The sequence below is a fragment of the Drosophila rhopaloa genome, unplaced genomic scaffold, assembly GCF_018152115.1.
Source record: "Drosophila rhopaloa isolate 14029-0021.01 unplaced genomic scaffold, ASM1815211v1 contig_165, whole genome shotgun sequence".
Lineage (NCBI taxonomy): Eukaryota > Metazoa > Arthropoda > Insecta > Diptera > Drosophilidae > Drosophila > Drosophila rhopaloa.
In genome coordinates this window covers 319,934-392,022 of record NW_025335045.1, presented here as the reverse complement: position 1 = coordinate 392,022, position 72,089 = coordinate 319,934, and positions in this window count along the sequence as shown.

Below are 72,089 nucleotides of genomic sequence, written 5' to 3'. Positions count from 1 at the left end.
AATAGGTCTCGCTGAATGCTCGGTGCCACATGCAGCGCTCCGCTAAACGACTGGCCGTTTCGATCTATTATTTATATCTATTTATTTGTCAAATAATTATATATTTGTCAAATAACTCCCTTCCGCTTTTTTCTCTTCATTCAATGCTTTATAAAAATTGATACAGTTATCGGATTAGGCTAAAATATGCGCCGTTTTGTTCGATAATGTGTTCCCATTTAGACGGCAACTTCATAATACCCTCCTCGTAGAAACTTCCCTCCTTATTTGCGAAAAACTCTGACAGCCACTTTTTACAACACTCTTTTGAGCCACATTTTACAGTAAGGGCATTCGCCATGGACAGAAACAGGCGGTAGTCACTTGGCGCAATGTCCGGGATCTATGGTAGATGCGATAAAATCTCCCATACGAGCTCCCGTAGCTTCTTACAAGTCATCAAAGAAGTGTGTGGTCTGGCGTTGTCCTTCCTGTTGGCCAATTCTGGTCGCTTCTGGTCGATCGCCAGCTTCAAGCGGTCCAGTTTGTTCGCAGTAGATAGTACAATTAAGCGTCTGGCTATATGGGAGAAACTCATAGTGTATGATTCCCTTCCAAAACACAGAACAAAACAAGAGAAAATAGTGGTGCCCCACATCAGATACCTTACTTAGGTAAAGGGTGCAGGAGATGGAGATAGAAACTTGATCACGCATAACTTTTAACGAATGGTCCGATTTGAAAAATTTCTTCACATTTCGATAGGTATTGATAAACATAATAAAACTGCATTTTACTTTTCCAAAATATTTAAATTTTAAAATCGTATATAAGCGATTGTGGGCGTTAAAGGGGCGTGGCACCATTTTGAAACAAACTTGCGCTGCGTAGGAACTCCTAAAATCTACATGCAAAATGCCAATCTTCTAGCTTTTATAGTTTCCGAGATCTCAGCGTTCATACGGACAGACAGACAGACAGACAGACGGACAGACAGACGGACAGACGGACAGACGGACGACGGACATGGCTATATCGACTCGGCTAGTGACCCTGATCAAGAATATATATATGTTATAGGTTCGGAAACGCTTCCTTCTAGCTGTTACATACTTTTGCACGAATACAATATACCCTTTTACTCTACGAGTAACGGGTATAACTACCGACGTTTTGTAGGTTATGTCAAGACCATTCATAGCATCGATATAGCATTACCCGATACCGATTTGCACAAAGCCGCGAAATTAAAAAACCATTCGAGTTTTCGCATGTGCCCCAGGTGCATAAATTTAACGTACTTTTCTGTACGATTTCCACTTAGCATAAATTCGTTCGCTGCTGATAGATACTTTGACCTACACACCTATCACACCATCTGTCATAACACTTGGGAAACTTTAACCCGACCATCTGGTAGATGTAATTGCTTATTTAGGTAGTTTTTCTGTAAACTGATAATAAATCGTGTTGTACATTTTTATTTAGACTAGAGTAAAAATCCTTATAGCCCCAAATCATGTAAGTGACGTATACGCAAATACCCTAGCTACCAAACCCAACATACAACCTGTATATCCAGAGATACCCATTATTCCAATTGTCAATAACATAAGCCCAGAGCCTACTATTGCAGTTATTCAAATCAATCCGACATAAACATTTAACAATTGTCAATAACATAAGTCCAGAGCCTACTATTACAGTTATTCAAATCAATCCAACATAAACATTTAACCCCTCAGACATAAATCTTTCCCACGCCTTCGATCGGCGGCATCCGAATTATAAACACTTCACACGCCTTTATCGACGACGGCAGGCATAAACAATATTCAGACCTTTAAACAAAGGGTCCAGCCTGAGAACCCATTCGTCAGCATAAAAGCTTTGGCCAATCCAAATTAATTAAACAAAAGATGCAGCCTAGAAACCAACCCATCAGGCCACAGTTTTGACCAATCAAAATTATCTAATCAAAGTCCACTTTCGCTGCTCGCGCGCTGTCACCGGTAGAAGCCATAGTTATAAGAATAATGCATTTTGTAAAATCAGTTTAAGATTGGGGATCTAACTTGAAAGAACTTTACCAATAAAGACTCCGCTATATATTAAAAATCGCTTTTTTTTAATATATTCCGAACCGAAAAACATAATTGGCGCAGCCGGTAGGATACAAGTAATATCCTCGCGAGTGACTACCTAAAAAGGAATTAAAAAATTACTTCGGGAAAATAAAACATTATTTGTATCCGCAAAACGAACTTTTTTTTAAAAAACAACATTAGTTAAATCACGAATGAGGATTTCTAGTGTCTAAACCAGTGAAAATAATCTAAATTATTTCGCCTAAATACAACAACTAAAAAAAAAAACATTAAATATGGATCTGCCATCAACATCAGCAGCAGCCGTAGCCGCAGCATCAAAAGCTGCACAAACCCTTTCAGATGTATCAATGAACCATTTCCTTCTGCAACTGAAGCAGATAAATAAATTTAATGGAGACCCACTCTATTTGGCTCTCTTCATAAAATAAGTCGATGAATTAGTCTACCATTATCCTACAGCATCAGAAGGCCAAAATCAAATTATACAAGCAGCCATCAGGAACCTCCTAGTTGGACAAGCCCGATCACTCTTGATGAGAAATGTACCACAGGACTGGAAGGAATTGAGAAGCCTACTTATCGGCGAGTTCAACAGCGCAACGCCTCCACTTCGAATGATAGCCGAATTACGTGAGACTAAATATAAAAACAAGAGAGAACGCTATAGTCGGGTGCCCCGACTATCAGATACCCGTTACTCAGGTAAAGGGAGTGCGAGGGAGATGGAGATATAAACTTTGATCACGCATAACTTTTTAACGAATGGTCCGATTTGAAAAATTCGTCTACATTTCGATAGGTATTGATAAACTTGATTTTTACTGCATTTTTACTTTTCCGAAATATTTAAATTTTTAAAATCGTATATAAGCGATTGTGGGCGTTAAATGGGGCGTGGCACCTTTTTGAAACAAACTTGCGCTGCGTAGGAACTCCTAGAATCTGCATGCAAAATGCAGAACTCTTCTAGCTTTTATAGTTTCCGAGATCTCAGCGTTCATACGGACGGACAGACGGACAGACGGACATGGCTATATCGACTCGGCTAGTGACCCTGATCAAGAATATATATACTTTATAGGGTCGGAAACGCTTCCTTCTAGCTGTTACATACTTTTGCACGAATACAATATACCCTTTTACTCTACGAGTAACGGGTATAATAATTTACGTAAATTTATTGAAGAATTAGAAGAACAGACAAGTAGAATTTGTTGTAAACTTAGCTTAGATAATAATCCGTCAAACACAGTTCTAGTTTCGAGGACATTGAGTGATACATTAGCTGAAGTGATTCGTGAAAAATTACCAGTAAAAACTTTTATTACGTTGAGCAAATTTGATATTTCAACTCCTCTTAAATTAAAACAAGCTGCCCAATCTGTAGGAATGTTTGAAGAAAAATCCATAAATAATCGTTCGTATATGTCCCAAAACTCTCAGGAAGACTATGAATTTTAAGATTTTAAAACATCAAAATCATTCTCAAATACAAAACCCAACTATCATTCAGATAATAACCAAGGGGGTAGATTCCAAAATAATAATTATCAAAAACAAATATAACAACAATCAGCAGAGACAGAATAAGTTCGACTCTAATAGAAGTTGGGGTAACAACAATAATTATAATAATTCAGGAAATAATTATTATCCTAAAAATTCTCAAAATAATCAAGGACATGGTAACCAGAGTACTCAAAGTACCAATATTCCCCAAAAACGTCCCCGAGTTTCAGAATCAGATCAACAACGCAAGTCTGAACCAATGGACACATTTGAAAATTTTCAGACAACAGCCTCGGACGAAACACAACAGCCATAAAAATCAAAATTGATAATAAACTATGCCTCTGTCTTATCGATAGAGGATCAGGCATAAATTTAATTAACAAAAACTTCTTTGAATACCCAATTAAAAATAATTCTACTAAAATTGAGACTATAGGTCAATCTGTAATTTTGAATAAATATATCCAGTTTAGTATCCCAAAATTATTTTCATCTAAACAAACATTTTATATAAACCACTTTTCAAATCATTATGACATTCTTATTGGAAGAAAAATTCTAAAAGAATCATCAGCAAAAATTGATTTTATGAAAAACACTATTGAATTAAATAAATATGAATTCCCAATGGTAAATATAACGGAAAAACCTAAACAAACTTTTTCAAATATAGTAGACGATGAGGAATATATTTATGCCTTACAAACAGATTTATCTGACAATAACATAAGAGACGATCACTTAAATAATGAAGAAAAACTGAACTTCATTATTTAATGTCAAAATATTTTGATATTCAGTATCATGAAGGTGAAAATTTGACTTTCACGAACGAAATCAAACACATTATTAAAACAAAACATGAAGAACCAATTTATAGGAGACCATATAGCTATCCTTATATTTACGATACAGAAGTAGAAAAACAAATTGAAGAAATGATAAGACAAGGTATTATCAGAAAATCAAAATCTCCTTATTGCAGTCCAATTGTAATGGTACCCAAGAAAAGGGATGCATCGGGCATACCCTAATTTCGTATGGCTATCGATTACAGAGGATTGAACGAAGTAACTATTAATGACAAATTCCCTTTTCCGAACATGGACGAAATCTTAGACAAGTTAGGGAAATGTCAATATTGTACAACATTAGATCTTGCTAAAGGGTTCCATCAAATTGAAATGGACCCAGACTCTATTCAAAAAACTGCATTTTCCACTAAGAAGGGTCACTATGAATATACTAGAATGCACTTTGGTCTTAAAAACGCACCCGCTACATTTCAGCGTTGTATGAATAATGTATTACACGACATAATAGGTACCCATTGTCTAGTATATTTAGACGACATTGTTATATTTTCTACCTCTTTACAAGAGCACATTCAATCTCTTAAAAAAGTATTCGAACGTCTTCGCAGATCAAATCTCAAACTACAATTAGATAAATGTGAATTTATGAAACGAGAAACGGAATTCTTAGGTCACATAATTTCAACCGAAGGAATCAAAGCAAATCCAAATAAAATTCAAGCTATTCAAGATTTCAAAATTCCAAACTCTCCAAAACAAATAAAATCATTTTTAGGTTTTTGTGGATTTTATCGAAAATTTATAAAAGACTTCGCAAAAATTGCAAAACCAATGACTCTTTGCTTAAAGAAAGGATCAAAAATAAATATAAGCGATCCTAATTACAATGAAGCGTTTGAAAAATTAAAAACTTTAATAAGTAACGATCCAATTCTCATTTATCCAGATTTTAAAAAGAAGTTCGATTTAACTACAGATGCAAGCAATTATGCATTAGGTGCAAGAAGGCAAACCCATTTGTTTTACCAGTAGAACATTAAATGAACAATAGTTAAATTATGCAGCTATTGAAAAAGAATTATTAGCTATTGTATGGGCGATTAAGTATTTCCGCCCCTATCTCTTCGGAAGAAGTTTTAAAATATGCTCTGACCATAAACCGCTTGTTCGGTTACATAACATAAAAGAACCTAATATGAAATTACAACGTTGGAAAATAAAACTTAGAGAGTTTGACTATGAAATAAAGTACATTAAAGGAAAAGAGAATTACGTAGCAGATGCTTTGTCAAGAATTACAAAGAAAGAAATTAAAGATAACAAAATTGAAGAAGTATTTCAAAATGAAGACGATTTAGATACTACTGCAGCAACGGTGCATAGTGCACAAGAAGATAACGGTGATTGCATACAAATTACCGAACGACCAGTTAACGTTTTTAATCACCAACTTATATTTGAAAAGGGAAATCAAGACACTAACGAACTTACTCACTACTTTAATAAAACTATTAATAAAATAATTTACAGGGACATGACTAACATCTTGGCAAAAGACATAATTATAAAATTTATATGTGTACACAATTTTGTTATGTACATTAATAATGACGAAGACTTTGCTATTTTTCAACGAGCCTATATGAAATTAATTAAACCAAATACTGGAACGAAATTAATGAAAACTTCAGTTATACTTCCCAACTTGCCCACATATGCAGACTTTCACGAGAAAATTTTAGAAATACATGAAAAGACAATACATCAAGGTATAAAAAAAACTTATGACGATTTTAAAACTAAATACTATTTCCCAGACGCACAAAAACTTATTCAAAACATTATTAATAAATGTGAAATTTGTAATTTATGCAAAGCAGAGCACAGAAAAGTTGCTCTTCCTTTTGAAAAAACTCCAGAAACCAAAAATATTCGCGATAAATATGTTATAGACTATTATTTTATTGCCCAACGTAAATTTTTAACATGTATCGACATTCATTCAAAATTCATTTCTATTATTGAAACCAAAACGACAGATTGGATTGAAAGTAAAAAAGCTTTTCTAAAAATTTTTAGTATGATAGGTAAACCAAAAACAATTAAAATGGATCAAGATCCTGGCCTAATATCTAAATCATTACAAAATTGGTTAAAAAAGGAAAATATCAATATTGAAATAACAACTAGCAAGAATGGTATAGCCGACATAGAAAGGGTCCATAAAACAAAGAATGAAAAGCTTAGAATTATCAATACACTTACAGACGCAGAAGATAAATTAATGAATACAGAAAAAGCAACATACGTTTATAATCATGAAATAACCCATGATGCCACAGGTAAAACTCCTGCCGAAATATTTATTTATGGCATAAAACCGAACAAAAATATACAAAAACGGAAGGAATAAGATGATAAAAAGGAGTTGGAAGATAAACTAGAAAACTTACAGGAAAAAATAATTGAAAACAAAGAATTTAATGACATAATTCAAATAATAAACGAGCAATCCAAACATATAAACAGACTCGTAAGAGATGAAGAAGAGGAAGATGCTTTGCACATTTTTAGATACTCCCTAAATATATTTCTAGAATACATTGAGGATTTACAAATGAGTTTACAATTAACAAGAGTAGGAATATTTAATCCTAAAATATTAAAACATGAAGAGTTAGAGAACATAAACGAAGAAAAATTACTATCAATCAAAACTTCAGCTTGGTTAAGCAGTCAAACTAAAGACACTTTTATTCTAGCCCATATACCCACTTCATTTAAAGAAACACAAAAATATAGAATTATAAAATACCCAGATAATATCGGACGACAAATTGACATTAATGACAATTATGAATATTTTATAAACAACGAAAAAATGTGTTTTACTTGGAAAATTCACCAACTGCATTGACCAAAAATTTATAATCACTGATGAATGTATCTCTCAAATCCTTACTAATCAATTAGCAAAATGTCAACACACTTTTGTATCAGAAAATGAATCTGTAAAATACATTGAACCTAACATCATTATTACTTATAATTTAAGTGAAACACAAATTAAACAAGATTGCGAAATGTTCAACAAAACAATTCAGGGTAACAATTTAATACAATTAAGTCAATGCTCCTTAGAAATAAGAGATATAAAATTTACAACTTCAAAGAATATAAATGAATATAAAATTATATTATCCAGCACTAATGTTACTTTATATGAACCAATACGATTGTTAAAACTTAAAAATTCTATTACCCATCAACAAAAACAAGAATCAATCTATAAGTGGGTTATTTTTACGATATTAATAATTATACTTTTAAGCATCACAACTTACATCATATTTACCTATAGGCGCCTAGCCAACAAAAAAGAAATTTTGTTTAAATTCAACAAGGATGTTGAATCTTCTAAAGGAGGGGCGAGTGACGTATACGCAAATACCCTAGCTACCAAACCCAACATACAACCTGTATATCCAGAGATACCCATTATTCCAATTGTCAATAACATAAGCCCAGAGCCTACTATTGCAGTTATTCAAATCAATCCGACATAAACATTTAACAATTGTCAATAACATAAGTCCAGAGCCTACTATTACAGTTATTCAAATCAATCCAACATAAACATTTAACCCCTCAGACATAAATCTTTCCCACGCCTTCGATCGGCGGCATCCGAATTATAAACACTTCACACGCCTTTATCGACGACGGCAGACATAAACAATATTCAGACCTTTAAACAAAGGGTCCAGCCCGAAAACCCATTCGTCAGCATAAAAGCTTTGGCCAATCCAAGTTAATTAAACAAAAGATGCAGCCTAGAAACCAACCCATCAGGCCACAGTTTTGACCAATCAAAATTATCTAATCAAAGTCCACTTTCGCTGCTCGCGCGCTGTCACCGGTAGAAGCCATAGTTATAAGAATAATGCATTTTGTAAAATCAGTTTAAGATTGGGGATCTAACTTGAAAGAACTTTACCAATAAAGACTCCGCTTTATATTAAAATAAAAATCGCTTTTTTTTAATATATTAATATATATTCTCCGCACCCCAATTTTTTATGTACTTCTTGCGGCGACTTTTGTCACTAGTTGTGCACTTGCGGCACGCAAAAAAAACATTTTTAGCAAACAAATTTCGGTAGAAATCCTACATGTGCTTTAAGGCTTGTATTCTTTCTGGAGAGATAAAGCGTACTAATGTTCCCTGAAGTGTAACAGCAAATTCTTTAGGTTGGTGTTTAAATGGTTGCGCAAACATTCTCATGCTTCCAAAAAGGGGAATATCGATGTTAATGTCCAATGTCGACAATACCGATGTTGCAGTTGCTGGGCTGGATGTCGTTGTTGATGTAATTACACATCCAAAACTTGTCGATACTGCAATGATATTATGATTGTAAAATTTCTCATGTCAGCGCAGCCCACACATAGTTATTTCCAAGCTGAATATCCACCTCTGAGTTGGTCGTTGTCGTTTTAGTTTTAACCGATTCGGCATGGCATAATACCAAGCTCCTTAATGCACCCTTCCGATATATAGGACCCAGTGTCTAACAGCACCCGGCAAGTTGAATACGATCCCTTTGGATTATGTACTCAATCCAAAAGGGATCGTATTCAACCAACGCAGTGGGCAGCGTTCCTTTTATCTAATTCGTTCAGCAGGTGCTAGTGCAATATACTCATAGAAATCATCAGCCTGGACCTGTTCATGTCCTTGTTCCTGTACAATCATTAAGATGCTTGGCTGACTTTGAATAATAGAGGGCTGACCAGAGGATATTTACAAATGAATGAGTCAATGATGCTTGCCGAGGCAGTGTCTTCAGCGATATTTTGATTCACATCTGGCAAATACATGATCTGGTTTCAAGCAATTAAAGCATAATCGCTTCTCTTTGGCAAAGCGTGGCGCTGCTCGACAGAAAGTCAAAGGAAGTGCCCACTATCGTACAGTGTATGCTCATCTGATAAGCATTGAACACATTTAAAGCTATGTCCAGCTGATAAAAATAATCGTGCAGATTCTTTTGCGCTTGGACTAGCGTTGCGGTTTTGGTTGTACCTTTATGTTGGCTAAGCTTCCAATGGGATATCTCTGCTGAATCCACCCACTTGCGACTAGACTCCGAGTCGATTTCGGCCAAAACAAGGTGGATTACCCAACATTCGCGTCCAGTTTAACCAACTGCATCTAATCCACGCACAATTTCATTTGCACCATCAGAAAATTGTAGTAGGGTTTTTGATAATATATCAAAATATCAATATATCGATATTTTTTCCAAAAATGATATATTTATATCCTGATTTTTTGTTTGCCCAAATATCGGAATTAACATTTTTTTTTTGATATTTTTGTCTTTGGTCACTCTGAATTCCAATGCGCCATCGAGTGAACGAATTCAAGCGCGCAATAAAAAAAGGAGTGTATAATCAAACTATTCGGATTGTTTTTAAAAAGAAACTTATTGTCTTTTATTGTGGGCGGTCAATTTTTTATTTAACACAAAAAATATCAAACATATCAAATATATCGACATTTTTATGTGATATTTTAAATATTATAATTTTTTTTTTTTTTGATAAAAAAATATTATTGATACGATATTTTTAAAAATTTCGACAACCCTAGTTTGTAGCCTTGTTCACGGACCAATTTATGAAGGATTCTAAGAGCGAGTTGACGGCATGACGAGACCGATCGTGTCGTTCTACCAAGCGTGCCCATGCTGTGTCATTTGCTGAATTCGAAATAGGCACATGAATAATCGATCGAAGCGCATCTCCCCCTAGAAACGACTTCAGATATTGGAACCTTTTTCCTTTTAAGTGGATCGCGTTTTCATACAAATCCTTAGACGATGGCAATTCCTCCTAATCTTTACACCAAAGGTTTTAATCTGGAGTTTTTGTATCTGCAGCTCTCTTCCTAGCGACTTTCCTTTTAGTACTTGCGGTGGAAATCGTTCATAGAACTCCCTCTGTATTTGGAGTTGTTGTTGTAATGCGTGCGAAGTTGCGTCGCTACTAATTTCACCACTTTCTTCAAGCTTCCTTGTTGTTGTTCTTGCAACAGCTTGTTTTCATACACTTCATAGTCACTCACGGGATCGACATAGCATTCAGATTCTTTAAACTCGAATATGTCCAAACGGCTCCGAGTCTCGCCACCATAATGTCTGCAACATTCGCATTGCAGTCTGCTGTGGGATTCTCGGCAAACGAAAGCAGCGTCGTCAGACTGGACTTTTGTTTGCACCATTTTTTCATTTCAAAACTTTTACACATTGAGTAAACCGATCCACGACTCAGAAGGACTATTTATAATCAGAAACAAACTGGATTGTCTTCAACTATATACTTTAATTTACTTTTCTCTTTGACGCTGGTACGTCACTTTCATAAAAAATAACTAAAAATACAGCTGGTAAATTCAAAATTAAGTGTTGGTTTCTCAACAATGTTATTAAAGGAAAGTTCCGTATAGTTTAATAAAATATATTCGAAAACTTGAAAATAGTTATGCTTTAAAGCGGTGATGTAATCTAATATTTTGTTTTTGAAATTTGTATTAGAAATAGTATTAATTGTTGTTGTTGAGTTTCAATAACAATATTTTTACATTTGTTGTTTTACTACTTGTTGGCTTAAAATACAATAATTATTAAAAATTTCTTTCTTAAAATTAGTAATTCTATAATATTTTTTGGCGACATGGTTATTAATTATTGGGTACTTAATATATAATATAATTATTTTATTATGGAAAACGATTTTGAATTCGGCTATATCGGAAATTACAACAGGTTTGTGTTCATGTTTTTAAATTTCTGTTATTTAAATTTTTTTGTTGTAAACATCTATTTTGGGAAGTGTAATAGTATCTAATATTGCAGATCAAATTTTAATAATAGTAAGCTATGTTTTCGTATTGTTAAGCTTTTAGATCATCATATAGATCTTTTATTTAAGAGGGTATGGTATTTACATTTTTTTGGCCCTTTCTTTTAAATTTTTTTTCGAAATGCACAAAATTTGAAGAATATTGCGTCCAAATTTTATATTCATCCGACTAAAAATTCCGAAGTTATGAGCAGTTGAACGTAGGTGAGTTAACTCGTTTTCTATGCGATTTTTCGGTGTCCAAAACTTTAAAACGCTTTCCTGAAAAGTTGCAATCTAAAAGTCGGTGAACACGGTCCTGCAATATCTACTAAACGAATCGTTTTGAAATTTTGCACACAATTTCTGTACCTAAATCCGCAGGTACTGAAGTCGCGTTTTTTTTCTGATTATTTTTCATTTTATAATAACAAATATATATCCAACTTTTGGGCTAAAATCACGTTTTTCACTTTAAAATCCAAACATTGAATAAAAAAACTCAACGTAGTTACGTCTAGAAACATTAACTAATAAACAATTTTTTTTTGCGGTTTTTCTGATGATCCAGTAACGAGTTATCCTGTTCACCGCAAAACCTTTTTTCTTGGAGGCACCTACGGAGCTTGCTGCGAACGGCTCATTTATTTATTTTTATACCCGTTACTCGTAGAGTAAAAGGGTATATTGTATTCGTGCAAAAGTATGTAACAGGTAGAAGGAAGCGTTTCCGACCCTATAAAGTATATATATTTTTGTTCAGGATCCCTAGCCGAGTCGATCTAGCCATGTCCGTCTGTCTGTCCGTATGAACGCTGAGATCTCGGAAACTATAAAAGCTAGAAGATTGGCATTTTGCATGTAGATTTTAGGGGTTCCTACGCAGCGCAAGTTTGTTTCAAAATGGTGCCACGCCCCCTCTGACGCCCACAAGCCACAAGCTGTGGGCGTCACAGTTTTGATGATATTATGAAAATTTTAATTGATATGTATTTGTTTCGTCAATAAATATCGATTGGCCTAATAAAAGTTTGCCACGCCCACTCTAACGCCCAAAAACCTATTATACGCTTAAGCCTTCTGCGCCTACATTTCCGTCTTTCGAGGCGCCATCTAACGGATGACTTTGGAACAGCTGGCCAAGGTGCTCAACAGAGTCAACGTTAATTCTCGATAAGGATTTCTATTAAAGGAAATTGCGATGGTTTTCATTTGTCAATACCGAACTATATCCCAAGAACTATGCAAATCAAATCTAGTTAGCCAAATTGTAGGTCTGAGTCAAACAAAGGCGTATGTGTGTATGTATGTAAGCATATACATATGTATGTATTTACATTGTACACAGTTGCAATTGCCCGGCAAAGATAACTCCTTTCAAAGAAAGCTATTCGCTATACCCGTTACTCGTGTTGTGCAAACATTTAGACTTTAATATACATAATACTATTTAAGAATGTATGTGTTTAGCCAATATAAGTATGTGAAAATTTAATACTCTTTTGTATTAACTAAAACGCGACTTGATTGGAGAAGCGACGAATTTTTATTTGCGAATATTAGCGACGACGAAAAGGAGTGTGGTGATGATCAGATTCGATTTAACACTGGCTTTTAATTTCAATATAAAAATGCTTAAGCCTAACTTAACGACGGGGGCGAGAGACGGGGCGAATTCGCGAGAGCGATTAGATCTTTATTGCGCTCCCGCTCCCGCCTTACACTATTCAACAAATTTTAAAACACGCAAAGTGCGCGAACACCGCCCCCTCTGAAGGACCGCCGTCTTCAGCATGCCACAGGAAGCACCGCCAGCCTATGCACCGCTCGCCGATACGTCCCATCCTTCGTCTTCACGTCCGCCACTCGGACCTTGCCGTCAGCGCCGACGTGCACCGCCACGATCCGCCCGGTCATCCACTGCTGCGGCGGAAGGTTGTCCTCGGCGACGACGACGAGAGCTCCCACGTCGACGTTTTGGACCTCCTGGTGCCACTTGTTTTTTGCCTGGAGGCTCGAGACGTACTCCCGGGACCAACGCTGCCAAAACCTGTGCCTGAGAGACGAGACACTGCGCCATCGTCGTAAGCAGGTTGGGCTGACTTGGTCCGGGAGCGCTGCTGAGGGTGGAGCTAGGAGGGGCCCGCCGATCAGGAGATGGCCTGGGCTTAGGGCTTCGCCGTCGTTGGGGTCCGTGCTGATCGCTCCGAGGGGCCTGGAGTTGAGCACGGCCTCCACGCTGGTGAGGAGAGTTCCGAGCTCCTCCGCGGTCAGGATGTCTTCGCCGACCGTCCGAAGGAACAGGTGCTTTGCAGACTTCACACCTGCCTCCCATAGTCCGCCGAAGTGAGGTGCTCTGGGCGGTATGAACGCAAACTCGCATCCTTTTCTTAACGCGAATGTTGCGATACCGCCCCCCTGCTCCTCCAGACGGGCCCGGAACTCTCTCATGTGGCGATCGGCTCCGACGAAGTTCGTCGCGTTGTCGCACCACACCTTCTCCGGAATCCCGCGTCGACTCACGAACCTTTGGAATGCCAACAAAAACGCATCAGTGGTGAGGTCAGACACTAACTCTAAGTGGACCGCTTTGGACGCAAAACATACAAACAATGCCACGTATGATTTGTACGGTGGCTTGCCACGGATACGATACGTTGTGTTAAATGGGCCACAAAAATCAACACCACAGATATTAAAAGGGCGGAGAGCTCGAAGTCTGTCTGATGGCAAGTTCCCCATGATTTGCGTCAAGAGTTGCGGCTTGCACCGAAAGCAACGAATGCAAGAACGAACTGTTCTGCGGCAAACTTCCTGCGCATTAACCAACCATATCTTTTCTCGCAACAGACTTACAAGAGCTCGAGGGCCAGCATGACAATTTGTAACGTGCAGGTAGGACACGTACGTTTTAACAAACTGTGAGCCTTTCGACAACAACAACGGGAATTTGGCTTCGTACGGGATAGGAGCATTCAATAACCGACCCCCAACTCGCAGCAATGTCGAGGAACACCAATCTAATTTTTTCTCCTGAAGAAAAGGGCTTAGTTTTTGTATATTCGTTGCTACCGGTTTATTTTTTCGAATTTTACCCATGTCGTCACTGAACTCGTGAGATTGGATCACTTCCACTATTTTCTCGAACGCAAAATTCAGTTCTCTTGGTGTTATACTTTTTTCAAAGGGCTGCGACACTTTTTTACACCTTTGAATAAACCGTAAGACCCACACGAAAACCCTTAGAAGCCTTATGTGCGACGAAAAGGATTCTATTTTCTGAAGCACATAATTGGGCTCTGGAATTACCACAAGCGCCAATGCTGATTTGCGTAATTCCATCGACACGACATCAGCAGGTACTTCGAAGTGTCGATTTACAGGCCAATCTTTTTCTGCATCGAGCAAAAACGACGGCCCAGCGAACCAAATGGAAGCTGTAAGTTCCTCAACGTCACATCCCCGTGACACAATGTCCGCTGGGTTTACTTTCGTGGGGACATGTCTCCAGATTGCTTTTTCCGACCACTCTTGAATCTCCGCCACTCGGTTTGAGACAAAAACTGACAACGACGAAGGATGCGTTTTGATCCAATGCAAAGTGATCTCCGAATCCGTCCAGAGGAACACTTTTGTAATCGGAAAATTGAGCAATGGTCTTACACGATTATAAAGATCCGCAAGAAGGTGAGCTGCGCACAACTCAAGGCGAGGCAAAGTTTTCGTCTTGAGGGGAGCTACTTTGGATTTTGCTGTCAATAAAGATACTTTTAAACCTTCAGCGGTACTAGTGCGAACGTAGATGCACGCTCCATATGCTCGCATGGAAGCGTCAGCGAAACCATGTATTTCTGCCGGGACTTTGGCGTCTGTATGAACGAATCGCGATACCTTGATCTTGGGCAGCTGCAATAGCGTTCTCTTAAAGGCTTCCCAAGATGTCTGCAGTTGCATCGGCAGCGACTCGTCCCAGTCTAACTTTCGAAGCCACAGTTCCTGCAACAACATTTTTGCCCTAGTCACTAGAGGACACAATAGGCCAAGCGGATCGAAAAGTCGGGCAGTCACCGACAGTATGTTTCGTTTTGTCGCACGAAGATCCAGGAAAGAGTCATCCAACCGAAATTGAAAGTAATCTTTACCCGGCAACCAAACCACGCCAAGGGTTTTAGTTACGTCTGAGTCTGCCGTTAGCGGCATGACAGCGCTTTCAGATGCGGACAACTCTGGGCAGTTAGAAAACCACTTTGCCAATTCAAATCCTGCCTCTTGCAATACCTGAGAAACTTCGTCTCGAAGGCTTAGCAGGTCCTCAACGCATCTGGCGCCAGTCAACAAATCGTCAACATAAAAGTCATTCTGAATGACCTTAGCGGCTTTTGGACACGAATCCTGCGCGATCTCTCCAAGCCGCATTAAACACCGAATCGCCAGATAGGGTGCTGGCGAAGTTCCATAAGTCACGGTGTTCAGCTTGAAGATTTTTAGAGACTCAGATGGATCTCGTCTCCACACTATGAGCTGAAAGTTTCGGTCAGCTTCGTCAACCATTACTTGACGATACATCTTTTTTACGTCTGCTGCAAGCGCAAACTTGTGCAGTCTGAACCGAAGAAGGGTCGAATACAGCTCCTCTTGAATGGTGGGGCCAACCATCAAGATGTCATTCAACGCGACCTGCGTCGATGTACGGCTCGAGGCGTCGAATACCACTCTCAACTTTGTCGAGGTGCTTTGAGGTCGCAGCACGCATTGGTGCGGAATGAAATAGTGCGAACTGTCTGGAATTTTATTGTCAGTGGAAGACATGTGGCCCATGGCTTCATATTCTTCCATGAATTCCAGATACATCTTTTTTAAAGAAGGATCTTTGGATAATCTTCTTTCAAGCGACAAAAATCTACGTTTCGCAACTTCATATGATGAACCAAGAGTGTTCGGGTCAGATTTGAACGGCAAACGAACCGAAAATCTTCCGGACGACAATCTTTGAGTATTTTTCTCAAAGTGTTGCTCACAAAGTTGCTGCTCAGGAGTATGGACCTTGGCCTTGGGCGGCAAGTCCTCCACAGACCAAAATTTCTGCAGGGTTGTGTCTATTGACTCCAACACTTCCTCCTGGCAGCTGAGATGTACCAACTTTTCAGCATTTCTTATTTTTTCTGAGGCACATCTCCCTGACACTATCCAGCCGAGAACTGTTTTCTGCAAAATGGGAAACTCAGGCCCTTGCTTTATCTGGCCGACTGACAATAGTTCAAAGAACGAGTCTGCGCCTATAAGCATGTCTATTTTTTGGGGCTTGAAGAAGAATGGATCTGCCAATTGAATATTTTCAGGCACCCTCCAGCCGCTGGTGTTCACCGTTTGATCCGGATGATAACCAGAAATATTTTTTAGTATGTAAAATTCGGACGACAATTGACTGCTACCCACTCGCGACTTGACTATCGTGTGTATTTTCTTGGTTGCTTGAGCATTAGTTCCACCAATGCCCCGCAAGCTCAAACACACGTCCTCTCTCTTAATCTGAAGTCTCTGAGCGAGCTCGTCGGTCACAAAATTTACTTGTGAACCAGAATCGAGCAACGCTCGAGCCAAAACTAATTCGCCACTTTTTGTTTGGACGCTCACGATGGCTGTGGCAAGAATAACTCTATCCGATGCAGTCGCATGCAAAACATGCGAAGTGGATGGAGTATTCTGCAAGAGCGTGGGCTGAGGAGGAGGTGGCAACGCGAGATTTGATGGCGAATAAATGTGCAGCAATGTGTGGTGTGAGGACTTACACACCCTGCATCTCTTCGATTTGCATCTTTTTACCGTGTGGCCCTTACGAAGGCAGTTAATGCACAAGGGAGCCTTTTTTGCGAAATCGAATCTTTGCTGAACTGTTAGGGCAGCAAAAGCAGTGCAATTTCCTACTTGATGTTCTGCTGAGTTGCAAAACACACATACTTCGCGGTCGTCCATGGCAGCAACAAACGAAAAACTCCTGTTTCCATTCTTCTTTGGATAAGCCTGGCTCTGCTGAACAATTTTTGGCTTACACGCTTCTTCGGCAACCATATGCTGATAGCGCTTGTTCAGGGCCGACTCACACTCGCTCCAAAGAGGAAGCGAGGTATAATCCAATTGTTCTTCCCATTTTCTTTTAGTTCCTGCATCGACTTTGCCCATTACTAGATGGATGAGGATGGCATTCGTAATACGTTTGTCATCCCCAATGGACAAAAGAGAATCGTACAGCGCTGTGACTGTGTCGATCAGGTTTCTCAAGGCGGTAGCTGATGGCTGGGCAATCTTTGGCAGATTAAACAGTGTCGATATATTGTCAAAGAAAATTAAACAATCATTATCGTACACCCGCCTTAGGCTAGCCAGAGCTTTTGGATAATTATCCGCGGTAACTTGGAATGCCCTGACTGTTCCTAGCGCGTCTCCAGCCAAACACGATATTAGATGGTTGAATTTTTCGATATCGTGCAGAGTGTCATCTTTGTCAACAAAAGTTTCGAAAAGGCTTATAAAATTTTTAAATTCGGAATGCTTTCCGCTGAAGGTTGGAAGAGCGACGCTCGGCAAACGGCATTGGGGTGTGCGCGTTGCCGGCGGAGCGGAATTGTCAACGCTCTTACGCTTTGTTTCCGCAATTAGGGAAATTAGCAACGATTTTGCTATTATCGCAGTCTCTTCGAACTCTTCGCGGTACTCATCATCTCCATCTTTCGCTTCAATTTTATTTTGTATAAGCGAAGCATTTTCGATGTGCGTATTTAGGATTTCCAATCGACATTCTAACTCAACCGTATTTAAAGAGAATCGACCCTCATTTAAATATCTTTGCGTTCGCTCTATACTCCTCATATAGCCATCTCGTTGGTTTTTCAACTCTTCGATTTCCTGGTTGTTGCTTTCTGATTTTGGCATTTTTTTTTTTTTTTTTTTTGGTATCGAAGATTTTTAAATTTAATTTAATTTTTTTTTTTTTTTTTTTTTTTTTAATTATATGTAAGTGTGTACAAAAAAATTTTGTTTTTAAATTTATTAAATTTAAATAATAATAACCAACGAGAGGAATAAGCTGAACGCAAGCAGTGTAGGGGAGTTATTTAAAATTAATTAAGAAATTAATTTAAGGAATCCTAAATTATTTAATAATTCAATATAATATGCCGAGCGCACGTAGTGTAGGGGAGCACACGCCAAACTCAAACACCAAAAAACGAACAAACGTTTAGGCAGCGGCAACGCTTGCACCGTTCCAGCGATCGAAAACGAAAACGACGAAAGAGAACTCGAAAGAACGGGCTGCGTTGTCTGTGTGTGTGTGTATGTGTGTCCGGCTGGCGGTGCTCAACGCAATGCTAACGGAGGATGATGCACTGACCGATAACTAAGGGCAACGAATATATAAACCTGACGCTTAAAAGCGCGGGAAATGGCGAAAAGCGAGGGAAATTTGAAGAAAATGCGCGGCAGAAAATTTGCCGGGGATTTAATTCTCGAATTATAACTTTCCACAAGTCTCAACTTTTGCCTTTTTAATTTTTTGCACAGCTATAATTGGTGTTCACTACGACGAGAAATGGGGGAATTTTATTTTTTAAAAAACCAGGATGCCGACAAATATTTATTTTATTTTGGTCCAAAGCGATTCACTTACTTATGTATGAATAATTCGAAATATGTAAATATGTATGGATGTATATATCAGAATTATAATTGTTAGTACATGCAAGTTTTATTTATTTCTTGGTTAGAATGCTCGCTATCTACCGAATTTTTCACACGAATGCAAAAAGTTGAAAGATGGGCCAAAACACAATTAAAACGCCACAGATTAGCTTTCAACTTTTCGCACTCTATACCTGCTTGGCCAATTTTGGGCTTGAGACTTCCTTTTTTTCCATTTTCACAGCAGCAAGAGGGAGGGTTCAGCAGACTTCCAACGCAGTTCCAAAGAAAACGAAAACTTTGTTGCCGTACCGACGCGAGTTTTTGTTTTTTATTTTTTGTTAAAATTAAAATCGCGAAAACTCCAAATATCACGTCGGGGTCACCATGAAAATTTAATACTCTTTTGTATTAACTAAAACGCGACTTGATTGGAGAAGCGACGAATTTTTATTTGCGAATATTAGCGACGACGAAAAGGAGTGTGGTGATGATCAGATTCGATTTAACACTGGCTTTTAATTTCAATATAAAAATGCTTAAGCCTAACTTAACGACGGGGGCGAGAGACGGGGCGAATTCGCGAGAGCGATTAGATCTTTATTGCGCTCCCGCTCCCGCCTTACACTATTCAACAAATTTTTAAAACACGCAAAGTGCGCAGAACAGTATAGTCGGATTCTTATGAAATTCGGTATGTCGGATTGATTGGCCAAAAATAAAACCTATAGAAAATCCCAACTTCCTAACTTAACAAACACCAAAGTTATGGCATTTCCGAGCAATCAGTTCAATGGCAGCTATAGGATATAGTCGGCCGATCCCGGCCGTTCCGACTTATATTCTGCGTGCAAAGGAAAGATGGTTGTGTGCAAAGTTTCAATTCGATATCTTTAAAACTGAGAGACTAGTTCGCGTAGAAACAGAAAAACGAACCAACGCAATCAACTCAGGAGGTGATCCTGATCAAAAATATACTTTATAGGGTCGGAGATGTCTCCTTCACTGCGTTGCACACTTTTGACCAAAATTATAATACCCCTGCAAGGGTATAACAAAAAAAACACAAGAAGGCATATTTATATTAAGTTTTTTAGCTGAGTAATGGGTATCTAATAGTCGAGGCACTCGACTACAGCGTTCTCTCTTGTTTTTAATCATTTATGTTTTTATACCCTTGCAGAGGGTATTATAATTTTGGTCAAAAGTGTGCAACGCAGTGAAGGAGACATCTCCGACCCTATAAAGTATATATATTCTTGATCAGGATCACCTCCTGAGTTGATATAGCCATGTCCGTCTGTCCGTCTGTCCGTCTGTCTGTCCGTCTGTCTGTTTCTACGCGAACTAGTCTCTCAGTTTTAAAGATATCGAATTGAAACTTTGCACACACCCTTCTTTCCTTTGCACGCAGTATATAAGTCGGAACGGCCGGGATCGGCCGACTATATCCTATAGCTGCCATATAACTGAACGATCGGGAATGCCATAACTTTGGTGTTTTTAAAGTTAGAAAGTTGGGATTTTCTATGGGTTTTACATTTGGCCAATCAATTTGACGTACCAAATTTTATAAGGATCGGCCGACTATATCTTATAGCTGCCATATAACTGAACGATCGGAAATGCCACAACTTTGGTGTTTGTAAAGTTAGGAAGTTGGGATTTTCTATGGGTTTTACATTTGGCCAATCAATTTGACGTACCAAATTTTAAAAAGGATCGGCCGACTATATCCTATAGCTGCCATATAACTGATTAATCGGAAATGCCATAACTTTGGTGTTTGTAAAGTTAGGAAGTTGGGATTTTCTATGGGTTTTATTTTTGGCCAATCAATCCGACCTACCAAACTTCATAAGGATCGGCCGACTATATCCTATATCTGCCATATAACTGAACGATTGGAAATGCCATAACTTTGGTGTTTTTAAAGTTAGGAAGTTGGGATTTTTTATGAGTATTAAGAATGCATCATATGAATAATTTTGGGGAATATATTTTACAGAGTATTCTGCAAGGGTATATCAACTTCGGCTCCGCCCGAAGTTAGCTTTCCTTTCTTGTTAATATTATTTTAAAGTGCAATGAGTTTATCATGATCTGCGGTTTCCGCTATCCATTCCAAACTATTCCTAATTCGTTCATACCTCTTTTTTTCTAGTTTGTAAAGTTTGCGTTTAAATTATTTTGATTATTTTATAGTTGAAAATATTTCTCATTAAAAATTATTATTTGAATTATTGTAATAATATTTGAATTCTTATGATATTATTTCTTTATAAAAGTTTAGTTTCGTGAAATAATTCTGGGAAAGTTTCGTATGTATGGACATCTTCGCTGTCGTTGTATAGCAAATAGTAATGATATCAATATGACTATTTCTGAACAATTTGTTGAATTACACTCATCTTTAATACACCGCGCGATTTCGGTCAAAGTTGAATGAAATCATTCGATTTGTCCATTGCAAGGGCTCTGTCTTTGGTCACTAAAGTGTATTGTCAGTGCAGATCGATATATGAATGCTCTAAATTGAGCTTAAGTAAAACTCAGCTCGTTGTCAGCCATAATTGCTTGAGGCAATTGTTAAAGAATTTCTAAAATTTAATTTTTAATTTTTAGTCTTTGCAAGCTAATAATATTTGGCTCTTGACATAGTAAATATCAATTTTAATTTTTTCTCCTTCCGTGGTTGGTATAGGAGCTTCCCCTATAGGTATTTCTGAGTGATATCTATTATATAATATATATTTTAATTACAGATTGTTCCATTTTGTATATATTGTTTTAGTTTATTGAACTATTTTGTCCAATTACATATTTGCTTGTAATTTTCATCAAGTCTTCCATGAGTTTCCTTAATAATTATAGTTTTGCCTACATTATTTTTTACATCTTGAAGCAAATTTCTTGTATAAAGGAACTTGTTAGTAAAGTTTCCTTGAAAAGTTGTACAATGTATTGCGACTGTGACCAAATATTGGTTGAAGATATTCTCTAAGAATTAATATAAGATTTTCTGGAGTGTCTTACTCTATTATATGTCTGCCTTTGTTAAATACATTATTGGATTCATGAATAATAAACTTTGCTTTTTTTATTAATAATTAAATGATTTTTTATTTCATTTTAGATATAATTGGTCAGGGCACATCAAGTTATCAACAAGGTGCCCAAGAGCACCGAAATCTCAAACATCCCCATCACCCCCAAGACAACTGAAAATGTAAATTAAATTAAGATAATAATTATTAGTTGAATAATAAATAATTATAACCAATAAATGTAAGAAAATATTATAGTTAAATAAATGGAAATATTGATAAAATTATGTATTTATTTAATGATGAAAACGCCATGAATTCCTGATGAATTTATATGATTATTATCTGATGAAAATGCCATAAATTACTGATAAAGATGTGATCAATTACTGATTTAAATGTTATGAACTGCTGATTAAAACGCGATAAAATACTAATTAATATGTGTTGATTAAATTGTGATTAATTTTTACTGATTAATTCCAAGGACATGCCAATATTAAATTCATCACTATTTCGAATGGAAATTCTTCGATTAATCATTAGCAGAGATGAATTTTCGGATATGATTAATCAATTAAAAGGTGATTAACGGAACTGCAGGGGGTATAAACAAAACGAACGTCACCCAATAGACAAACGTCTCCTTCTCAAAACAGAATAAATATTAAATGCGCCGGAATAATTAATTGTGTTTCGGCAATCCCGGGAGTTATGTATATCCTCCTGTGGTGGTCAAAGAGTCAATAGTAAAATCCCTTTGAGTAAGATTTCGATCCGAATTGTTTAGTTGTTCAAACTATTGTGGCTGGAGATTCATATTGGACATCCACCAAAGAATATATGTGCTTTAAATTATGTATGTGAGGTTGTGTAAGTGTTAACAAAGTATTTTGGGCGTAGTCAAGGGCACCGGTATGGTATTTCCCTCCCCCGAGAATGGAGCGATGGCGACATTTGTGTTATATCCAGAGCGACATTGTGAAGAAGATTGTCTTTGTTTTTCTAATTTTCCATACTTCCAGTACCGTTATCGTGAGGAGCACCAACTACAGTTTAACTCTTCTTTAGTGTTTTTAATAAGTATCTCTTTACCTTTTGAAGTGGTAAAAACTATAAGGTCATCTTTTTGTTCCTTAACTTGGTCATCACACTGTTTGCCCCTCATTTCAATCGAGCAGTTTGCATGCTTTACTGCTACTGCACCCGATATTGACATGCTTTCTCAACATGTATTGTTTATAGGTAAGTTTAAGGTGTTAAAAATTAATATGTGTCTATAAGGCGTCACAGTAGATGGAATTCAGAGTCTTTGCAATCTCTTATTTCTTAAGCTAATGCTCCTTTATTAACCTTCTGACTCTTTAAAAGGTGTTACAGTCGTTTTGTATGGTGTCAGGCCAATCTCAAATATTAACTGGTTATTAAAGTCGTTCAGTGGTTTTTTTTGCCACATAAATGCTACTTAATTCCAGTTCATTTGTATGGCCAGCATTCGCACAGGTAGCCTGATTTGACTTAAGTTCGCTGTTGTGCAACGTTTTGTGACCGTTTATTGTTGGATACCTAGTAGTCATATTCCAATAGTAGCAGCTTCACCCTTACTATCTTGGAGTTAAGTTATTTAAATCCCATGAGCCAAGCTAGTGGGCTGTCTGACTTAAGTTCGCTGTTGTGCAACGTTTTGTGACCGTTTATTGTTGGATACCTAGTAGTCATATTCCAATAGTAGCAGCTTCCACCTTACTATCTTGGAGTTAAGTTATTTAAATCCCATGAACCAAGCTAGTGGGCTGTGATCTGTAACTACTATGAATTTATGACCGAATAGGTATGTGTGTCTGAAGTGTTTTTTACCCCAAATAATGGCGAGCATTTCCTTCTCCACTATTGAATATTTGACTTCGGCATCATTTAATGTTCTGCTCGCAATTGCGATTGGGCAATTATTACCATTGCACATTGGAATATCCGGTTATCTCAAAATCTCATCATTGTACAATATTGTTTGTGAGGAGTTAAATAACTCCGCACAAATGAGACAAGGAGTGTCAATGGCCAATTTTGGGCTTGAGACTTCCTTTTTTTCCATTTTCACAGCAGCAAGAGGGAGGGTTCAGCAGACTTCCAACGCAGTTCCAAAGAAAACGAAAACTTTGTTGCCGTACCGACGCGAGTTTTTGTTTTTTATTTTTGTTAAATTAAAATCGCGAAAACTCCAAATATCACGTCGGGGTCACCATGAAAATTTAATACTCTTTTGTATTAACTAAAACGCGACTTGATTGGAGAAGCGACGAGTTTTTATTTGCGAATATTAGCGACGACGAAAAGGAGTGTGGTGATGATCAGATTCGATTTAACACTGGCTTTTAATTTCAATATAATAATGCTTAAGCCTAACTTAACGACGGGGGCGAGAGACGGGGCGAATTCGCGAGAGCGATTAGATCTTTATTGCGCTCCCGCTCCCGCCTTACACTATTCAACAAATTTTAAAACACGCAAAGTGCGCGAACAGTATGTATGTTTAATATTTCTAGTCAATTTATTGCACTCAAAAACATAAACATAAACACAGCTGCTGGTGCAGGAAAAAAGCTTCACATTATGTTAAAAAAAAAAATAAACAAAAAAAAACACAAGAAGGCATATTTATATTAAGTTTTTTAGCTGAGTAATGGGTATCTAATAGTCGAGGCACTCGACTACAGCGTTCTCTCTTGTTTTTAATCATTTATGTTTTTATACCCCTGCAGAGGGTATTATAATTTTGGTCAAAAGTGTGCAACGCAGTGAAGGAGACATCTCCGACCCTATAAAGTAAATATATTCTTGATCAGGATCACCTCCTGAGTTGATATAGCCATGTCCGTCTGTCCGTCTGTCCGTCTGTCTGTCCGTCTGTCTGTCCGTCTGTCTGTTTCTACGCGAACTAGTCTCTCAGTTTTAAAGATATCGAATTGAAACTTTGCACACACCCTTCTTTCCTTTGCACGCAGTATATAAGTCGGAACGGCCGGGATCGGCCGACTATATCCTATAGCTGCCATATAACTGAACGATCGGGAATGCCATAACTTTGGTGTTTTTAAAGTTAGGAAGTTGGGATTTTCTTTTTTTTTTATACTCCTCAAATTTATAAGGATGGTTTTTTTTTGCCAATTAATTTTACGTACCAAATTTTATAAGGATCAGCCGACTATATCCTATAGCTGCCATATAACTGATTGATCGGAAATGCCATAACTTTGGTGTTTGTATTTTTTGAGGTTGGGTTTTTTTTTTTTTTTTTTTTTTTTTCAATTATTCCCCCCTTCCAAATTTTAAAAGGATCGGCCGACTATATCCTATAGCTGCCATATAACTGAACGATTGGAAATGCCATAACTTTGGTGTTTTTAAAGTTAGGAAGTTGGGATTTTTATGAGTATTAAGAATGCATCATATGAATAATTTTGGGGAATATATTTTACAGAGTATTCTGCAAGGGTATATCAACTTCGGCTCCGCCCGAAGTTAGCTTTCCTTTCTTGTTATTTTTTATTTTACTACGAGCAGTACAAACAAGTGGCCCAACGACACCAAGCACGTGCTTGTTACGCGCGGGCCCTATTATCAATTTGGGCAAAAAATGCGAGTTCGCGAGGAAAATACATAAATTAAATAGAGACAAGACACAAGTGAAAATAAAAGGCACAATTAAGAGAAAAGCAAATGAGTTAAAATATTAGTTTTTAGTAACGGGATAGAAGTGGAAATGCAGATTAGATGATAAAGGTTGTTATAAGTATTACATAGAACGCGAAAGGGCTCGTGCAGACAAAAATTTGATGAACATCGTGGCAAATTTAGAGGGATATAATTTCGTGTTAGTCTAACAGGAACATTGAAAGTTAGGCGGTTTACAAGTTCTGCAGAATCAATATCACCTCTTATAAGATTATGCATAAAAATAGTACCAAGCATTTTTCTACGATTTACAAGTGTAGGTAAATTAAGCAACAGTAATCTACTCTGGTAGGAAGGTAGCCTTACGTTTTGATCCCAGTTCAAACTACGAAGGGCAAAAAGAAGAAATTTTTTTGTACCGACTCAATACGGTCAATGTGCACTTGATATTGTGGACTCCAAACCGACGAACAATATTCCAAAATAGGACGGACAAGTGAGGTAAATAATAATTTGGTCGTATAAGGGTCATCAAATTCTTTTGACCAACGCTTTATAAAGCCAAGAACACTCATGGCTTTATTAACAGTGGACATTATGTGGCAGTCAAATTTAAGTTTAGGGTCAAGAAGAACACCTAAATCGTTAACTGAATATATACGGTCGAGTGACGTATTTTCAAGAAAATAACTAATAAACGTAGGAGTACCCCTATAAAAAGTCATGACGTTGCATTTAAGGTAGTTCAACTTTAAAAGGTTGTACTCACACCATTCATGAAAACAATCAATATCTGACTGTAAGTTAAATCCCGACGCTATATCATTATATGATAAACAAAGCTTAACATCATCAGCATACATTAGAACACGAGAATGTGTTATGATAGAGGGAAGATCGTTGATAAACAAAGTAAACAGCAAAGGGCCCAGATGACTTCCCTGAGGGACTCCAGATGTCACGTAGATCAATTTTGAAACAGAATTCTTGAATATAACCCTCTGAGTCCTACCATTCAAGTAACTTGAAATCCAAGTTAATAGATTACCAGGAAACCCAAGCAGATCTAATTTGAATAAGAGAAGAGAGTGGTTGACGGAGTCAAAGGCCTTACTAAAATCTGTATATATAACGTCAGTCTGCATTTTTTTCTGAAATCCATTTATTACAATAGATGACAATTCAAGAAGGTTGGTGGTGGTCGATCTTCGCTTAACAAAACCATGCTGACACGGTGATATAAGCGAGGAACATAAATGTTGCAAATGAGAAGTGATAATACGTTCAAATGCTTTAGGAATTGCCGACAATTTAGAAATACCTCTATAATTCTTGGCATCAGCCTTCGCACCCTTTTTATGAAGTGGAATAATAAAAGAGTCCTTCCAGATAGTAGGAAAAACTGATGATGAAATAGACAAATTAAAAAGTTTAAGAATCGGTTTACAAATGGTTGACGCACAAAACTTGAGCACACATCCAGGAAGTCCATCTGGACCGGGAGAATAAGTCGGCGTTGTTGTTTCTAAATCTATTAAGAGAGAGTTTTCAGTAATTAAAGGGGAAAAAATACAATTTGCCCTATTTAAGGGATTAGGGTAGTTAGAATTTGACCAAGCTGTCGAACTATAAGTGGTTTGGAAAAACTCAGCAAATAAATCAGCAATGTCAGAATCCGTCGATGCCTCCATTGAGTTTAGACGTACCGATGAAGGCAATGCTGATGACTTACGCTTGGCATTAACAAAGCTGAAAAACTGTTTCGGATCATTTGAAAATTCAAATTTACATCGATTTAGATACATAGAATAGCAATGACTGTTGAGAACATTAAAATCCGATCGAGCCACTACATATTTCGAAAAATCTGATGGCTTACCCGATTTTTTATACTTTTTATAAGTATTTGTTTTAAGGTTTTTAAGTCTTTGAAGCGCATTGGTAAACCAAGGAGGCCTGTTTAGGTTTAAAGGAAACCTATCAGGAACGCATTCATTAAAAAAAGTATTTAACGCTATATAGAATAGTTCAGTGGCACTTTCAATGTCTGTACAATTGTACAAGTCTGTCCAATTATAATGAGAAATCATATCGTTAAGTTTATTATAGTCACATTTACGAAAACATCTCATTTTAGTTGGGGGCACTAAAGGAGAGAGGGTATCAGAGCAGGGGAGGCAAATTGTCAATTCCATTGTTGGATGATATCGGTCTTCAGGTACAACAAGAGCGTCAATTCTACATACCGTGACCTCGGACGGGTCTGAAACAAACACAAGATCTAATTGTCTATTTAAAGAATTTCGTATAAAGCTTACTTGCTGTAACGATAATTCTAAAAGGCCATCTACAAAATCATGGGCGGATAAAGGTATAGCGACAAGTGAGTCAGTGGGAGGAGACCAAGAAATATCAGGTAGATTAAAGTCACCCAAAACAATCAAAAGGTCTCTGTTAGAAAGCAGGGATAGTACGGATTTTATTGCGGACAGATGGTGCTCATAAATTACTAGATCAGAGCCAGGTGGAATATAGGAACATGTAACAAAAATAGATAAAGATTGTAAAGAAACTTTCACACTTACAAATTCAATTTCGTTTGGGATATGAGTGAGAATTCTTTCGGATGTTAGGCTAGAGGTAACAGCAATCAGTACACCGCCCCCCCTACGTGAGGAGCGATCGGTCCTATAAGTATTAAAGTTATTTGACAGAACTTCCGAGTCAGATATCTCTGGTTTTAGCCAAGTTTCCGTAAAAGCCAAAATATCTTCGGTGAATGCAGAGGAGTCGGCATAAAGCTTGTGTAGCTTCATATTTAGTCCCCTAACATTTTGATACGCCAAGAATAAACTATTTAGTTTTTTGGCACAGTGGAAGGCCTGTTATTTGTTCTCGGTTTATTTGGAACAAATTCTTTAATTACTAAATCATCATTAAGCCAAAAACTTTCAGAAAGTAGCACATTAAACACATCAGGCGGAGCAAATATTTTAAAAGACGATATCCTACGAGCGTAAGAAAATCGAAATTGTTCAACTGCAATATCCTCGGATGGGAATTTTTCACGTATGAATTCCAAAACATCCTCAGATGTGGTATCTGGGGTGAATCTAGAAACAAATAATTGCTTCCTTTGTGGAACAACTGAAAGTTTCTTACGGCCCCCACCAGCAGTCTGAACCACACTGGGCTGAGAACCAGGGACGGTGTCTACTGTACCTGTAGGTACGGTCGGCAACGAATTCTTTGACTTAGCCAGTACTGTAGCTTTTATTCTGGAAACAGAGGTACCACCCGAACTAGCTGTATCCATAGGCACAGTTGGTTCATTTACCCCTGTGTCAACAGAAACTGCTGCTACCAAGTTCGGATTTGGGGTGGATTCCACAATCATATTAACGGCGGTTAAACTGGCTTTTTTACGTTTAGGCGACTCGGTTAATAATTTTTTATTATTAAACTGGGCACAGACGGAATTGAACCCCTCATTGAGTTGTTTAAAAGCTCCTGAGATATTCAATAAGCTGTCTCGAGTCTGCCTCATAAAGCCACTCATTTCAACAACCATTTCCTTGCAGGACCCACATGACCACATGAGACCAGAATTAAGATCAATGAAATCTTTGACTCTGCCAGTAAATCCTGCACATTTAACGTGCATCATCGAATCGCAGAGCCAGCAAAAAATAAAAGGGTCTTTAGTTGAAGACGCAAGAGTACAATTTTTCTTAGAACAGACAAGAGCCATTGTAAGTTTAAAGCAAAATAAAAAATACGAATATGAAAAATACCTCAAAGTAAATTTGGCACTGGGATCAAATCAAATTGTCAAAAACCACAAAACACGAAAAAAGTAAGAGCGCGAGATCACGAAATTAAGTCGAATAAAGAGAGCACGAGAGAATAAATCTTATATCGACTGAGCGTGGCTTGTGCAACACAACAACCTTAATCAATAAACAAATGCAATGTAAAGCATGCAAGAGAGAGAGAGAGAGAGAGAGTTAGAGAAATAAACGAACAAGTCTACCAGAAGTTCATAGAGAGTAAATTACAGTTATAAAATAGAGCGGGAGAGATTGAGAGGGAGTAAAAGAGTTCTAGCAAGTATAGAGAGCGTAAATTACACTAACAAAGCTATGAGATTAAACAAATCTAATAGAAATGTTAAAACAATTCTAAACACATACCCGTTTACTGGGAGATCTATTTAAAATTTCTAACACAGATATGTATTAAGTTAAGCTTTGTAAATAAATTAACACAAAACACTCGCACAAAATCACTGAAAAAATACAAAAACTCAGAGCACAAAGGTAAACACAACTGTTCACAAGCGACGCTAAATCGAATTGAATAGTTGAAAATATTTCTCATTAAAAATTATTATTTGAATTATTGTAATAATATTTGAATTCTTATGATATTATTTCTTTATAAAAGTTTAGTTTCGTGAAATAATTCTGGGAAAGTTTCGTATGTATGGACATCTTCGCTGTCATTGTATAGCAAATAGTAATGATATCAATATGACTATTTCTGAACAATTTGTTGAATTACACTCATCTTTAATACACCGCGCGATTTCGGTCAAAGTTGAATGAAATCATTCGATTTGTCCATTGCAAGGGCTCTGTCTTTGGTCACTAAAGTGTATTGTCAGTGCAGATCGATATATGAATGCTCTAAATTGAGCTTAAGTAAAACTCAGCTCGTTGTCAGCCATAATTGCTTGAGGCAATTGTTAAAGAATTTCTAAAATTTAATTTTTAATTTTTAGTCTTTGCAAGCTAATAATATTTGGCTCTTGACATAGTAAATATCAATTTTAATTTTTTCTCCTTCCGTGGTTGGTATAGGAGCTTCCCCTATAGGTATTTCTGAGTGATATCTATTATATAATATATATTTTAATTACAGATTGTTCCATTTTGTATATATTGTTTTAGTTTATTGAACTATTTTGTCCAATTACATATTTGCTTGTAATTTTCATCAAGTCTTCCATGAGTTTCCTTAATAATTATAGTTTTGCCTACATTATTTTTTACATCTTGAAGCAAATTTCTTGTATAAAGGAACTTGTTAGTAAAGTTTCCTTGAAAAGTTGTACAATGTATTGCGACTGTGACCAAATATTGGTTGAAGATATTCTCTAAGAATTAATATAAGATTTTCTGGAGTGTCTTACTCTATTATATGTCTGCCTTTGTTAAATACATTATTGGATTCATGAATAATAAACTTTGCTTTTTTTATTAATAATTAAATGATTTTTTATTTCATTTTAGATATAATTGGTCAGGGCACATCAAGTTATCAACAAGGTGCCCAAGAGCACCGAAATCTCAAACATCCCCATCACCCCCAAGACAACTGAAAATGTAAATTAAATTAAGATAATAATTATTAGTTGAATAATAAATAATTATAACCAATAAATGTAAGAAAATATTATAGTTAAATAAATGGAAATATTGATAAAATTATGTATTTATGTAATGATGAAAACGCCATGAATTCCTGATGAATTTATATGATTATTATCTGATGAAAATGCCATAAATTACTGATAAAGATGTGATCAATTACTGATTTAAATGTTATGAACTGCTGATTAAAACGCGATAAAATACTAATTAATATGTGTTGATTAAATTGTGATTAATTTTTACTGATTAATTCCAAGGACATGCCAATATTAAATTCATCACTATTTCGAATGGAAATTCTTCGATTAATCATTAGCAGAGATGAATTTTCGGATTTGATTAATCAATTAAAAGGTGATTAACGGAACTGCAGGGGGTATAAACAAAACGAACGTCACCCAATAGACAAACGTCTCCTTCTCAAAACAGAATAAATATTAAATGCGCCGGAATAATTAATTGTGTTTCGGCAATCCCGGGAGTTATGTATATCCTCCTGTGGTGGTCAAAGAGTCAATAGTAAAATCCCTTTGAGTAAGATTTCGATCCGAATTGTTTAGTTGTTCAAACTATTGTGGCTGGAGATTCATATTGGACATCCACCAAAGAATATATGTGCTTTAAATTATGTATGTGAGGTTGTGTAAGTGTTAACAAAGTATTTTGGGCGTAGTCAAGGGCACCGGTATGGTATTTCCCTCCCCCGAGAATGGAGCGATGGCGACATTTGTGTTATATCCAGAGCGACATTGTGAAGAAGATTGTCTTTGTTTTTCTAATTTTCCATACTTCCAGTACCGTTATCGTGAGGAGCACCAACTACAGTTTAACTCTTCTTTAGTGTTTTTAATAAGTATCTCTTTACCTTTTGAAGTGGTAAAAACTATAAGGTCATCTTTTTGTTCCTTAACTTGGTCATCACACTGTTTGCCCCTCATTTCAATCGAGCAGTTTGCATGCTTTACTGCTACTGCACCCGATATTGACATGCTTTCTCAACATGTATTGTTTATAGGTAAGTTTAAGGTGTTAAAAATTAATATGTGTCTATAAGGCGTCACAGTATATGGAATTCAGAGTCTTTGCAATCTCTTATTTCTTAAGCTAATGCTCCTTTATTAACCTTCTGACTCTTTAAAAGGTCTTACAGTCGTTTTGTATGGTGTCAGGCCAATCTCAAATATTAACTGGTTATTAAGTCGTTCAGTGGTTTTTTTTGCCACATAAATGCTACTTAATTCCAGTTCATTTGTATGGCCAGCATTCGCACAGGTAGCCTGATTTGACTTAAGTTCGCTGTTGTGCAACGTTTTGTGACCGTTTATTGTTGGATACCTAGTAGTCATATTCCAATAGTAGCAGCTTCACCCTTACTATCTTGGAGTTAAGTTATTTAAATCCCATGAGCCAAGCTAGTGGGCGTCTGACTTAAGTTCGCTGTTGTGCAACGTTTTGTGACCGTTTATTGTTGGATACCTAGTAGTCATATTCCAATAGTAGCAGCTTCCACCTTACTATCTTGGAGTTAAGTTATTTAAATCCCATGAACCAAGCTAGTGGGCTGTGATCTGTAACTACTATGAATTTATGACCGAATAGGTATGTGTGTCTGAAGTGTTTTTTTCCCCAAATAATGGCGAGCATTTCCTTCTCCACTATTGAATATTTGACTTCGGCATCATTTAATGTTCTGCTCGCAATTGCGATTGGGCAATTATTACCATTGCACATTGGAATATCCGGTTATCTCAAAATCTCATCATTGTACAATATTGTTTGTGAGGAGTTAAATAACTCCGCACAAATGAGACAAGGAGTGTGAATGATCACACAAGTATATGGCTACCTGTTGCCAGATATGAGGCGATCTCGGCCGTAGTAACGGTTGTGTGGCGAGAGAGTGCGGTGTAGTGTGCACAGAAAGAAACAGAGGGAGCAATAGGACTTTGAACTATACTGTGGTGCCGTGCGCAGAGGGCAAAAGGTCGAACGTTAATGCCGTGGACTTTGGATGAGGAGACGCTGAGAAAAAGCGGGATATGCAGGCCATTACAAGCGAGCCAAATGCTAAAGTCTTAATCAGTGGAAAAGCAACACAACGCGAGTAAACAGAACACATAAAGTCAACGTATGAGGCAAGCAGAGCCGTGCAGAGTCCTCGCTATATCAAGACGTTTAGGACTTAGAGTTGAAGTCTCCGAATTGAGATACAGGTAGCTGAGGTCCCTAAGGCATCACGCAAGGGACGAACACACACATCTTCTGAGCTAGCCGCAGACATAAACATGTTTTGCAATATTCAAAGATTTTTGTAAATTCCTCGCCTATTATTATTTGTTGTTTCCTATTAGTCTTCTTGTTAATGGATTGGTAATTTTAAAAAAATCTTTTATAAACTTCCTATAATACCCAATAAGTCATAGAAGTGACTTTGTTTCCCTTGGTAATTTGGGTAATGGTTTGAATCCTTCGTGTGTTACTACATGTCCTAAAAACCATAATTTCGTCTTTAATAATTCTAAATTAGTCTGTTTGAACTCCTGCATGTGATTTCTTACTTCTTCTCTTTGTTTAAATCCATATCTATGTGGCTTTTCATAGACAGGGATATTATCCGTTGTTGGCATTAAATAACACATTATAACCGTATTGGTCAGCTGATTTCTTTTTGTATGAAAAATATTGGGAAAGTCTGAGTAAATGTATTTAAAGCTTCTCGCCTCTTCTGTATTTAGATGCACATATCTAATTTTGCTTGCCTTACTTCACGCTTATTTAATTCCATAGAGTTAATTTCTCTCCCTTCATACTCTTGTTGGTTTAAGCATTTAAATTTCTACATAATCTTGGGATCGTATGCAATGACGACCCAGGGATTTTCCAGGTGGAATTTCTCTCTTCTCCTGTGAAATTAACTACCTCCAGGTCGACTTGACACTTTCTTCCAATAATAATAATATTTCCTCTGGTTATTTGTATCTCTTTTAAAATTATTTACGCTCGCCCAGTAAATGTATCTCAGTGGCCCTATTGGTCTTCAAATGGACCGTTACTGTCCTTTTAATGAAAGATTTTCTAAACTTAATATGTCTATTCCCAATAATCCATCAAGCCATGAATGGAAATTAAATAGAGGAAATCAAATTATCCCTCTTTACCAATTTCCTGCAGCTGTTAAATTACGTAACTGTGTATTATATAAAATTCCATTGGTATTTCGATTATAAAATTTTCTCGAATCTTTAGTTGTTGATCTTTTGCGGGACTTAAGAATGAATTTGTAGCTTACGAGTCAATTTAAATTTTATTGCATTTATGTTCTCTTAATTACTACTTATGGTAATGTTGCTTGATGGGTACCTTTCCTTATGTACCCCATTTGGTTTTGGCGAAACTTAGCTTCGTCTTCAATGCTACTCAACTGCTGCTTATCATCGCCTTCTAGCGTATTTAATTACCCATCTTGGTCCTTCCTCAGTCCTCTGGGTATTCCTTGTACTTGCGTCATCCAGCTAAGAAGGCCGTCTGCGCCAGCTATTTATATTCTCCTGTGGTGGTCCAAGAGCTCAGTAGTAAATTCCCGTTGAGTAAGATCTCTATCCAAATGGATTAGTTGTTCAAAATATATATCTTTATTGTGTTTGGAGATTCATATCGGACGTTCGCCAGAGAATTTATGTGTTAACAATTATGTATGTTTATACTGAGTGGGTGTCGTTTAGCAACGTTTAGCTTTGATTCTTGTGGCAATGTCCATGTTTTATTAATGAATATATATTATATATAGGTGTGTAAATTCATTTATTGATTTGGAACTTAACATTCATATATACTATATAAGAGTTATTAGTTCATTGTAAATTTAGTTCAGTAATTCACATTTAATTATACCCTTGCAGAGGGTATTATAATTTTGGTCAAAAGTGTGCAACGCAGTGAAGGAGACATCTCCGACCCTATAAAGTATATATATTCTTGATCAGGATCACCTCCTGAGTTGATATAGCCATGTCCGTCTGTCCGTCTGTCTGTCCGTCTGACTGTTTCTACGCGAACTAGTCTCTCAGTTTTAAAGATATCGAATTCAAACTTTGCACACACCCTTCTTTCCTTTGCACGCAGTATATAAGTCGGAACGGCCGGGATCGGCCGACTATATCCTATAGCTGCCATATAACTGATTAATCGGAAATGCCATAACTTTGGTGTTTGTAAAGTTAGAAAGTTGGGATTTTCTATGGGTTTTATATTTGGCCAATTAATCCGACCTACCAAATTTCATAAGGATCGGCCGACTATATTCTATAGCTGCCATATAACTGAACGATTGGAAATGCCATAACTTTGGTGTTTTTAAAGTTAGGAAGTTGGGATTTTTTATGAGTATTAAGAATGCATCATATGAATAATTTTGGAGAATATAATTTGCAGAATATTCTGCAAGGGTATTTCAACTTCGGCTCCGCCCGAAGTTAGCTTTCCTTTCTTGTTTTTAAGATCAGTTTACAGTTTTTTCCAATCTTCCAGGACCAGTTCAAAGTCTAAGAAAAATGATCACCGAATCGAGCACAAGCGTTGGAATATCATGGCGTCACCCACATCGCGATAGTGCTGTCCTTGCATCGACAGGGCGGGGCTCGTGGCCGAAGTAAAACGTTGATATTGCCGGTAGTTCTATGAATGCCTCCGCTAAGAAATTTGTGCCTTTTATACCTGCCTTTGTTTCTGGATCATCGGATCAGTGCATCTAATATGCCTTGACGGATTCGACAGGCAAGATCGTGTGAAATGCGAAATTGTTGATCGAGCCGGTTGTAGTCCTCGGTACCAGCCAAAAAGGAGCGCGGCTGCAGTAATCTACTAACCGCATTAGTCGACGACAAGCAGCAGAATCAGCAGCAATCCGATAAGTCTAGAGTTCCTACGCAAACCTTGCGTTATCCTTTGGTCGCGTGCAGTTACATGGCACGAATCCATTACTTTTGTGAGCTATCCGCACGTTTACATAGCAAGCAGAAACATTAAAAACAGTTCGTTATATCTGGCCCCAACAGTGAATGTCCTGACCATGCTTGCATAAGATCCAAGATGGGAAAGTCCTATTTATGTAAGCTCAGGAAGAAAGGAGATGGCATTTCCAACATTCGAGCGGGCGTTGGACCAAAAAGATGTCACAGGCTTTCGCGTATCAGAACGATATTGGACGGCCGCATGCTTAATCTATAAAAAATGTTCAGGATACTGCGGGTGGCCAAGCTTAAGGTAAACGCTAAGAATTGTAAATTCTTCTGGATGGAATTTCTATACTTGGTGCATCGCATTGCAGATCAGGGGCTCAGAACGTAGATGTAAAAGGGATATATAGAACAAGTGGGGTTAAGCCCCAAAAAATATTCGGATTACTAAATGCACATCAGTATACCGGAGGAGCCAAGAGAGTGTTGGGTGTTTGGCACCAGTGAAAACCAAAAATCTAAAACCATCTGCACAAGGCAGAGAAAGGCTTGAGGCGAAACTTCAACTTAAATTTTCTGGTGATTTGTAAATTACAGCACCTAAATACCGGCAAAAAAAGAGTGGCACACATAGACCGGTGAGCTCTCCGACTTGAAGCTGCTTTCGGTGAGAGCGACGCAGAATCCCGCGGCGAGGTTTTCGACATGGAGATCGGACAAGAGTCGGTCGTCTCCCCAGACCGTTGTTCCGGAGATGTCCTCCCGATGGCATTCCCGAAATTACAGAGCGTGGTGGTCGGCTTCGGGCTGATTCAGCTGGGGGCGTGACCCTATCCGGAGCCCATTTGGTGGTGGAGCAAAGCAAGGCAGTGCGGGGTCCCATGTCCAGGCATCCTGGTCACCTCCACCAAGGCAGCATGAATGGCGAAAATGCCGCAGAGGTTCAAGTCGCTTCAGAAAAGGAGTGCTGGCTGCGTGCAAGAGCCGGTGGGCGAGGCTTGTCGCAGTCGACATTGTCCGCAACGTGCTTGAAGGTGCAGAAGGTGCGCGGGGCCAGGTTAAAGAACTCTCGGACAACGATCACAGCGTAGCTGAAAATAAGGAACAAAAAAAACAAGGCGAGTCTGCCGATGTACAACCAAATTTAAAAAAAAAAACAATTAAGATTATAAATTTACTCTTTACTGATAGTTATTTGGTTAAATTTTTGCAAACAATGTTATGGGGTTTTTGGGGTTTTCTGCTCTGACAATATAGTACTTACTTCAAATGATTATATAATATTTTTCAATAGCTAGGGTCTGACGAACGTTTCCCAAGAGTTCATTTCAGTACGCTGGCAACGGTAAGTAATTTTCTGGTATCTGAATAACGGAGTGAGAAAAGGGCCCTACAAAAAAGTTTTTCAGGTAACTGTTTTGTGGAAAAGTCTTGCGGAGAACAATCTTTAAGTAAAGCCTGGCAGGAAATATATATATTCAGGGGCAGGGAAAACGCGACAACGGGTTAATAAGGCTAAGCCTTCAACGTCCATTTGAGGGCTTTTTCATTTTGATGCCCTCGTCATTTTGCAAGTATCACAAGTTTGAATAAAGTTTTTCACGTCATTGATTTCCCTGGTTTAATGAATGCCTCCATGGAAGGTAATCCAAATCTTAAAGTTGAAAATAATCATTCAAGGCCGCGCCTGGGGCATGAACTGTTCTTCGAAATACTAAGATGTTGGACACACTGAGGTCTGGAAGTAAATCGGTTTTTTAGTTTTTCTATTAGCCTACAATATTTATCACCTTTGATTTCCGGTGCATCTAACTTCACTAGCGAGCCTTGACTTGCATCTTAAGTGGCGAACTCCATCCTTATTTACCTTTACACGGCATCTGGACCTACAATCCATTTAACTTTAATTACCTGCTTTAAGATTGCTATTTTTTGAACATTAGCTTGGTCTTAATTTGAAATCTGATCTGTGTTGTGATAATCGAGTTTTTAGTTTAGATTTAGTTGTTCCTACATATATGTCACATTTTTCACATTTGTTTCCGTTGCATGGTATTTTAAATACAACATTGTTTTTGTCAAACATTTGTATTTTGGACTAGGCATTGTTCGGTTTATCTGCTATTTGTATTTTTCTTTTATAGTAACATTCTGAGTTTTTAAGTCGTTCTGATAGTATATGTTAGCGTACCAGTTGAGTCGCTAAGCCACTTGACGTTCACGGACAGCGCCAGCTCTGCCTGAGCTACCTTTTCTATTTTTACTAACCCTAGCGTATTAACTCCTTGTGTGGGAGACAATTATGATGACTCTGTACCTTTGTATATCTTAGAACATAAGCAATGCAATGTATTTTTAACTAACAGCCCCATACCACTTCTTTGCTATGGTGCCCCCTTGACTCTGAAAAACGTGTATATAAACCCGACCTTTTGCCCTAATAAAATCAGTACTCAAGCAATACTTGTGTATTCAACTACTCTGCGTTATACGAGTGAGCATCGCTGTGTCTTTGGCCCTCATACGCATGATCCCTCCGAGTTAAACCAATTTAAGTGTTGGTTTAGCAACCTATCGTCACTAGCGTATGTTCTAGGGGCAACCATTCCTATAAATAATAAAAAATAAAACTACAAACATTTTGGTGACCCCGACCATTGCATGAAATTCTAGTCAACTTGGCGACTAATTTCTGCACATACTTTGCTAGACAGATTCCCGATCAACTTGGCGATCGAATCTTCTAGAGTTAAAGTTGTGAAACCCTTGTTCAATAATTCAGATATTGAACAAAATTCATAACAAAGGGAAGTTTGCCACGAATAAATTTCTAAGCATATTCCCGAAAAACTTGAAATTTTCAAGGAGTAACTTATCAACTTGGCGATCTGTTACTACAATATTGGAAATAAAAGTAGAAGAAGTCAACCCGGCGACTCTTCCAACTTACAACATCCATATAATCCGATTTCTGGAGTCAACTAGGCGACTCCCAGTATAATCGTCGATTATTTTTCCGAAATTGAAGTAGTCAACAAGACGGCTCTTCAACTGGAAAACAATAAATTCAAGTAGTCAACAAGGCGACTCTTGAATAATTCTGGAAGCGGTAGCATCCAAAAAATTTAAATTGTTGTTTAAACAATATAATCCAATTTACTGGTGTCAACTAGGCGACTCCCAGGATAATTGTCGATTTATTTTCCAAAATAGAAACAGTCAACACGGAGGCTTTTCACTGGAAAACAATATATTCAAGTAGTCAACAAGGCGACTCTTGAATAATTCTGGAAGCGGTAGCATCCATAAAAATTAAAATTGTTTTTTAATAATATAATCCGATTTACTGGAGTCAACTTGGCGACTCCCAGGATAATCGTCGATTAACGTTCGAGATTGAACAACAAGGAAGTTCTTCAAGTAGAACTCAACAACTTCAAGTAGTCAACAAGACGGCTCTTGAACATTTCTGGAAGCGTTTGCATCCAAAACTAAAAACATTAGTTTAACACTCATATTAAATAAAATAAAAAATACTTTTTAAATAAAAAGGTTTTAAACTATTTGTTGGCTTTCTTTTCTAATCCGAAAATCCTTAATTGTCTTTGACCATAAATCGGTTGCGAGTAGAAGCGTAGCCAGCTTATATAAGCAAATCAATTATCTTCCAACGGGTCAGGCAATTGTTAAGGCAAAATGGAGGTTGAAAATTTGATTGCCATACAAAGCCAAATTGGCGAAGAAATCCAAATTTTGCTACGGAACATCAAAAAGGATTCCAGCAAACGAAAGGAAAAGGCGTCGTATTTTGAAGACAGAAAACGACAACTTGAAGAGCATTGGGAAAAATTCGACCAAGGAAATAATAGTATCCTAGAATCATTAAAGGGTACTCCACATCCGCATGAGTATTTTGAAAAACAATATTACAATCATATGCGGACGATTGTTCATCAAGCTATCGAAGAATTTAACTCAAAAATTCTTCAGCTAACGGCAAAAGAAACATCTTCAGAAGAGGTGGATCACATGTAAAAAATGATCAGACATCAAGCAGCAGTTCTGGAATCTATGTCAAGAACCATGAAACATATAGCTCCAGAAAACAAATTTACCTATAAATCGGTAATTGATAATTTATGGAAACAAATTGAAAGTCTTCATTTTGAAATCCACAAATTATGTATAACACCTGAAGAAGTGGGCTATAGTATGGAGCGATTTATCTCCGCGGAAGAAGCAATGTTGCAATTCTGCCATCCATATGCAGACCCCGTTTCAGTAGCCACCAATCAAGCGGTTTCTACAATCTCTTCAATACAGTTGCCAAAAGTTTCCATTCCAAAATTTGATGGAAGCTATCTAAAATGGCAACAATTTCATGACATTTTTAATAAAATGGTTCATGAATCAGCGATACCAAAAATACAAAAAATGTGGTATCTTAAAGCTAATCTGTCTGGCGAAGCAGAAAGGTTAGTCAGGCATTTAGAATTAACAGAAGTTAATTATGATACTGCCTGGACCATGCTTAAAGAACGTTTCAATAATAAGCGGGTCCTTTCGACTGCAATATTTGAAAAATTATTTGATCACCCTAATGTAACGAATGATTCTCAATCAATAAAGAGGACGGAAACTAACTTCGGCAAGCCGTAGTTTTAATACCCTTGCAGGCCTTGACGAAATTTTTGAAAGTAAAAAAAGTAGCGAAAGGAATAAGGTATACACAAGTAAACTAGATTTGCATCGTTTCAAGTCAATTGATTTTATACTGCAAAAATGTCATATACAAAAAAAGAAAAAAGGGATACTTTCCAGCCTTTAATAACAATTTTTCCTATCTCCTTTAAGATATAAACTTCCGAGCGGAAAGCGCTTTTACCCTAATCAAGATATGCGTAATAAATAAGAAATTGGAAAATTTTATGTTAGTAGCTTACACACACGCGAAATATTCTGATAATCATCAAATTTGGACCGATTTCACCTTATTGTTCCCTATGGAGTTCTATAGAAAATAGTAGACGTCCGATCGGCACGCGCTTTCACCTTGATCAATGTATGCATAAAAAAAAGGATTTGGAAAGATTCATGTCAATAGCTTGTATACTGCGTGAAATATCCTAAAAATCATTAAATTTTAACCGATTTTACCCTTTTGTTCCTATGGGAGCTATAGGATATAGACGTCCGATCGTTACGCACTTTTACTCTGATCAAAATTCGCCTAAAAAAATAAGATTTGGAAAGATTTATGTCAATAGCTTTTACACTGCGCAAAATATCTTCCATTCTTGCAAGTTATGTCCGATTGTTCCGATATGGGGACTATAGGATATAGACATCCGATCGGGGCGGTTTTCAAACTTTGATACTGCGTAAAGTTGTATTTAGGACGAATGTGAAAGTTATCAAATCGCAACCTTTTCTAACTGAACTCGCAAACGGTATTGAAACAGACGGACAGACGGACAGAGGACAACGAAGACAGACGGACAGACGGACATTGGCTATATCGACTCCCCTATTGATCCTGATCAAGAATATATATACTTTATAGGGTCGGAAACGTCTCCTTCACTGCAATACAAACTTCTGACAAAAATTATTTATACCCTAATGCAAGGATCCAGTCAATAAAAAATCTGCATGACAATATCAATGAATCCTTGCAAGCCTTGAAAAATATTGGAATAAAAAACAGATACATGGGATCCAGTCCTTCTGTTCCATATGACAAGAAAACTAGATCGGCTTACACACACACTGTATGAGCAAACTATTTTAGATACCAGGGAAATTCAAACAATAAAGGAATTCCTTGGGTTTCTAGAACAACGTTTTCTCGCACTTGAAGCCATCGGCGGAAAAATGCATAAAGAAAAACAAAAAACAAGTGCTTCAGCAACAACAAGTTCATTGGCATGCCTGTTTTGTCAAAAAGGGCATAGCATATACAAATGCAAGAAATTCAAGGAGTCAACTCCTGCTGAAAGGCTGACCTGGGTTCAGCGAAAAAGGTTGTGCGTCAATTGTCTTAAGGCCGACCACATGACCAAGTAATGCATGTCTAAATATACATGCATAAAATGTAACAAAAAACACAACACATTGCCACATTTAGGTAACGGAAAACCAAATACCGAACCTAAAACGTCCTCTTCTGCTGCTACGAAAAACAGTTGTGAGAACAAATACACACTGTTAGCAACGGCTAGAGTCATAGTGCAAGGACTAAATAATCAAGAAGGAGATTTTCGCGCACTGCTCGATTCCGGATCACAAATTAATCTGATATCAGAAAGACTTGTTAAGCGGTTATCGTTGCAACTACAACCAACAAACCTTCGCATTGAGGGAGTTGGAGGTCAGCCGCGAATAAGTAAAGGACGCGTTAGTGTATTAATTAAATCAAAACATAGCGATTTTGAAACAAGAGTTGAAGCCTTTGTTCTTCCTCATATTGTGGCAGATCAGCCTACGGAACAAATAAAAGTAGCTGATTTAAAAATCTCAAAAAATATCCGGCTCGCTGATCCACATTTCGCGAAACCAGGAAAAATTGATATATTGCTTGGCGCAGAACATCACTTTTCCGTTATAAAACCTGAACAAATTAGGTCTTATTCAGACCAACCTATTCTCCAGAACACCGAATTTGGTTGGATAATTGCTGGGCAAGTAAACATGAGTCCAAAAATGCCACAAACTTGCATGGTAGTTTCCTCAGCCGAAGAAGTCAAATCATCGTTGGAAAAATTCTGGAAACTGGACAACATGGAACCGATAAGGAAATACCGGACGCCAGAGGAAAGACATAGCGAGAAGCATTTTTTGGAAAATCTTCAGCACGCACAAGATGGAGGGTTAATTTTCAGATTACCTTATTCTAAAGATTCCTCAGCCCTGGGAAGTCTTGCGATATTGCGACAAGGTTTTCTTTCGTTGGAACGAAGAACCAGCCCAGACATTAAAATATTGTATAACGATTTTATGGCCGAATACGAAAAACTAGGTCATATGAAGCAAGTATTACCTAGTCAAATACCAAAGGAACATTATTTTATTCCTCACCACTGTGTTCTGAAACCAGAAAGCACTACAACAAAATTAAGAGTAGTCTTTGATGCTTCCTGTAAAACATCTACAGGAAAATCATTAAATGATTTACTTTATCCAGGACCAGTTGTTCAAAGTGATCTGTTTGCGATTCTATTGAGATTCAGAGTTCACAAATATGTTTTTACGGCGGATATAGAAAAAATGTATCGGCAAGTTTGGATGAATCCAAAGGATCAATTCAACCAAATGATTGTTTGGCGCTACAATCCGTCCGAGGAAATAAAATATTACCGGCTGAAAACTGTGACTTATGGCACAACGTCAGCTCCATTTCTTACCACAAAATGCTTGGAGCATTTGGTCAATAAAAATTTGGAAAAATGGCCATTAGGATCAAATGCACTGAGAAACGATTTCTATGTTGATGACTGCCTAACTAGAGCAGATACAATTATAGATGCTGCAAGGATTCAAGAAGAACTGAACAAAATCTTGCTACCTTGCGGATTTAAACTAAGAAAATGGTGCTCTAATTCACACCATCTACTAAAGGAATTTTCACCTGAAGATATTGCTAGCAACATAAATCTTGGCACTGCATTGGAACATACCAGTGTAAAGACTTTGGGAATTATTTGGAGCCCTAAGGATGACAATTTGTGTGGAAAGGCTCAAGAACATAACACTCAAACAATTACAAAAAGAGTGGTAGCCTCTGAGTTGGGTCAAATTTTTGACCCACTTGGTCTTTTTGCTCCAGTCATAATCAGAGCAAAAATATTTCTACAAAATCTGTCAGTCCTTAAACTAGATTGGGACACAGAGATTTCAGTTTCCCTAAAGAAAAGGTGGGAGGCCTTCAGACAAGACTTGCTATGTTTAAACAAAATGACTATTCCGAGACACATTTATGATGGGAAAATACCTCATAAGCAAGAGCTACACATATTTGTGGATGCTTCTGAAAAAGCGTTTGGTGCTGTGGCTTATATAAGAGCCATATATAAGAACAAACAAACGACTGTGCGCCTATTATGCGCAAAATCAAAAGTAGCACCTCTTGAAAAGCAAACCCTACCACGACTAGAGTTATGTGCAGCTGTGTTAGGTGCAGAGCTTGCTGAAAAGGTGAAAAAGGATCTTAAATCAGAATCCATTAAATGTCATTACTGGACAGATTCCACCATCGTCTTATGTTGGATAAATGCAAAAGCATCGAATTTCCATACACTCGTTGCAAATAGGTTCTCGAAAATACAAGATACAACCTGTCCAAATCAATGGAGACATGTGTCATCAAGTCTTAACGCTGCAGATGTACTATCTAGAGGGATACCTGCATCTCAATTAAGTGCACATACATTGTGGTTATACGGACCACTGTTTCTTCATGGACCAGAAGAGAAATGGCCAGCTCTATTTAAAGCTCCAAAGGACAACACTATTTCTTTGGAACGGAAAACAAAAATTGTTACATTGGCAACAGTTTCACTTGGAGAAGAAATATATGGAATTAAACACGGAAATTCATTCAATCGCTTGCAACGTATAATTGCATACATGTTACGATTTTGTTATCGTAAAAATAGAAAACAAACCGTCTTACTAGAGCTTGACGAATTAGAACAAGCTAGGCGGATTATAATACGTTGTATACAACAGGCTGATTTCACAAATGAATTTAATCACCTTCGACGTCATCCCGAACGCCCATTACCCAATAGCAGCAAGGTCGCATCTCTTCATCTTCATTTGGACGAAAACTCTATTATAAGAGTAGGAACAAGGGTGGAAAATGCCCCAATTTCCCGGGATGCAATGAATCCCTACTTACTCCCATACAATGACAACATCGTAAAAATGCTGTTACATAAACTTCATGAGGAAAATATGCACTGTGGTCAAAATACTTTAAAAGGTATTGCACGACAACAGTATCACATCATCAAAATCACTCCTATGGTTAGAAACGTAATTATGAAATGCGTGCCATGTACCAGGTTTCGTCCAAAATTACTTTCTCAAATAATGGGAAAACTACCTGAGCATAGAGTCTCACAAAACAGACCATTTTTAAATACCGGAGTTGATTATTGCGGACCCTTCTGGATACATCACAAAATCCGAGGCAAGCGACCTGATAAAGCATACATAGCAGTATTTGTTTGTTTCTCCACAAAGGCTGTCCATCTGGAACTTGTCGGAGATTTAACGACTGCAGCATTCCTTGGAGCATTACAGCGATTTATAAGTCGTCGCGGGAAGTGTCAGACCCTATACTGCGACAATGCAACAAATTTCGTTGGCGCCAGCAACCAATTGAAGGAGTTAAAGGAAACAATCCACTCACAGCAGGCTAAGAACTCCATACTTCAGCTGTGCAATACAAAGGGTGTTCACTTTAAATTTATTCCACCAAGATCCCCTCACTTTGGTGGATTATGGGAAGCTGCAGTAAAGTCAGCAAAAACGTTGTTATTAAAAAATGTGTCCACTGCAAACCTCACCTTTGAGCAGTTGAGCACTGTCATAACAAATGTCGAGGCAGTATTAAATTCTCGGCCACTTACTCCAATGTCGAATGATCCTAATGACTTTACAGTTCTTACACCAGGTCATTTATTGATTGGAGAAGCACTAGTCGCTCAACCAGACCCAGAACCACTTAGAATAAAATCACTACCTGAACAATGGGAACTGGTGCAGCGACTCAAACACATTCTGGACGCAATGGTCCAGAGAATATTTAACAAGCCTGCAACAACACTCAAAATGGAAACAGGCCCATAAAAATGTAAGAGAAGGCATGATGGTTATTGTCAAGGAAGACAATGTGCCTATGCTTCAATGGCCTATAGGACGAATAATAAAAATTTATCCAGGTCAAGATGGATATGTGCGAGTTGCAGACGTAAAAACTGCAACAGGAGTTTTTAAAAGAGCAATCCATAAGCTTGCTCCACTATTCCGTCAAGAAGATCCAGGAGAAAAACGCAAGGAAATTAATGAAGAAGATGCTGAAGAAGAAACAAAGGAAGATCAAGAGCCAAAAAGACGAAAGAGCCCATCCTTACCAATGATATCGATGCCATTATTAATCTTGCTGCTGCTATTACCATTAGCCATCGCCGGTCCGATTAACATAACCAGGTTTGGTTCGAGGCCAGGAATTTATTACGAAAAAATTGGATCTACTCGACTAGCAACTGCAGAATGGACAATCATAGCTTATTATGATTTAAAGCCGTATCTCGAAGATGTAAAGACATTTTACACGGGGACACTTAAGGTTGGTCAAATGTGTTCACATATACAACCAGTTCAAGCATGTGCTGCTGTATATAACCATTTTCAACACGTTTACGAAGAAATAAAAACTGAAAATGATTTACTCCACATGTCAAGAATACGTCGTTCTCCCTTGGACATAGTGGGAAATATTGCCAACAGTTTATTTGGCGTATTAGACACAGAGTATGCCAACTATTCAAAAGGTGAAATCGAATGAAGATTACATTTTAGAATTAGTTAAGAATCAGACTTCAATAATTGATTCTACGATAAACATCATGAAACGAGATGAAGCTACCATCGATAAAAGGATTAAAATAATGACTCAGCAAATGGAGGATATAGCCAATGCTCGTCTAGATTCTCTTAAAGCCTTTCAATGGTATATTGCATTGACAAATCAATTATCCATATTGGCGGCAAATCTTCAAAGAATTCAGACAGAGATTTCACATGTTCTGACAAACGTCCATCACAATGAAATTAGCCCACTGCTCGTTTCTCCCAAGCAACTTCGACAACATTTAAACAAATTAAAAATTCACATGCCTCAAGGAAAAATGCTCCCTCTCATCAACGATGATATACTTCAATTATATAAGTTAATGAGGGCAGAAGCAAAGGTGGTAAAGGATTATGTAATCTTTAAATTAACACTGCCATTATTATCAACACAGTTATTTGAAATATATAACTTGATTCCAATACCGGTAATCATCAACAATAAAATGATTTCCCTTGATATTGAATTTCCAATCATGGCTGTGAATCAACATCGAGATCAATTCATTACTATGTCATCAAGTGAATTTGATCTTTGTAATTCAATTAATGACGAAGAGTATATTTGCTCAGATAAGCAATCCATGTTTTCTATTGAAAATCATTGCGAGTTTCAAATGTTTAATAACAAATCATCGTCATTGTGCCAAACAAAAAGTTCGACGAAATCATTCTCATGGCAAAGATTAAGAACAAAAAATCAATGGATATTTTCAATTAAATCACCAATGGAGTTATCAGCAGTATGTGATGATCAATTATCAACAATTACAATTGATAATATCGGACTTTTATCCTTGGATCCGAAGTGCACTCTAAGAAATCCTTTTCTGAGCGTAATTGGTCATCAGGTAACCTCTACTGGAACATTGAAGTTATCGTATGCTCGATTTGGCAGTCTGAATGAATCTTTAACACCGCTTCCTAAAGTTTCACACCCAAATAATTCATTGAAGCTAAGTTATAATGAATTAAATGAGCTCAGTAAAGAATTGATTCCGAGAATAAAAATAAAAATGCCAAACGAGATCGTCGATCTACAACATCACCACATAAGTGCATATGTCGCCCTAATTTTATCACTTGGGGTGATAATATTTTATGTATGGAGACGTTTCCAAAAGAAATCACATCATTTAACTTCGCCATCGTCAAAGGACATCGACTTACCAGAGAGGCCAGCGTTAATCAACTCCCCAAGAAGACATCACCAGACGCCTGTATCCGACGCCTTTGAGATCAATGTTGGATGATGTTGAACACCTGTTCAACGGCCGGGAGTATGTTAGCGTACCACTTGAGTCGCTAAGCCACTTGATGCCCACGGACAGCGCCAGCTCTGCCTGAGCTACCTTTTCTATTTTTACTAACCCTAGCGTATTAACTCCTTGTGTGGGAGACAATTATGATGACTCTGTACCTTTGTATATCTTAGAACATAAGCAATGCAATGTATTTTTAACTAACAGCCCCATACCACTTCTTTGCTATGGTGCCCCCTTGACTCTGAAAAACGTGTATATAAACCCGACCTTTTGCCCTAATAAAATCAGTACTCAAGCAATACTTGTGTATTCAACTACTCTGCGTTCTACGAGTGAGCATCGCTGTGTCTTTGGCCCTCATACGCATGATCCCTCCGAGTTAAACCAATTTAAGTGTTGGTTTAGCAACCTATCGTCACTAGAGTATGTTCTAGGGGCAACCATTCCTATAAATAATAAAAAATAAAACTACAAACAGTATATTTGTTACGGACATGTAATGTGTAGGTTCTGTACATTTTGTTTTTTGTTCCACGTTATAGTGTCTTTTAATTAATGTTTTAAATAAATGGTTTGGGAAGTCGTTGTACGATGTACGTGTTGTCGATTTTTTCTTTAATATTTCATGAGGAAACCAAAGATGAAATAAGACGGATTTTAAAAGACAACGACTTCCCAAGCCATTAAGTCTTGAAGCAACACGAGCCATTCGAGATCACCGTAAGCGCATGTCCATCTACATAAGCAGGGAATCGTCTTATGGACGACCAACTTTAAGGGACTCTGGTAGAGGAAAATCTCTAATGGGAAGCGGTTTTTGCCAGTGTAGTATACCCACTGTACCAAGAGTACTTAAATGGTACACACTGTAACACTTTGTTGCAGTGTTTACATTATCAAAGCTCCGGTAATAAACCCAAGTGGTCGTAATATGAACCGATCGGTATGCCTCGGCCCGTTCACAGAAAGTGCAAGTGTCAGCATACTGTCACATGCGCGGACCTCGCAACCGAACTTATGTATGTGCATATACCTTCGCGCTCAAGCTTAAGAGATCATTCTTTTTGTGGCAGGGATACAGTCATCCGATCCCGTTCCGACTTATATAATGCGTGCAAAGAAACGAAGGGTGTGTGCAAAGTTTCAATTCGATATCTTTAAAACTGAGAGACTAGTTCGCGAAGAAACATACAGACGGACAGACGGACATGCTTATATCAACTCAGGACGCGATCCTGATCAAGAATATATATACTTTATAGGGTCGGAGATGTCTCCTTCACTGCGTTACATACTTTTGACCAACATTTTAATACCCTCTCCAAGGGTATAAAAAGGCAAATTAATACTGTTGCTCTTATTTTTCTTTGTTTTAAGAATTAGTTGTTCAGTCGGACTTCGTTAAGTTATATTTTCTATGCTTCAATTCTTGTATTATTTAAGTAATTTAATAAAACTAATCATTTAGTCAGAACAAAAACTTGAACATATTTTGCCAACAAGCGTATCTTATTTTTTGCAAATAAGCACTAATTTCGGACAGACCGCTGTATGTAAACCACCGCTCACTGCAGTTTAAGCGACCCTTCTTTGTGATGAGCGAAACATTTTTGTTTTGCCATCGTCTGTGGTCTGCAACTCTCAAAGCAACTCACTGCTGAATCTCTGACAAGAAATAGATAAAAATAAGTAGTATATATTCACATCTACATTCATGATCTTTCATTTTTTCTTTCGATCACTAAATAAAATAAATAAAATACAAATAGCTTGTTTAAATAAAGTGGTCTGCAACAAAGAGGTACTAACCATTTCTCTCGGTGTAAGTTAACAGCCGAGCTCAGCTCTCTCCAGATGAATTCTCGACTCCGTTTTCCCGTTTCCGTTTTTTGTAAGGCTAAGTAAGTATTAAAAAGCGAAAAAGATAAATTAATTATTAACATTGGTCCTTCGAGTCGGATTTATTGATCTTCGCATATTATTGAATCTCGCAATCTAATTAAAAATGATTTCTTGGACTGTCTTCAGAATCTTAAAAACTCTTTTACAAAATTACAATAATTCTCTTAAGCCGAGCAGCGATTTTTATCCCGCTAACGGTTTAGAAATAAAAAAAATAAATAATTAATTTTTGTAACTTAATTCACACCGGAGAATTTAATTGCGGCCAACAAGGACGGTGCTAAAAATATTATAAACAAATTTTAACAAAAAGTTTAAATAAAACTAAAAATGGAATTTCCGCCGCTCAAACCTAGCCGATGACATGATAAAAAAAATGTTTGCTTGAATATATAAAAAAGTCAGGTACGCTTCTTGGCTTAAAAAAAACACTTACACAACATAACTACAAAAAACTGAATCAAAAAAAAAATTTTTTTAAATGATAAAAACAAAGGAAAGCTAACTTCGGGCGGAGCCGAAGTTGAAATACCCTTGCAGAATATTCTGCAAATTATATTCTCCAAAATTATTCATATGATGCATTCTTAATACTCATAAAAAATCCCAACTTCCTAACTTTAAAAACACCAAAGTTATAGCATTTCCAATCGTTCAGTTATATGGCAGCTATAAGATATAGTCGGCCGATCCTTATGAACTTTGGTAGGTCGGATTGTTTGGCCAAAAATAAAACCCATAAAAAATCCCAACTTCCTAACTTAACAAACACCAAAGTTATGGCATTTCAGATCAATCAGTTATATGGCGGCTATAGGATATAGTCGGCCGATCCTTATGAAATTTGGTAGGTCGGATTGATTGGCCAAATATAAAACCGATAAAAAATCCCAATTTCCTAACTTTACAAACACCAAAGTTATGGCATTTCCGATCAATCAGTTATATAGCAGCTATAGGATATAGTCGGCCGATCCTTATGAAATTTGGTACGTCGTATTGATTGGCCAAATATAAAACCCATAGAAAGTCCCAACTTCCTAACTTTACAAACACCAAAGTTATGGCATTTCCGATCAATCAGTTATATGGCAGCTATAGGATATAGTCGGCCGATCCCGGCCGTTCCGACATATATACTGCGTGCAAAGGAAAGAAGGCTGTGTGCAAAGTTTCAACTCGATAGCTTTAAAACTGAGAGACTAGTTTGCGTAGAAACAGAAAAAAAAAAGACGGACAGACAGACGGACATGGCTATATCAACTCAGGAGGTGATCCTGATCAAGAATATATATACTTTATAGGGTCGGAGATGTCTCCTTCACTGCGTTGCACACTTTTGACCAAAATTATAATACCCTCTGCAAGGGTATAATAAAAAAGCCGTTAAAAAAGTGATAAAAATATAAATGAATACTTATTAATTTAATAATAAAATAAAAAGAAGCTGTCAAAAAAAATCACAAGTAAAATATTGAAAATAATAATAAAAAATAAACAGAAAGTGTCCAACAATCGCTAAAAATCAATAATAATCACACTGATAGAAGGAAGGAAGACACACTTAAAATTGTAATCGTTTTAAGATCAACTACACGAAGGGAGCTCATCAAATTATTATTTAAATAAAAAAAATTGTATTTAAAAATATTAAAATTATTAGTATTAAAATAAGATTTTCAAGAATATTCATCTTGTTGATTATGAGATAGAAACTATCGACCCGATTGTTATTTGTGATGCTTCATATAAAATCCTCAAATCTGTGCAAAAGTTTAGTGGTGAAGGGGGTAAATATGTTAGTTACTAACAATATGTTAATGGAAGTACCAGATATTTTTCAGCATTATCAATATTACGAAATAATATTACAGAAATTACGAATGATGCACTAACTAATAATGGAAACATATTCAATTTCAATTTCAGTGACAAGTGACCCATTTATATTCTTGAGTGTAAGTATATTAAGTCAAGGAAAACTCCCTATCAAAAAATATAATAATTTGGCATAAATAAATTTACCCTGTTGATTAATAAAGATAATAATAAGCATACGAAATGCACACATAGCCTCAACAGTAAAATCGCAGAAACATTATTTTCAATGAACCCTAAAAATTAAAAAAAGCATGGAGTTGAGCAGGAATTAAAAAGTAATAAAATGATGGCACAGTTTGCTAATAATTTTGTACTACTCACAAAAAAATGTATGATACACCTGCTTACGGACAGCAGTTGACCAATAATAAGCCCAAGCAAAATAAAAATTACAATCAAGACAAGAAAGGAAGCAAACTTCGGCAAGCCGAAGTTCATATACCCCCTCAGTTATAGCAAAACGACTACATTTGAATTTCTATGCCTATGTTACTAAAAACAATGAAGATAAGTCGGTTTAGCGCTGCACTTTGCCATCGTTTCTATTAAAGCTATATGATATTGTTGCCCGAATTTGACAAAACTAAAAGCGTAATTCGGATAACTAAAATAATTACTATATCTTCAAAGATTATTTTGATAAATAGATAAATAAAACTTTTGGTAATTTTTGGATTTTCCTTTGGGAGCTTTATGACATAGATGTTCGATTTTCATTTAATTAAAACCATGACTTCATAGTATTTAAATATTATTAAATCCCAAAGAACAAAAAAAATTAAAAAACAAAAAAATTATACTTTTTAAAATTTGTATTTTCCAATTGTTCCCATGGGAGGTACATGATATAGTCGTCCCTTCCGACATATATACTACCTGCAATAGAAAGACAACTTTTGGGAAAATTTGGCTAGATCGATGTGATGCTGATCAAGAATATATATATTTAATATGGTCGGAAATGTCTCATTCATTGCGTTGCAAACTTTTGACTGAAATTATAATACCCCCTGCAAGGGTATAAAAATAAACAATAAAAATTATTGCACACCTTTTGATTATTGACAGAATGTTATAAGGTTGGAGAAATGCAATTTTATCTGTTTAATAAAAAAATAGAAGCATATAAAAATTATTTTTGTGCCTGTTCTTCTAAAACTTAAACTGTACCTATGTATATGCTAATAATTTTAGGTAAAGCTTATAATAAAACTCTTAGGCCAACATAAACTAAGCTGGACTTTATATACTTTATAATCATTTTATCATTTTCGATATAATTGGTCAGGAAGAGCCTGCACAACAAGGTGCTTAAGAGCACCAAAGCCTCAAACATCCCCATCACCCCCAACTGAAAACGTAAATTGAATTTATATTTGGAATTATACTTGTAATAAATAATAATAACCAATAAATGTAAGAAAATATTATAATTAAATAAATGGAAATATTGACAAAATTATGTGTTTATTTAATGATGAATTTCTGATGAAATTATATGATTATAAACTGATGAAATTACAATTAATGTCTGATGAATTACTGATAAAAACGTGATGAATTGCTCATAAAAATGCGATGAATTACTGGTTAAAATGTGATGAATTGCTAATTAAAATGCGATGAATTACTGACTAAAATGTGATGAATTTTCACTGATAAACTCCTAGGACATGCCATTGTTAAATTCATCACTATTTTTCATGAAAATTCATCGATTATTCATCAGCATCAGAATTTTTGGTGATGGTTCATCAATTAAAGGGTGATTAACGGAACTGCAGGGATTATAGAGATGACCGTTTTGTATGTAAAGTTATGTTTAATAAAATAGTGGTGCCGCTTCTCATAGCTTACTCAACTATATTTTATTTCCTTCCCGTTTTCTAACATAAAGAAGCGACACATTTTTAATTATAAGCTGCAAGTATCCAGAAAAACCTAGGCAGATTTGCATATCTTTCTCATGCTGCGCATTGTGCTTTCCAATTTGTGCTTGGTTAGCGGTCTGCCACAGGCATCCGGCCTTACATTTGACTTTATGTTAACTTTAAGTTTAGTTCGATTTTATATTCCATACAGAGCACTTGTTCGAAAACGAAACACCGGCCTTTCCGTCATTATTCATTTAATTAATACAAATTGGCTAACGTGCTTAAGGGCCGATAGCATCTGAGATAGTTTATCCAAAGACCAATATATCTATAAGAGATTATATTGGTCTTTGGTTTCTCCCACCATAACTTCTTGTTAAAAAGGAAGAACCGAACCCCTCCGCTAGCGACCCATTCCCAGTTGCCGACGTCACAAACCGCGGCGTGGGACTACTATTATAAACTGATAATTAGTACACCAAGAATATGAAAGAAGGACACATATGATATAACTCAAAATGTCCGTATTATCTTATTATATTAACAAACGTAAAGTAAACAACTTTTTATACCCGTTACTCGTAGAGTAAAAGGGTATATTGTATTCGTGCAAAAGTATGTAACAGGTAGAAGGAAGCGTTTCCGACCCTAAAAAGTATATATATTCTTATTCAGGATCACTAGCCGAGTCGATCTAGCCATGTCCGTCTGTCTGTCCGTCTGTCTATCTGTCCGTATGAACGCTGAGATCTAATATGTATTTGTTTAATCAATACTTATCGATTGGCCTAATAAAAGTTTGCCACGCCCACTCTAACGCCCAAAAACCCATTAAATGTTGGCTTAAGCGCCTACATTTCCGCCTTTCATGGCCCGTGGTACCAATGTCTTGGGGTAGATGGCGCAATACAATAGCGCCATCTAACGGATGACTTTGGAACAGCTGGCCAAGGTGCTAATTCGAGCGGAGAAAAACATACACGAAGGCATATTTATATTAAGTTGATTAGCTGAGTAACGGGTATCTAATAGTCGAGGCACTCGACTATAGCGTTCTCTCTTGTTTATTTTAAAAGATTGCTGCTGGTTTCCGTGAAAAGTGACATTTCTTTCGAAATTCACGTAGTCAGGCTGCTTATTTAGTATGCTAGTCTTGGCAATTGTACTTTATTTTTGTATATACAAGCTATGTAAAAAAAAAAATTTGAATTATAATTATTTATTTTAGAATTATTTTATATTTCTTCAGTCAATATTTAATATTATATTAAGTATATTAATTTTAATAATATGAAACACCATGCAGAAACCATCATGCAGGGCCTAAAAAAAGGCTGTTGGGTGAATATCCTTACAAAAGTCCTTCTTATCATCAACTTCGATACGTGTTGAGAAGATCTGGGGGTTGACATTGTCCTTTTATACGATCCTTACGCTTTCCTGGCCTCTCAAAGCCGTGGATTAGCCAGTGTGCCCTGCATTTTGCAACTGCGTGGGTCCTTTAAAATGTAGCAAAGGACTCCGAATGGGAAAAATGGCTTCTGGGCATCCTTTCCCCAATGTTGACTTTCGATTTGCATTGATCCTGCTTATTAAATTTTAATTTTTGGACACATGCGGTTGATTTTATTTTTACCTTGTGAAGTCAAACAACTTTTCCTTTATTTTAAGGCACTAAAACAATTTTAGCTATAAAATTAATCATTATACCATTAAGATTATAGAGGCAAATGTGATAACTAAAAAAAAAGTGGCCAAATCGATAAAGTTTTAACAAAATAGTTAATTAAAACCCAAGTGTGCCAATAATTTTGTTCAGGCAAATTTGGTCCATTCTTTGGTTTTTTATTTTTAATAAATTATTTATAAAAGATAAATTAATGAAGTCACTTGTATTTAACATAAAATATTTCTATCTTAAAATATTTTGTTTTATTTAATATCAGCATATTATAAGAAGAAAAATAGCCTCAAAGTTTAACTTGCTTGCTGTGCCAATAATTAAGTTTGTCACTATATGTAATTTTTACAAGCTATATTTAACAAAAAATTCGATAACGATGACTATATGTAGTCTAATATAAAAACGGCGAGAACATCAGGAATTCAAGTATTTGTAAAGTTCTTATCAATCTGCGTTAGATGTTTTGTTGTTAGAGAGCTGTTGATTCCAAAAAGATTATGAGTATTTAAAATTACCTCCAGAGAATTGGTTCTTAAGGATGCCTTGACCAAGAATTTGCATTTCGCAGTCAAAGCCTTTTTCCCCACATTAATGTTCTTCTAGGACATTTGTAGCTCCAAGTCTTGTTGGCGAAACAAAGTCTCCCTGCTGCATCCCACGCAAAGAGAAGTTCATTTAATACCTCCTTTTAGGTGCACTGTGACCAGCGTCCTGTAGGCTGCTCCTTGGCTTTTATAGTTGGTAACAGCTGCAGCAGGAACAACTGGGAATTGCTGACGATCAATTGAAGAATGTCCTGAATTTCACCAGTAAAACGCTTAGGCTGTTTTCTGAAATAAAGTCCAACCGTGATTAACAATAACTTGAACTTTTGACCTGTTATGAAAACCTAATCCTGTTACTATAAGAGAGTTGTTTACAATGCATTTGTCAATTTGCATTTATTGGCCAGTTGCACCATTTACCAATCCATCATTTGTATCTACAGTGACAAACCTAATTATTGGCACAGCAATCATGTTGAACTTCAAGATAAAAACAAGAGAGAACGCTATAGTCGAGTGCCTCGACTATTAGATACCCGTTACTCAGCTAAACAACTTAATATAAATATGCCTTCTTGTGTTTTTTTTTTTTTTTTTTTTTTTTTTTTAACATAATGTGAATTATAGTGACCACAGAAAAAAAGGACAAAAAGTTAAAATTATCAATTTGAATTCGGCGATCTCTTAGTGCTGGCAGCTTTACAGCACGAGCATCAGGACCAGCGCTGCTTTTGCGCAGGCAGATTTTGTCCTGTACCAGCAGCTGTGTTTATGTTTATGATTTTGAGTGCAATAAATTGACTAGAAATATTAAACATACATACTTATATTGGTTAAACACATACATTCTTAAATAGTATTATGTATATTAAAGTCTAAATGTTTGCACAACACGAGTAACGGGTATAGCGAATAGCTTTCTTTGAAAGGAGTTATCTTTGCCGGGCCATTGCAACTGTGTACAATGTAAATACATACATATGTATATGCTTACATACATACACACATACGCCTTTGTTTGACTCAGACCTACAATTTGGCTAACTAGATTTGATTTGCATAGTTCTTGGGATATAGTTCGGTATTGACAAATGAAAACCATCGCAATTTCCTTTAATAGAAATCCTTATCGAGAATTAACGTTGACTCTGTTGAGCACCTTGGCCAGCTGTTCCAAAGTCATCCGTTAGATGGCGCCATGAAAGGCGGAAATGTAGGCGCTAGCCAGGCTTAATCGTTTAATGGGTTTTTGGGCGTTACAGTGGGCGTGGCAAACTTTTATTCGGCAATCGATAGGTATTGACGAAACAAATACATATCAATTAAAATTTTCATAATAGCATCAAAACTGTGGCCACAGCTTGTGGCTTGTGGGCGTCAGAGGGGGCGTGGCACCATTTTGAAACAAACTTGCGCTGCGTAGGAACTCCTAAAATCTACATGCCAAATGCCAATCTTCTAGCTTTTATAGTTTCCGATATCTCAGCGTTCATACGGACAGACAGACAGACAGACGGACAGACAGATGGACAGACAGACGGACAGACAGACGGACATGGCTAGATCGACTCGGCTAGTGATCCTGAACAAGAATATATATACTTTATAGGGTCGGAAACGCTTCCTTCTACCTGTTACATACTTTTGCACGAATACAATATACCCTTTTACTCTACGAGTAACGGGTATAAATATGTAGGCGTGCGAACACACACTGACTTATGTTGCCTATGAAATTAAAAGTTATAAACAAAAATTTTTATGTATTACGAAGTTTTTATACACAATGTAAACCACAAGTAAAGACGAAGACAAACACACAAAACAAACACAGGGGCTCTGCTGGACAAGTTCGACCTTGGAGAAATAAAAAGATGCGTTAAATTATTGATTTTTTCACACAGATCTGCAAGTTTCTGCAGCTGACTTAAACACTTTTATTAAGTAAAAACTCTGATTAATACAATGAACATAATATCTATGGGGGAATCGGGGGAGAACACAATTAAAACTTTAGGTAAACAAAAAAAGACTTTCACAAAAAACACAAAAAATATTAAATCGATTTTGTTAATTTCACTAAAAAATTTGTTGGATTTATTTAATTCTTAATATATACATTTAAAGTAAATACCTTCAACTTTAAAATGCATTTTGAATAATGAAAATCGGATCACTATATCAAACGTTTGACCACTTTGAACCGCAATTTTGTTTTGGAAAAATTCTTGCTAAGTACAGCTGCGCTGCAAAAATGTACACATATCACGCTTTGCATTCTATTTTTAGAAAGTCCCGTTAGATTTCCAGACAAAACCGGTTTGCCATCAAGAAGTTTAAACATTTTAGAGGCAATTTGCTTGCAATTTTTTTCTATTCGTTGTTATCACTTTTTTTGATTTTTGGTGACCGTTGTACTTATGGTTACCACGGCCTCCTCTACCACGAAAATTACCTCGGTAGCTATTACCGCTATAAGCTTGTCCACCGCGTGCTTATAATACGGAATTTTCGTTTCCTGTCATTCGTGGTTTTGAAGTTACCAGCTTTTAAAATGGTTTTCAATCTACCACACAATTTACAATTTTTTCCAATTGTAGTAAAGGCCCTCTTTATGCTGAATTTATTAGCGTGTTCATCTGATAAGCCGTCATCGATATACGAAGCTTCCAATACCTTCCGAAAACTATCGATTTTTGTCATGAATTTTTCGCCAGTTTGGCCCTTCTAAGTGGTTTTTGTCATTGTTGCTTTAACCACATTATACACATGCAAGAGAAAGTATGCGTACAAACATGTCCCGCAACTTTGGAGTTAAAAAAAAAACATGTTGAAAAAAATCTTAAACATTTCATTTTTATTTTAGCAGAAAACACATTTATTTACCTCTCTTTTGATGTAACTCTTAAATTTCTAACACTTATACTTTTCCTAATAAGAAAAATGTACAAAATGGACCGATTTCGGATCAGAAAAAGTATGCGTACAAAAAAAAATAAATCAAAAAGGACGGTATTAAAAGCTTTTAAATTGCAGTTTTGGCATTGATAACTGAAAATCAAAGTTTGTTTACTTGTTTGTAATCAAATCTGGCATATTTATGTTGTAACCAGACGTTATTTTTATGATGGGGAAAAATATAAAAGAAATTGACCATGATTTGAGGAAAGTCATAGTAAAACTACGTGATGAAGGGAAAACTATTCGGGAAATTGGTGGGATAGTTGGCAGAGTACACTGCTCTGTACAAAGAGTCCTTGAACATTTAAATTTATCGGGCTCCTGTGGGTCAAAACTCCGCTCTGGTAGACCACCAAACTTTCTGAGCGTGGGAGGAGAAGCGTTTTGAAGACAATAAAAATAAATCCAAGCACAACAACCTCCCAAATGGCAAAGGATATTAAGGACATGTATAATAACGATCATCATGCAAAAAAAGTTCGCAAAATTTTGAAGAATAAAGACTATAACAGCTGTACTGCCCGGAAGAAACCATTCATATCAAGTCAACAAAATCCAACGAATGGAATTCTCCAGAAAAGGCAATAATAAGCCCCAGGAATTCTGGAAAAAAGTGATTTTTAGCAACGAATGCAAGTTTTGCATATTCGGGATAAAGGTCCGTAAGATTGTGTGGCGAAAGAATGGTACAGTCCTCGACATCCAAAACCGTGCCCCAACCATTAAGCACGGTGGTGGTGGCATTATGGTTTGGGTATGTTTGGCGGCCAGTGGAGTTGGAAATCTTGTTTTCATTGAGTCCACAATGGATCACAAGATGTATATCAACATCCTAAAAGAAAATTTACATCAAAGCGTCACGAAACTGGGACTGGAGGATGACTTTTGGTTCCAACAGGACAACGACCTAAAGCATTGTGCCATGAATACGAAGCCTTGGGTGCTCTATAATGTGACAAATCGGTTAAATTCGCCACCAGATCTCAATCCCATTGAGCATTTGAAATCGCCACCAGATCTCAATCCCATTGAGCATTTGTGGGAGCTCCAGGAGCACAGGATCCGCCATCACACCATTACATCAAAGGTTATGCTAAAAGTGATGGTCTAGTAATGGAATAAAATATCGTTGGAGGACACAACGAAATTGATCCAGTCAATGCCAAATCGGTTGGCTGAATTCCTAAAACGAAAGGGGTACCTGACTTCGTATAAAATTCAAGTGCTTTTGCCAAAAATATAGAGTTTCCTTTTGATTTTTGTCTTTATACGCATACTTTTTCTGATGGAAAATTATAAAGTGTTAGAAGGGTTAAGATACATCAAACGAAAGGTAAATAAATGTACTATCTGTTAAAATAAAAATTAAGATTAAGATTTTTTTCAAAATGTTTTTTTAAACTCTAAAGTTGCGGGACATGTTTGTACGCATACTTTTTCTAGCATTTGTATGTTTTCCCGACAATAGTAGATTGAAGTTTTTGTATTATTCCGTTGATAGTGATTTAATTTTGAAGCTTGTATAAAGTTGATTTAATTACCTAAAAGGCCAATTCTTCAAATGGTCCTTTTGTTAAATTGACCAATTTCACAGCTGTTATGAATCTTTGAAGATTTAATTTTTGTCAACTAATATTGTCGCATGTTTAATTAGTGTGCCCTTTTGAATCGGCCTGTTCTGTACAGGAGATTTGTTTGAGTTCTCAAATTGATTTTTTATCTCTGTTACTAATTTTTGAATTTCATTCCATTCTTTTATTGGAATTTAATGTTTGAGTACTGTAAAATCAATGACTTTGCCCAAAATTGGGTGTTCATTTATTACAGATTTTACTCTCATACCTGGAATGGTACTCAATACAATTGCCGTTTGTGTGTTGGTACAATGCTGAATGGTGACCAGTTGTTTAACGTGTTCTTTAAAATAAGCATCCCTTTCATAAACTTTTAAAATTGCATTTATTATGGCTATTATTGTATGGTTTGATCATTTTTTTAAATAATAAAATTTATAATAGCAAATTCTTTTTTAAATTGTGTCCAAGTCGTTGGCTTGATTTTGGAATCTTTTACGCAAGCACTTATTGTGTAACTTGTATATTTTAATAAATGCGATTTGCTAACATTACAACCACGATTATCACCAATAATCGTTGAATCGACAACTTTCGTGTCCACTACACCCATTTCAGGTATTTTTCAAATCTTTTATTTGTAATAGTATGCCGTAGTGGCGTATCTTTATATTAATAATTAATTTCCCATTGAGCCAGCACTCATAGAGAATTCTTATTACACCCTTGCAGAGGGTATTATAATTTTGGTCATAAGTGTGAGACATCTCCGACCCTATAAAGTATATACATATATTCTTGATCAGGATCGCGTCCTCAGTTGATATAAGCATGTCCGTCTGTCTGTTTCTACGCCAACTAGTCTCTCAGTTTTAAAGATATCGAATTGAAACTTTGCACACACCCTTTGTTCCTTTCCACGCAGTATATATATCCTATAGCCATATAACTGAATGATCGGAAATGCCATAACTTTGGTGTTTGTAAAGTTAGGAAGTAGGGAATTTTTATTGGTTTTATTTTTGGCCAACAATATAATCTTCGGAATATTCTGCATGGGTATATCAACTTCGGCTCCGCCCGAAGTTAGCTTTCCTTTCTTGTTTTTTTTTTTTTTGCGCGCGGAGTTCCACGGCCCACTTACCCGCCCAACCGACCGAGGGGCGCAGCCATGTATCGTACGGCACGATTCGCGATAAGATAGACGCGAGATAGGAAAATAAAGGTAAAGGTCCGGGGAAAAAAGTAATAGTTAGATCAATCTTGTGCCAATAAAGCAAGTATTAATCGTTTTAGGAGCGACAGAGAGTCAAGATTTCAGATTACAGGAAAAAATCTATTATAGTCAGAACATAATACTCTGAAAGGCTCATGCAAGGGCATAGTTAGATCTACAATGATTTAAAATTAGGGGAATATAATTTCTAGTTAATCTACTTGGCACAGAAAAGTTTAGCCGACTTAACATGTCGGGGCTGTCAATATCACCATGTATAAGGTTATAAATAAAGATAGTAACAAGCATCGTTCTACGGTTGGCTAGGGAGGGTAAATTAATCAAAAGAAGTCTACTAGAATAAGAAGGTAAGTTAAGATTTGCATCCCACTTATATATTATATTATGATATTTATGGATTCTGCTGCTCAGTCCTTCCTCCGCATCAGCTGGACGTCGCTGGAAGTAGCACGCTGATGCTTCCTTCGTAGCTGCAATGCGGTTTGTCTCTCACACTTGTTGATTTTCTGCTGCTGCTGTCCAAGTTGTGGAAAAATGTAGTTCCCTCAGTGAAATTTATCTGCAGTTTTGGGGAGAGATTTTAGGATTGGAACGGCCATGTGAATAGGAATTGAGGAATTCATCTCTAACGATTTCTAGCTCTACACCTCTATATACCTCAAGAAGGAATGCCTGCAGGTAAAATGGTATATTCGGAACTGAAGAAAACTGGGATACCCTTAAGAGGACACTGGTACAACATTGCCAAGTTGCCGCGAACATAAAAAGCCTGGGGCTCCTCCTGGGCATACATCAACAGAGTCAACAAAAATGTAAGCGTAATTTTATTCAACCAAATGCACAAGCCTTAAGTTTCAGAAATATCAGCAATATGATTCAAAGTTCACCAAAGCTACTATTACGACCAAGCCATGTGCAGTGAACAAAGTAGTTTAAGAAGAAAACTGTAAAGGGTTAAGCTATTCAGAACACATTATATATGTGGAGCAGAGATAATTGATAATAATGTTCATCTACACATATTACATTAATTTTGCCGTACATAGATTAATAATTTTGATTATTAATTGATAATTCATTTTACCCATATTTTTCGGTAATACCATTACATACTTTTGCACGAATACAATATACCCTTTTACTCTACGAGTAACGGGTATAAAAAATATCTTTATCTAATATGCTTGTTATTCCGCCAATTCGAATTGGCCCAGTCGCCAAAATAGCAGTCTTGGAAAGTGAACATCCGAACAACCTTCACGGTGGGAATGTTACCGCCAAAATCTAAATTATCAAGCCTGCCGCCAAATCGAATTGGCCACTTATGCGAATATGGCAGCACCAACAGAGTATGATGAGGTAACGCTACGTAAAAGTTTTTTAAAGCAAAAAAACAAAATTATTGGCACACTTGGGTATTAATTAACTATTTTGTTAAAACTTTAGCGATTTTTCCACTGTTTTTTGCTTAATCCTATTTGACTCTATGTTCTTAGTGGCATAAAGGTACATTTTAAATAGTCGGGTTCACTTAAGTTAAGTGTAAATATATTGTATAATAGAAAAAATTAAAATATAACAAATATAAATATAACAAATATAACAACTTAAAAAAGCTTTTCTGATCGTAACATTGAGGAGTTTCTGACGCTCGGCTTCCATTCCCGTAGATAGCTGATGAGTCTGAGTTGACATGCAGACGAAACTAGGTAGTCGGGCTTACTCCCCAGTGAGTGCAAGTGTGATGAAAGTTAAGTGGAAAAAACGTTGTGTTATAGAAGAAAATTAAAAGTGTTACCTTGAGTAATCATTTTAAAGCTAACATTTTTTAGTGCTTTAAATTAAAGGAAAAGTGTTCTGATCCTAGATCTCCTCAGTATAGATCAATGTTAACAAAAATAAGGTCTTTGGTTAGAAGATTCGCCCAACAGCATGCAAAAAGAACCTGCATAATGCTTTCTACAAACGACTTGCCCCTAGAAAAAATCAATCGATTTGAAAAGTCAAAAACAATCATTTAAAGTAGCGAAATATATCTCTCAGTATGCCAACCGGCTTTTGGGTCCTTTTAACCTTCTCATATGATACAATAATCCATTCCCTGTGTAAATTTCTTAAGTTAGATGATTTGTATACCCTCGCGCAGGGTATTATAATTTCAGTCAAAAGTTTGCAACGCAGTGAAGGAGACATCTGACCCTATAAAGTATGTTTATTCTTGATCAGCATCACCAGGAGAGTCGTACTAGCCATGTCCGTCTGTCCGGCCGCCCATCCGTCTGTCTGTCCGTCCGTTTCAACGCAAACTAGTCCCTTAGTTATAAAGCTATCTGCTTGAAACTTTTCCAAAAGTTGTCTTGTTATTGCAGGTAGTATATAGAAACAATCGAAAAAAATTAAAAAAGGGATAACTTTGCTGTTTTAAATTTTTTTTTCGTTCTTTGGAATTTTGTAATATTTAAAAACTATGGAATTACGGTTTTAATTAAATTAAAATCGGACATTAATATCATAAATCCCATTAAAAAAAAAAAAAAATTTGAAAAAATTGAAAAGCACAAATTTTAATTTTGCTCTTTTTTTATAAATATGAAAATACTCATTAGATATAGTAATTATTTACTATTTTAGAATTACGCTTTAGTTTTGTAAAAATCGGACAAAAATATCATGGCAAAATGCAGCGCAAAATCGACACAGCTTCATTGTTTTTACTAATATAGGCGTAGAAATCGTAATAAAGTCATTTGTAATAACTGCAAGGGTATATAAACATCGACTTGGTGATGTTAGCTTCCTTTCTTGTTTAATATATTATTGGCTTGAGTCATGTTTTGTAAAAAATACAACAAAAATAAAATAATTATTTATGTACAACAAAGGAGAAAAACATTTGAATTTATTTTTGCTATTAATGGTATTACCAAAAAATATGGGTAAAATGAATTATCAATTAATAATCAAAATTATTAATCTATGTACGGCAAAATTAATGTAGTATGTGTAGATGAACATTATTATCAATTATCTCTGCTCCACATATATAATGTGTTCTGAATAGCTTAACCCTTTACAGTTTTCTTCTTAAACTACTTTGTTCACTGCACATGGCTTGGTCGTAATAGTAGCTTTGGTGAACTTTGAATCATATTGCTGATATTTCTGAAACTTAAGGCTTGTGCATTTGGTTGAATAAAATTACGCTTACATTTTTTGTTGACTCTATTGATGTATGCCCAGGAGGAGCCCCAGGCTTTTTATGTTCGCGGCAACTTGGCAATGTTGTACCAGTGTCCTCTTAAGGGTATCCCAGTTTTCTTCAGTTCCGAATATACCATTTTACCTGCAGGCATTCCTTCTTGAGGTATATAGAGGTGTAGAGCTAGAAATCGTTAGAGATGAATTCCTCAATTCCTATTCACATGGCCGTTCCAATCCTAAAATCTCTCCCCAAAACTGCAGATAAATTTCACTGAGGGAACTACATTTTTCCACAACTTGGACAGCAGCAGCAGAAAATCAACAAGTGTGAGGGGCAAACCGCATTGCAGCTACGAAGGAAGCATCAGCGTGCTACTTCCAGCGACGTCCAGCTGATGCGGAGGAAGGACTGAGCAGCAGAATCCATAAATATCATAATATAATATATAAGTGGGATGCAAATCTTAACTTACCTTCTTATTCTAGTAGACTTCTTTTGATTAATTTACCCTCCCTAGCCAACCGTAGAACGATGCTTGTTACTATCTTTATTTATAACCTTATACATGGTGATATTGACAGCCCCGACATGTTAAGTCGGCTAAACTTTTCTGTGCCAAGTAGATTAACTAGAAATTATATTCCCCTTATTTTAAATCATTGTAGATCTAACTATGCCCTTGCATGAGCCTTTCAGAGTATTATGTTCTGACTATAATAGATTTTTTCCTGTAATCTGAAATCTTGACTCTCTGTCGCTCCTAAAACGATTAATACTTGCTTTATTGGCACAAGATTGATCTAACTATTACTTTTTTCCCCGGACCTTTACCTTTATTTTCCTATCTCGCGTCTATCTTATCGCGAATCGTGCCGTACGATACATGGCTGCGCCCCTCGGTCGGTTGGGCGGGTAAGTGGGCCGTGGAACTCCGCGCGCAAAAAAAAAAAAACAAGAAAGGAAAGCTAACTTCGGGCGGAGCCGAAGTTGATATACCCATGCAGAATATTCCGAAGATTATATTGTTGGCCAAAAATAAAACCAATAAAAATTCCCTACTTCCTAACTTTACAAACACCAAAGTTATGGCATTTCCGATCATTCAGTTATATGGCTATAGGATATATATACTGCGTGGAAAGGAACAAAGGGTGTGTGCAAAGTTTCAATTCGATATCTTTAAAACTGAGAGACTAGTTGGCGTAGAAACAGACAGACGGACATGCTTATATCAACTGAGGACGCGATCCTGATCAAGAATATATGTATATACTTTATAGGGTCGGAGATGTCTCACACTTATGACCAAAATTATAATACCCTCTGCAAGGGTGTAATAAGAATTCTCTATGAGTGCTGGCTCAATGGGAAATTAATTATTAATATAAAGATACGCCACTACGGCATACTATTACAAATAAAAGATTTGAAAAATACCTGAAATGGGTGTAGTGGACACGAAAGTTGTCGATTCAACGATTATTGGTGATAATCGTGGTTGTAATGTTAGCAAATCGCATTTATTAAAATATACAAGTTACACAATAAGTGCTTGCGTAAAAGATTCCAAAATCAAGCCAACGACTTGGACACAATTTAAAAAAGAATTTGCTATTATAAATTTTATTATTTAAAAAAATGATCAAACCATACAATAATAGCCATAATAAATGCAATTTTAAAAGTTTATGAAAGGGATGCTTATTTTAAAGAACACGTTAAACAACTGGTCACCATTCAGCATTGTACCAACACACAAACGGCAATTGTATTGAGTACCATTCCAGGTATGAGAGTAAAATCTGTAATAAATGAACACCCAATTTTGGGCAAAGTCATTGATTTTACAGTACTCAAACATTAAATTCCAATAAAAGAATGGAATGAAATTCAAAAATTAGTAACAGAGATAAAAAATCAATTTGAGAACTCAAACAAATCTCCTGTACAGAACAGGCCGATTCAAAAGGGCACACTAATTAAACATGCGACAATATTAGTTGACAAAAATTAAATCTTCAAAGATTCATAACAGCTGTGAAATTGGTCAATTTAACAAAAGGACCATTTGAAGAATTGGCCTTTTAGGTAATTAAATCAACTTTATACAAGCTTCAAAATTAAATCACTATCAACGGAATAATACAAAAACTTCAATCTACTATTGTCGGGAAAACATACAAATGCTAGAAAAAGTATGCGTACAAACATGTCCCGCAACTTTAGAGTTTAAAAAAACATTTTGAAAAAAATCTTAATCTTAATTTTTATTTTAACAGATAGTACATTTATTTAACTTTCGTTTGATGTATCTTAACCCTTCTAACACTTTATAATTTTCCATCAGAAAAAGTATGCGTATAAAGACAAATATCAAAAGGAAACTCTATATTTTTGGCAAAAGCACTTGAATTTTATACGAAGTCAGGTACCCCTTTCGTTTTAGGAATTCAGCCAACCGATTTGGCATTGACTGGATCAATTTCGTTGTGTCCTCCAACGATATTTTATTCCATTACTAGACCATCACTTTTAGCATAACCTTTGATGTAATGGTGTGATGGCGGATCCTGTGCTCCTGGAGCTCCCACAAATGCTCAATGGGATTGAGATCTGGTGGCGAATTTAACCGATTTGTCACATTATAGAGCACCCAAGGCTTCGTATTCATGGCACAATGCTTTAGGTCGTTGTCCTGTTGGAACCAAAAGTCATCCTCCAGTCCCAGTTTCGTGACGCTTTGATGTAAATTTTCTTTTAGGATGTTGATATACATCTTGTGATCCATTGTGGACTCAATGAAAACAAGATTTCCAACTCCACTGGCCGCCAAACATACCCAAACCATAATGCCACCACCACCGTGCTTAATGGTTGGGGCACGGTTTTGGATGTCGAGGACTGTACCATTCTTTCGCCACACAATCTTACGGACCTTTATCCCGAATATGCAAAACTTGCATTCGTTGCTAAAAATCACTTTTTTCCAGAATTCCTGGGGCTTATTATTGCCTTTTCTGGAGAATTCCATTCGTTGGATTTTGTTGACTTGATATGAATGGTTTCTTCCGGGCAGTACAGCTGTTATAGTCTTTATTCTTCAAAATTTTGCGAACTTTTTTTTGCATGATGATCGTTATTATACATGTCCTTAATATCCTTTGCCATTTGGGAGGTTGTTGTGCTTGGATTTATTTTTATTGTCTTCAAAACGCTTCTCCTCCCACGCTCAGAAAGTTTGGTGGTCTACCAGAGCGGAGTTTTGACCCACAGGAGCCCGATAAATTTAAATGTTCAACGACTCTTTGTACAGAGCAGTGTACTCTGCCAACTATCCCACCAATTTCCCGAATAGTTTTCCCTTCATCACGTAGTTTTACTATGACTTTCCTCAAATCATGGTCAATTTCTTTTATATTTTTTCCCCATCATAAAAATAACGTCTGGTTACAACATAAATATGCCAGATTTGATTACAAACAAGTAAACAAACTTTGATTTTCAGTTATCAATGCCAAAACTGCAATTTAAAAGCTTTTAATACCGTCCTTTTTGATTTATTTTTTTTTGTACGCATACTTTTTCTGATCCGAAATCGGTCCATTTTGTACATTTTTCTTAATATCAGGAAAAGTATAAGTGTTAGAAATTTAAGAGTTACATCAAAAGAGAGGTAAATAAATGTGTTTTCTGCTAAAATAAAAATGAAATGTTTAAGATTTTTTTCAACATGTTTTTTTTTAACTCCAAAGTTGCGGGACATGTTTGTACGCATACTTTCTCTTGCATGTGTATAATGTGGTTAAAGCAACAATGGCAAAAACCACTTAGAAGGGGCAAACTGGCGAAAAATTCATGACAAAAATCGATAGTTTTCGGAAGGTATTGGAAGCTTCGTATATCGATGAAGGCTAATCAGATGAACACGCTAATAAATTCAGCATAAAGAGGGCCTTTACTACAATTGGAAAAAATTGTAAATTGTGTGGTAGATTGAAAACCATTTTAAAAGCTGGTAACTTCAAAACCACGAATGACAGGAAACGAAAATTCCGTATTATAAGCACGCGGTGGACAAGCTTATAGCGGTAATAGCTACCGAGGTAATTTTCGTGGTAGAGGAGGCCGTGGTAACCATAAGTACAACGGTCACTACCAAAACAATGCACAGTGGTTCCGCCAGAGGCCAAAAATCAAAAAAAGTGATAACAACGAATAGAAAAAAATTGCAAGCAAATTGCCTCTAAAATGTTTAAACTTCTTGATGGCAAACCGGTTTTGTCTGGAAATCTAACGGGACTTTCTAAAAATAGAATGCAAAGCGTGATATGTGTACATTTTTGCAGCGCAGCTGTACTTAGCAAGAATTTTTCCAAAACAAAATTGCGGTTCAAAGTGGTCAAACGTTTGATATAGTGATCCGATTTTCATTATTCAAAATGCATTTTAAAGTTGAAGGTATTTACTTTAAATGTATATATTAAGAATTAAATAAATCCAACAAATTTTTTAGTGAAATTAACAAAATCGATTTAATATTTTTTGTGTTTTTTGTGAAAGTCTTTCTTTGTTTACCTAAAGTTTTAATTGTGTTCCCCCACGATTCCCCCATAGATATTATGTTCATTGTATTAATCAGAGTTTTTACTTAATAAAAGTGTTTAAGTCAGCTGCAGAAACTTGCAGATCTGTGTGAAAAAATCAATAATTTAACGCATCTTTTTATTTCTCCAAGGTCGAACTTGTCCAGCAGAGCCCCTGTGTTTGTTTTGTGTGTTTGTCTTCGTCTTTACTTGTGGTTTACATTGTGTATAAAAACTTCGTAATACATAAAAATTTTTGTTTATAACTTTTTAATTTCATAGGCAACATAAGTCAGTGTGTGTTCGCACGCCTACATATTTATACCCGTTACTCGTAGAGTAAAAGGGTATATTGTATTCGTGCAAAAGTATGTAACAGGTAGAAGGAAGCGTTTCCGACCCTATAAAGTATATATATTCTTGTTCAGGATCACTAGCCGAGTCGATCTAGCCATGTCCGTCTTTCTGTCCGTCTGTCTGTCCATCTGTCTGTCCGTCTGTCTGTCTGTCTGTCCGTATGAACGCTGAGATATCGGAAACTATAAAAGCTAGAAGATTGGCAATTGGCATGTAGATTTTAGGAGTTCCTACGCAGCGCAAGTTTGTTTCAAAATGGTGCCACGCCCCCTCTGACGCCCACAAGCCACAAGCTGTGGCCACAGTTTTGATGCTATTATGAAAATTTTAATTGATATGTATTTGTTTCGTCAATACCTATCGATTGCCGAATAAAAGTTTGCCACGCCCACTCTAACGCCCAAAAACCCATTAAACGATGAAGCCTGGCTAGCGCCTACATTTCCGCCTTTCATGGCGCCATCTAACGGATGACTTTGGAACAGCTGGCCAAGGTGCTCAACAGAGTCAACGTTAATTCTCGATAAGGATTTCTATTAAAGGAAATTGCGATGGTTTTCATTTGTCAATACCGAACTATATCCCAAGAACTATGCAAATCAAATCAAGTTAGCCAAGTTGGAGGTCTGAGTCAAACAATGGCGTATGTGTGTATGTATGTAAGCATATACATATGTATGTATTTACATTGTACACAGTTGCAATTGTTTAGCTGAGTAACGGGTATCTAATAGTCGAGGCACTCGACTATAGCGTTCTTTCTTGTTTTAATATATGGTGCTCCAAAAAAGGCACACACGCTGGAAAATTACAACAAGTAACTGCTGATGTCCAACAAAATTTGATAAACATTCGATTGGAGAACTTTCAAAGGAAGCCGCTGAAGCAAGAATTAAGGATATTACAAAATTCCGACTCCAACATACACGCAAAATTTCAAGGATCGCCTCAAATACAGACTTATTTAACAGAATGCTTTTAAGTTCCGATCCATTTATTAGTAGACAAAGAAAAGTAAATTATAAGGAAAAGTCAACTCTACTAGAGTCAACTCTTTTGTTACTTGATGAAACCATTTAATTATTATACAATTTTTTATTATTGTTCGTTTTGCTTGTTATAACTTTTTTGGGCAAGCTGGGCGTGGGAGGTGGAGTGAGTAATCACTCCCATACTTTTATATTACAGTTCCAAGTTTGTAAATAACTTACATTAAAAAGTTCAGCCTATTATGATTACAAGAAATGAATTTATGACTGCTCTCTCATGTGAACGCAACCACTGAGAAAATCGTTCCTATGGAAGCTATAGGATATAGTGGTCCGATCTGGCCAATTTTTCTAACATATATATATAATATTTTTTTAGATTAATCAATAAAAAAGTAAAAGTTTCATAAGGATAGCACTTGTAGAAGGATTTATGGCCGCGGCTCCATACAAGCCCGACCACTGTGCAATGGCTACAACCGAAACAACGGATATAACCAAAATTATAATAACAAGTCCAATAAGAATAATAGAGGTCGTGAAAATTATAGTCGAAATACCAATAATAACCAAAATAACAGCAAGAATAACCGAGGTAACCTAAAACAACACGAGAACTCTCAATTCCCTTCAGATGGACAACAATAAACCACAAGGCTTACACCATCAATACACCATCAATAATACGGAAATAAATAAAAAACTTTTTTTCTTGGTAGATACTGGGCATATTTTATGATATTCAGGAAAACGATAAGATTACTAATCAAGCCATAGGCCAAGAATTAATAAAAACAAAGGGATTAATTTCCATCGAGATACAGAAAAAAAAATATATAAAACCACATGATTTTAAAATAGAAGACTTGCATTTCGCTATACCATGTGATGGAATAATAGGTATTGTTTTCATAAAGAAATTCAATTGTCAACTAGACTTCAAGTCCACTGAAGAGACCAAAAAATTTGAATTTCCCAATTTATGTTCTGGTAATAATACCATAATTCTACCAGCAAGATCTCAAGTGGTCCGAAAACATTCCCCTATCATCAAATGAAGGTAACTAGTACACGTTCCCAACCAGGAAATTAAAAATGGCATTTATGTTGCAAATACAGTTGCAATTATCAAAAATGCATTTGTCCGATAACTGAATACAACCAGTATTAATCAAATAATAAATATTAATGATTTAAAATATGAAAATTCGAACAACAAAATAGTTCCCGAATTAAGAGAAAAACTGGTTTATCTCAACTAACAAAAAACTTTCCCCCACAATTCAAT